Here is a 72,089-nt window from a genome sequence, read left to right on the forward strand (position 1 = left end):
ATCTATGTGCTAATAGTCTTAAAAGAAACTCATTTTCCCTCTGTGTAGTCCAATGCAGAAAACTTGATCATGAATAAATATTAGCTCTAACTCACCATGTTCCATATTACATGTATTGAGGGATTTCTTCATGATGGTTTAATTTTTAAGAGCCCCTTATTTATTTATATATTAGGCAATTCCAACTAGGAATTTAATTTATTTTATATTTGCAGCTATTTTCACATACATGCTTTTCCATCAAGAAAATTTAACTTCATGAAAAGTCCTTTCTTTTCATTTCTCTTAGGCTATGGAGATATAGCAGCTAATTCCTCAATATCTAGAGCCACTAGAAATAATTATTTAGAGCTTTAAAAAAAAAAACACATACTTTAAAAAATTATAAATGGGTATGCTTAAAAATTATTATCTTATTGAGCAGATATGGAATTTAATACACTTTTTGTATGAAATAAAACAAGAAATAGAAGTTCAAACAAAAAATTGTATATTGGTACAATTATATTTTGGAATCTAAAATTTCTCTGTGCAGGCAATAATGTGGAAGTTGGTTAAAGTATTTTTTAAGTTTTATTGTTAACATTTATTTATTTTTGAGAGAGCATGATCAGGGGAGTGGCACCAGGAGAGGGAGACAGAATCTGAAGCAGGGTCCAGGCTCTGAGCTGTCAGCACAAGCCGGATGCAGGGCTCAAACCCTCAGACTGCAAGATCATGACCTGAGCTGAAGTCGAACACTTAACTGACTGAGCCATCCAGGCACCTGGGTTAAAGCATTTTAAATAACTTCAGGGGCGCCTGGGTGGCGCAGTCGGTTAAGCGTCTGACTTCAGCCAGGTCACGATCTCGCGGTCCGTGAGTTCGAGCCCCACATCGGGCTCTGGGCTGATGGCTCAGAGCCTGGAGCCTGTTTCCGATTCTGTGTCTCCCTCTCTCTCTGCCCCTCCCCCGTTCATGCTCTGTCTCTCTCTGTCCCAAAAATAAATAAACGTTGAAAAAAAAATTTTTTAAATAACTTCAGCTGATCATAGTATCTCTTGTTTCGTTCTTCTATGAGAGGCAGTTCTTAAATTGTACTCAATATTTTTTTTTTTCCTTTCTGTGGGGGAAGACACTATAAGTAATTAGAGGATTTACAGGAGCTATAATTTTAGACTGGGCAATTTACTAATATAGGTATTATTCTTCTTTATATGTGCTGCCGAAGCGAGCACAGTACTATTCTTCTTTATTCACAATTAAACCGCTGTCAGCTTTGTGTCCAAGAAAATTTGATTTCTTTAATCAAGGAAAAAAGTAAGAAATTCATCTCTTTCCTCTCTGTGTCATAGTAAAGACTGATAATTTTTGCAGTAAAACAAAAACAAAAGTAACTTTGTTAAACTTCATTTGCAAAGTATATTTGTTCTTGGAAACCAAGTTAAAAATGACAACAGCAGTAAAACCACTAGCACTTTGTGGGAAAACCAGTCCATGGAAAAAGCTTTGAAGAATACTAAATAAGTCTCTATGAATTATTAAAGTGTGTTAATATGGACACAGACTTAAGACCTGTTAGTAAAAGTCCTGGTTTAGTTAAAGTTTGAGGACTTTTTCTAGCTCAGGAATGTCCTGGGGGTGGGAGAGATGGCCATATACTGGGGGAAAAATGCCTGAAAGTGTCCTTGTGACATATGCTTACATTGATATCTAAGAAGATTATGTTCCGTGTTGGGACTTATTAAAATTTATCACTAGGAATTATGGATTCTCGAGAATAAGAGTGGTCAGTGTATTATAGTTCTAGACACATTGTCTTCTTAGTCTGATGCCAACATACACAAACTTGAAAAACTAAAGCAAGATATTGATTCAAAGACAGCTCCAATAAGATATCAATGTAAACAAAGATGACAGCTCCAATGTTCTTCCATTTTCATGTAAAAGTAGAACAGATACTTAGTTTAAAGAAGAGATATATTCAAGATTTTGGATTGAGCTTATTTTTTTTTTTTGAAAAAAAATTTTATGTGTATTTAGCTTTGAGAGAGACAGAGACAGAGCATGAGCAGAGATGGGGTAGAGAGAGAGAGGAGGGAGACACAGAATTCCAAGCAGTGTCCAGACTCTGAGCTGTCAGCACAGAGCCGACATGGGGCTCTAACTCAGGAACAGTGAAATCATGACCTGAGCTGAAGCCAGAAGATTAACTGACTGAGCCACCCAGGCACGCTGCCCCCTCTTTTTTTTTTTTTTTTTTTTTTTTTGGATTGAGCTTGTTTTTGGAAGGCTGCAATTCAGACTTCATAACCCTCTCCACTGGGCATTGTATTAAGGAAGTTGTTTAAAAGAAGAGCATATTGTAGTCAATATTTATGGAACCATAAAGACCTCAAATAGCCAAAACAGCAACCCTGTGAAACCAGAGTAAAGTTGGAAGCACTGCACTTGTTGATTTCAAACTACCTTACAAAGCTGTAGTGATCACAGTAACACTACCGGAAACACTGACCAATGGAACAGAATTGAGAGCCGCCAAATAAACCCATTAATATGTGGCCAATTAATTTATGACAAAGGAGCCAAGACTATATAATGGTGAAAGGACAGTCTCTTTTTAAATGGTGTTGAGAATATTGGGTATCCACATGCAAAGGAATGAAACTGGATGCTCAGCTCACACCATATGCAAAACTCAACTCCAAATAGATTACATATTTGAATGCAAGACCTGAAATCATAAAACTCCTAGAAGAAAACATTAAGAGTAAGCTCTTTGACACTGGTTTTGACAATTATTATTATTTTTTTTAGATTTGACATCAAAAACAAAGGCAAAAAAAGAAAAAATAAATAAATGAGACTATCAAACTAACAAACTTCTACAAAACAATGAAAATTCAGCAAAATGAAAAGGTAACCTGTGGAATGGGAGAAAATATTTGCAAACCACATATGGATAAAAGGTTAGCATACAAAATACAGAAGGAACTCAAACAACTCAATAGACAATTAAAAAAATTAATCCAATTAAAAATGAGCTACAGACCTGGCCAGATACTTTCCCAAGAAGACATACAAATCCTAATACTTACATGAAGAGATGCTGAACATTGTTATTCATCAAAGAAATGCAAATCAAAACTGCAATGAGCTATTACCTCACACCTGTTAGGATGTCTTCTATCAAAAAGACAAAATATAACAGGCATTGGCAAGGATGTGGAGGAAAGGGAATCCTTGTAGACTCTTGGTGAGAATGTAAACTCGTGCAGCCAGTATGGAAAACAGTATGGAGTTTCCTCAAGAGATTAAAAGTAAAACCACCATATGATCCAGTAATTTCAGTTGTACATATATATCCAAAAGGGACTAAATCACTATCTCTAAGAAATATCTGTATTCTCATGTTCGTTGTAGCATTATTCATAATTACCAAAGTTGGAAACAACCTTAATGTCTGTAAATGGATGATGGGTAAAGAAAATATGAGGTAGGTATATGATAGATCAATCAATCAATAGATAGATAGATACATAAGTAGATAGACAGATAAGTAGATAGATAGATAGATGATAAGTAGATGGATAGATAGATAGATAGATAGATAGATAGATAGATAGAATGGACCATATTATTCAGCCTTCAAAAAGAAGGAATTTCTATTTGTGACAACATGGATGAAGCTGGAAGGCATTATGCTGAGTGAAATTAGTCAGAGAAAGACAAGTACTGTGTGGTATCACTTGTATGTGGACTTTGAAAAAAATTGAACTCTTAGAAGCGAAGAGTAGAATGGTAGAAAGTGTAGCTCATATCTAGTACTAGGATGTTGGGGGAAATAAGGCCTGTAAAAAGGGTACAGACATTCAGTTACAAGATGAATAGGTTTGAGGATCTAATATATAACAGTGAATATAATTGATAATACTGTATTACATAATGGAGATTTGCTAAGAGAGTAGAACTGAAGTGTTCTGACCAAACAAAAACAAACAAACAAAAACCAAAATTAAACGGGGATAAATATATGAGGTGATTGATGTATGGATAAACTTAATGGTAGGAGGCCTTTCACAATGCATACATATACATTAAGTCATCACATTGTATACATTAAATATACATATATATTATAATTTTGGAGCACTTGGGTGGGTCAGTCAGTTAAGCGTCCGACTTCAGCTCAGGTCGTGATCTCACGGTTTGTGAGTTAGAGTTCCATGTTGGACTCTGTGCTGACAGCTCTGAACCTGGAGCCTGCTTCAGATTCTGTGTCTCCCTCTCTCTCTCTGCCCCTCCCCTGCTTGTGCTCTGTCTCTCTCAAAAATAAATAAACATTAAAATTTTTTTGAAAATTAAAAAATATATTATAATTTATTCAATTATACCTCAGTAGGGTGGAAAAAAACAAACAGAATTTTATGCCACAACCAAGTGGAATTTATCTAGAAAATACAAGGATGGTGTAACATTTGAAATTCATTTAATACAACACACTTTATCAGTAAAGAATAAAACAAGGTGATCATATCAGTAGACAGAAGAGTATCAACTGACAAAATCTAACAGTTTAATGATTAAAAACACTTAACAAAATTGGAAAAGAAGAAAGCTTCCTCAACCAGTTAAAAGGTATCAATGAAAAACCCACCACTCAAATTATATTTAATGGTAAAAGACAGAATTATTTCTTCTAAAATTAAGAAGAAGAAACAAATGCGCATTCTTGCCACTACTTTTCAACACTATACTGAAGATTCTGCAAGAAATTAAAATAAAACACTGAAATTGGGGAGGAAGAAATAATGCTTTTTGCAGATGACATAATCTTATATTGAGAAAACCTAAAGAATTAACTAAAAACCTATTAGCATTAACAAATGAGTTCAGCAAGTTTTCAGGCTACCTCACAAACATATATATACATCTATATGCATATATATACACTTATATAAGATAATTACATATATTTATATATAATAGTTATTTATGTATTTATATATTTATTTTAATATAATATATATTTATATAATATAAATATATACATATTTATGACTATGTTTTCTACATATTTGAATGATAATCTGAAATGAAATTAAGAAAAGCAATTCACTTAAACAGCATCAAAAAAAAAAAAAACACCCAAAATCCTTGGGAATAATTTTTTAAGTGCAAAACTGCTATTCTAAAAACTAGAAAACTTTGTTGTTGGAAAATAAAAATCTAAATAAATGGAAAGGCATCTCATGTTAATGAATCAGAAGAATCACTATTGTTTAGATAGCAATACTCTCCAAGGTGATCAACAGATTCAGTACAATCCCTGTTCAAATTCCAGCCATTTTTGCAGAAGCTGATCCTAAGCACTCATATGAAAACGCGAGGAACCCAAAATTCTCAAGACAGTCTTGAAAAAGAATATATTAGAGGTACTCATACTTCTTGGCTTTAAAACTTACTCCAAAACCACAGTAATCAAATAAAAGAGGTACTGGCAAAAAGACAGACATAAATCAGTAAAATAGAATTAATACTCCTGAAATGGTCTTCTACATTTATGGTTTATGGATTGTCACAATGAGTCCAAAACAATGTAAAGTGGAAAGAATGGTCTTTTGAACAAATTGTGCTAGAACAACTGGATATCCACATATAGAAGAATAAAATTCCTTAAACCATACATAAAAATTAATTTAAATGGGTAATAGGCATAAATTTAAGAGCCCAAACTATAAACTTCTTAAAAGAATACATAGGATTCCATATAAATTTTAGGATTATTTGTTATAGGTCTGTGAAAAATGCTGGTGTTATTTTGATAAGGATTGCACTGAATATGTAGATTGCTTTGGGTAGTATCAACGTTTTAACAATATTTGTTCTTCCTATCCAGGAGCATGGAATCTTTCTCCATTTTTTTTGTGTCTTCTTCAATTTCTTTCATAAGCTTTCTATAGTTTTCAGCATATAGATTTTTCACCTCTCTGGTTAGATTTATTCCTAGGTATTTTATGGTTTTTTGTGCAACTGTATATGGGATCGATTCCTTGATTTCTCTCTCTGTCGTTTCATTGTTGGTGTATAGGAATGCAACTGATTTCTGTGCATTGATTTTATATCCTGCAACTTTGCTGAATTCATGAATCAGTTCTAGCAGTTTTTTGGTGGAATCTTTTCGGTTTTCCGTATAAAGTATCATGTCATCGGCGTAGAGTGAAAGTTTGACCTCCTCCTGGCCGATTTGGATGCCTTTTATTTCTTTGTGTTGTCTGATTGCAGAGGCTAAGACTTCCAATACTATGTTGAATAACAGTGGTGAGAGTGGCCATCTCTGTCTTGTTCCTGACCTTAGGGGGAAAGCTCTCAGTTTTTCCCCATTGAGGATGATATTAGTGTTAGGTCGTTGATATGTGGCTTTTATGATCTTGAGGTATGCTCCTTATATCCCTACTTTCTTGAGGGTTTTTATCAAGAAAGGATGCTCTATTTTGTCAAATGCTTTGTCTGCATCTGTTGAGAGGATCATACGGTTCTTGTCCTTTCTTTTATTGATGTGATGAATCACGCTAATTGTTTTGTGGATATTGAACCAGCCCTGTGTCCCAGGTATAAATCCCACTTGGTTGTGATGAATAAGCTATCTTGAAAAAGAACACCAAAGCAGGAGGCATCACAATCCCAGACTCCAAGCTATGCTACAAAGCTGTAATCATCAAGACAGTATGGTCCTGGCACAAGAACAGACACTCAGATCAATGGAACAGAATACAAAACTCAGAAATGGACCCACAAATGTATGGCCAACTAATCTTTGACAAAGTGGGAAAGAATACCCAATGGAATAAAGACAGTCTCTTCAGCAAGTGGTGCTGGGAAAACTGGACAGCAACATGCAGAAGAATGAACCTGGACCACTTTCTTACACCATACACAAAAATAAACTTACTGGATGAAAGACCTCAATGTAAGACAGGAAGCCATCAAAATCCTCGAGAAGAAAGCAGGCAAAAACCTCTTTGATCTTGGCCGCAGCAACTTCTTACTCAACACATCTCTGGAGGCAAGGGAAACAAAAGCAAAAATGAACTACTGGGACTTCATCAAAATAAAAATCTTCTGCACGGGGAAGGAAACAATCAGCAAAACTAAAAGGCAACCAACAGAATGGGACAAGATATTTGCAAATGACATATCAGATAAAGGGTCAGCATCCAAAATCTATAAAGGACTTATCAAACTCAACACCCCCCCATAAAAAGAATCCAGTGAAGAAATGAGCAAAAGACATGAATAGACGCTTCTCCAAAGAAGACATCCAGATGGTCAACTGACACATGAAAAAATGCTCAACATCACTCATCATCAGGGAAATATAAATCAAAACCACAATGAGATACCACCTCACACCTGTCAGAATGGCTAACGTTAACAACTCAGGCAACAACGGATGTTGGCGAGGATGCGGAGAAAGAGGATCTCTTTTGCATTGTTGGTGAGAATGCAAGCTGGTGCAGCCACTCTGGAAAACAGTATGGAGGTTCCTCAAAAAACTAAAAATAGAACTTCCCTGTGATCCAGCATTTGCACTACTAGGCATTTATCCATGGGATACAGGTGTGCTGTTTCGAAGGGACACGTGCATCCCAATGTTTATAGCAGCACTATCAACAATAGCCAAAGTATGGAAAGAGCCCAAATGTCCATTGATGGATGAATGGATAGAGAAGTTGTGGTATATATATATACAATGGAGAATTACTCGGCAATCAAAAAGAATGAAATCTTGCCATTTGTAACTACATGGATGGAACTGGAGGGTATTATGCTAAGTGAAATTAGTCAGTCAGAGAAAGACAAAAATCCTATGACTTCACTCATATGAGGACTTTAAGAGACAAAACAGATGAACATAAGGGAAGGGAAGCAAAAATAATATAAAAACAGGAGGGGGACAAAACAGAAGAGACTCAAATATAGAGAACAAACTGAGGGTTACTGGAGGGGTTGTGGGAGGGGGGATGGGCTAAATGGGTAAGTGGCACTAAGGAATCTACTCCTGAAATCATTGTTGCACTATATGCTAACTAAATTAGATGTAACTTTTAAAAAAATAAAAAATAAAACAAGTTAAAAAAAAAGAATACATAGGAATAAGTCTTCATGATCTTGGGTTAGGCCAACCTTTCTTATATATGACACTAAAACCACAAGCAATTAAAGAAAATTTCATAAACTGTGCCTCATAAAAACTTTTAAAAACCTCACAATTTTATGCTGTGTGTGATGTTATCAAGTAATTTAACAGCCAAGCCACAGAATTGGAGAAAATATTTGCAAATCATATGTCTGATAAGAAACTTGTACCCCAAATATATAAAACTCCTACAATTAATAATAAAAAGATGAACAAACCGATTTAAAAGTGGACAAAAGTTAAAATAGGTTTCACCAACAAAAACGTAGAAATGGCAATACCACTTGAAGAGAGGCCATTAGGCACATGATAATCAAAACCACAAGACAGATCACTTCACATCTGCTAGGATGGTTATAGTAAAAGTTCAAGTAACTTTTTAGCTAGAATGGAGAAATTAAAACCCTCATACATAGACAGTAGGAGTGTCATCTGATACATATGCTTTGGAAAATGTTGGGAGTTGCTCATATTGTTAAGCGTAGAATTACCACATGATCCAGCAATTCCATTCCTAGAGATAAATCCAAGAGAAATGAAATCATATGACTATACGAAAACTTGTGAGTATTCATAGCAGCATTATTCTCAATAGTCAATAAGTGGAAATGTCTAAATAAATGGATAAATAGTGTATTACAACCATATGGACAAACATCAGTATTAAATTCAAATGGAAAAGTGAGAAAAAGGTTTCACATAATTTAGGCTGTGAAAGGAAGGATTATATCTTAAAATCAGGACATACAGCTTAAAGAGAAGCAACATTCTCTGTGAAAGAGAAGAACTCTCTGTTTTCCACAATTCTCACCAACAAATGCATAGTTTCAAATGATAAAGTCTTGTATATAAAGGTCACAGAAGAACTATTAGGAGCATAACTGTCTCCCGTCAGACCCAACCTTAGATAGATACTTACGGTTGGAGTAGTCCCTAGTGTATCTTCTTTATTTTTACTATTTTTTAAATTAACTTTTTAACATTTATTTTTGAGAGGGAGTACAGCAGGGGGAGGGGCAGAGAGAGAAGGAGACAGAATCTGAAGCAGGCTCCAGGCTCTGAGCTCTGAGCTCTCAGCACAACGCTGGACACAGGGCGGGGATCATGACCAATTGTGGGATCATGACCTGAGAGGAAATTGGAAGCTCAATGGACTGAGCCACCCAGGTGCCCCACTTATGTGTCTTCTTTTAGAGATTTGTTGGCAACCACCTGATTGGACACTGTGTGTTTCGTTCATCTGGGAGTTACACATTGAACAACATGATAGTCCATGGAAAACATCTGTAATCATCATCCTAAAACGCTCCACTGTAATGCTGCCTGCTGCAAGCACATTCCTGAAAGCCATGTGGGACAGGAGCAGGTTTGTTAACCAAGTATGTCAGTTTTGCTAATAATCATTAAGATGAGATATTGGTGTATCCTGAAAAGAAAAACAATTCCAAATACTTCCAGAAAGCATATAATAGGCCCTCCAACAACAACAACAACAAAAAACCAAAAAGGGTTTACATTAGAATTAGATTTCCTTTTGGCCTCACTAAATTTTAACAGTGAAGTTTTCTTTAAGACATATGAGAGTTTCTCAGAGGAAAGTTATTTTCTGGATGTCAGGTATTTGAGGAGCTCATCAACTCTTTCAGTTCAATTGGTCTGAAATTTTAAATCAGCCATGCTTGAGGTTATTTATGAGAGCTATTCTGTGACAGAGACAATTTGCTGTAATTGTAGCCACCCTCTTGGTTTTGCAATGAATATTGTTTTCTTATCATTTCTTGCACTTTTCATCACACCAGGATATTTAGGCACAGCCAAATTTTAGGCACATTTGAAAAACGTGAAATTTTTGTAAGTTAATTTTACCCCTCTTGTAGTACAATCTTTTTTTAAAGTTTATTTATTTATTTTGAGAAAAAAAGAGGGAGAGAGAAGGGGTGGGGCAAAGAGAGAGGGAGAGAGAGAATCCCAAGCAGGCTCCATGCTGTCAGTGCAGAGCCTGACATGGGGCTCGAACCCATGACCATGAGATCATAACCTGAGCCGAAATGAAGAGTTGAACGCTTACCTGACTAAGCCACCCAGGCACCCTTGTAGTACAATATTCCACTGGGTTCTCCTCCCTCTCCTCTCTCTTATTCCATCTCCAGCACACAGAAGAGCCTTTCATTCAGAGCCAGCTAGCCTTTCATTCAGAATGCTTGGATTCCTACTGCTGGCACTACAGTACATTCCTATCTCTAGAATTTCCTTCTTGATATATCACCTTCCTAGAACTAAGATCTTTTCTTTTCTGACTTAGAATTAAAATATAATTAATACAGGGGTGCCTGGGTGGCTCAGTAAGTGAAGAGTCCAGCTTTGGCTCAGGTCATGTTCTCACGGTTCAGGAGTTCAAGACCCGCTTTCGGTTCTGGCTGACGGCTCAGAGCTTGGAGCCTTCTTCAGATTCTGTGTCTCCCTCTCTCTCTCTGCTCCTTCCCCACTTACTCTCTGTCCCTCTCAAAAATAAGTAAGCATTTTTAAAAAATGTAATTAATACATGCTAGGAGTACATAGCATAGTGTGTGTTCTGGAGTCAGGTATTTAGATTCCATTCTTGTGTCAGTTTTCTAGCTCTGTCATAACAAGTACCAAAAACTGGGAGATTGAAACAACAGAAATGTACTTTCCTATAGTTCTTGAAACTGTAAGTCTGAAATGAGGGTTAGTTCTTTCTGAGGGCTGTGAAGGCCAATCTGCTCCATGCTCCTGTGGTTTGCTGGCAGTCTTTGGCATTCCATGGCTTCTGCTTTATCACCCTAATCTCTGCCTTCCTCTTTACCTGGTGTTCTTCCTGTGTGTTCATCTTTCTCAAAATTTCCCTTTTTGTAAGGACACCAATCCTGTTGGATTAGGGGCTAACCCTACTCCAGTGTGACCTCATATTAAATTAACTAATTACTTCTGCAAAAACTCTATTATCAAATAAGTTCACATTCTAAGGTATTGGGGTTTAGGACTTCCATATATGAACTGGGGGTAGGGGACACAATTCAACCCATAATAACTTCTTACATTAACCTCCCTGAGCCAAAGTTTTTGCATCTGTTAAAACTGGAATAACACTACTATCTACCTTTTAATGTTTTTATGAGGATTGAGAGAATTAATATCTAGACAACACTTGGCACAATGCCTGACACAGAATAAGCACTACTGATAATGGGTAAACATGTTACATTTCTGATATTAATACATTTTAATGAAGATGGTCAGGGAAGATGTTTTTAACTCAAATCCACCAGAACTTAAGAGGGCTGTATTTATTTTCAGCAGGCAGAGTTTTGGGTTGTTTAGTTTTTACAAGTAAAGTGAGATGGAATTGGGAAAAGAATCATGGCATCCACTACTAAGTGCTGCTTATAGCTCCTGAAATATCACAGTTACCTGGCATTAAAAAAATCACACAGTGGCATCTGGGTGGCTCAGTCAGTTAAACGTCTGACCTCGGCTCAGGTCATTATCTCACAGTTCATGAGTTCAAGCCCCAAGTTGGACTCTGTGCTGACAGCAAGGAGCCTGCTTCAGATTCTCTGTCTCCCTTTCTGTCTCTGACCTTCCCTGCTTGCACATTCTCGCTCTCAAAAATAAATAAACACACACACAAAAAAAACACAGATTGATCACCAGAAATTTTCAGTAATATGTTCCAGTAGCTCTCGGCTATCTGGCCATGCATTTCTAGACAGTCATGTGACTTGTGTTTTTTATGGTTTCATTCAGGAAATTGCTACTATAGTTTACTTTATGTGCAAAATTTTTAGGTTTTAACATAAAATTCTGAAGTGTACATTTCCATACTTTAATATGAATGGAAAAAAGAAACAATGTCAGAAAATTCTCCCCGGCTGGTTAAACTAAGATGTAAACATATTCAGTACTGTTAAGATGTAAATGAACAGCATACTGCATTCTGATACAGCTATATAAATGTTTGTACTTCTATAATCATGATAATAACAAAGCTTTGAAGTTATTTTTATACGTGTATTGTCTAAAATCCCATTAACACCTTTTCCACCTGCTTGCATTTTATGTTTTATGTTGTGGTATTGACAAAATGATAAAGTTCCTGCTGTAATTTGGTTTGCACATTATTTTTAAGTGTGCTGCAAGCTCATATGAATAGAGATTGTAAGGAACATTTTTAGGCAATTAAAAGATGAGCACCAACTCAAGATTCCAAAGTGATGGAAATAATTTAAATGCCACAATAAAAAGTTCAGGTCTTCAAAAGAAGTTGCTATTTTGACAAGTCAGACCTCAACTATTTTATTTGGTCTGTTTTTCATCAGTTTTATTTCCATATAGTAAACTGCACAGAAAAGTATATAATCCTATAAATTTTGACATATGTATGTTTTAATCCACCACCACATTCAAGATAACATATCCATTACCCTAAAAGTTTTCTTGTAAACTTTTGTAATCACAAAACGTACCCTTTTTGACTCTCTCTATGCTTCATCCCTGGTCCCAAGGAAATCATTGTTCTGTTTTCTGCCACTATCAGTTAGTTTGCATTTTAAAAATATGTAAATAGAAACATACACAATGTACACAGTCTTTGTCTGGATTCTATCACCCAGCAGAATTGTGAGATTTATCCATGTTGATGTGTGTATCGATAATTTATTCTGTTTTATTGCTGAGGAATATTAAATTGCTTGTCTTTATAGCAGTTTGTCCACTTACCTTTAAGGAAGGTTTGTGTTCTTTCCAGGTTTTGGTTATTACAAATGGAAATGCTATGAACAGTAATGTGTATGGTGTGTAGAGGTTTGGGTTTGCATTTTACTTGTTTTTTTTTTTTTTTTTAATCTTACTGGTCACACCTTTGTTTCTTTGTTGGTTTAACACTTAGCTTAAATACAAAGAGAGACAATACTGCAAATCACTCTAGTAAAGGAGGGTATATTCTTATCCAATTTCAGGTTGTGAGTTTCTCAAATCTTTCACTTGTTTCAGGGATACTTTCAATTTTCCTATTGGGGGCCCAAGTTTTGAAAGGCAGAGTCCAAGAGGAGATACTTTCTCTCTGTTCTTTTTGAGTGTTAATTTTTATTGTGTTGTATTTTTAAATTTATTTTTCTAATACTCTCCCTTGAGACAGTGAATGCTGAACTCCTGTAATTGAAAATGATCAGACTGGTCTGGGTGAAAATGATCACATTTTACTTTGGACAGAAAATGAGATTTGAAGTGGTACCTCTATAAAGAAATCGTTATCGGGGTGCCTGGGTGGCTCAGTGGGTTAAGTGTCCAATTGCAGCTCAGGTCATGATCTTGGAGTTTATGGGTTAGATTTCTATGTAGGGTTCTCTGCTGACAGCTCAGAGCCTGGAACCTGCTTCGGATTCTTTGTTTCCCCTCTCTCTCTGCCTTTCCCCTGCTTACACTCTGTCTCTCTCCTTCTCAAAAATAAATAAACATTAAAATAAATAAATAAATAAATAAATAAAAATCATTATCAACTCTGAAATCTTTAAAACTTGTCAGAATTTTGAAGCAACTATGAAATAACAAAACACATTGCTTCAATATAAAATTGAGTGAGTCTACTGACTTCTAGAACAACTAAATCATGTTTGTTAATCTGCTATTTGTGTGTTAGCTATGTCAAAGTATAATTCTGTGTGAGAGCTCCTTCCTTTATCAACCATGGCCAATATCTTTAAGTTTTATATTACTCTGCAAAAGACAACCCACAAAATTTAGTTTCTTGGGTCCCGAGTTGGTTCAGTCAGTTAAGTGCCTGACTTTGGCTCAGGTCATGATCTCACAGTTTGTGAGTTCTAGCCCCACATCAGGCTCTCTGCTATCAATGCAGAGCCCACTTCGGATCCTCAGTCCCCTCTCTCTCTCTCTCAAAAATAAGTAACAATTAAAAAAAATAGAAAAAATTAGTCTCTTTGCACCTTTGAAAAACTCCAACATTTGATAAAATGTTTTGTTTTTATATTTTGATGAAGATGATCACAACTTATTGTGACTTTTTTGCTTTAGAGTTTGGTTTTGGTAAGTGGTAGCATCAGAGATTGCTGCCAATCCTGAAAAAATTCTTATTTATCTACAAAATGACTAAAGTCATTTGTTCACTTCAGTCAGGTCCTGCTTTTTATTTGATGATGTCTCTTGGCCATGTGCTCTTTTGAGCAGGGTCATAACGAGCAATAAAATAAATACTTTATTGTGAAAGAATACAATTAAAAATGGCAAAATCACCTGGTCACCTGGGTGGCTCAGTCAGTTAAGAAGCCTACTCTTGATTTTGGCTCAGGTTATGATCTCATGCTTTGTGAGTATGAGCCCTGCGTTGGGCTCTGTGCTTACAGTGCAGAGTCTGCTTGGGATTCTCTCTCTCTCTCTCTCTGCCTCTCCCTTGCTCTCTCTCTCTCTCTCTCAAAATAAATAAATAAACATTAAAAAATTGGCAAAGTCATTAGTAAAAAGCAACAAAGTATTATCAAGTTATTCCTACAAATAAATCTGTAGACACTAAGGAAACTATACAAATTTTTTGAATGACTTTCAGAAGTGACCATTAGTTTGCAATATGTATTATTTTTCTTTTTTCTCATGGATAGTATCAGAATGGAGACCTAGCAAAATATAGCTTCCATTGACTTGTAGACAAAGGAAGTAACATAACATAAATTCAACTTAAAAGGTCTTGGATAATTCTAGTGTTTCTTGAACACAAACATATTTTCATCCTATGTGATAACCTATAGGATGTCAGATTCTACTTCTTTTTATATATCTTTGGGAGTCAAGGTTTATAGAAAGTGTTGACACAGAAACACAATGAAAATGTTGACCTATTAGTTTGCAAAACTGACACTTGTTTGGCCATGCCAACCACAATTTATAATCTGAATATTTTATTTATGCCTCATAGCATCATCTTTTCCATTAAAAGTTTACTCTCTGTTTTAGTTGTATAATTTATGCTTATTTCATTTATTTTTAAGAAGCACTTTTTTGCACAAAAATGAAGTAACAAAGATTATTTTCATATTTCATATTCATAAAGGACATCCATTTACAATGCAATAACAGATGTATCATATGAAAATTTTATTTAAAATTTTTGAAATTATTTTTATTTTGAGGAGATGTAGGATCCATGTCTTTATCAGATATTCAAATATTCAAAGTATAAAATGAATAAATACTTATCTAGAAAATATTCAATTCAATTTGTTAGTTGAAATTATCTCCAGATGTAAAGGCACCAAACACATTGCCATTCTATTTTTCTTACTTTCTTCCCCTTTTTTTTTCTTGTATGAGATGAACTGCATCTAGAAGTACTATTGTCAATGTTTGAGAAATACTGGAAAATGGGATTGCTACCATAAAAGTAGAAATTGTTTTTGCCACAATACATAAAATGATGAGGGAGCATAAGGCAAGCTGACAGGGCGCAAACACCCCCATCCCCTAGGTGGGATATGTGTGATATTCCTCAGGTGCTCCTGGCTGCCCAAGAACAAAGGAAAGGGGAAAACAAATGGTTAAGTGATAGAGATCATAGTCCTGCAGGACCTAAGTCTCCATCACTCCTCCATAGTAATGGGGGAAACAAAGGCAGAAGGCAATGGCAGATAAAACTGAATTTCCTTATAACCTACAGCCCATTGACAAATACTTGAATCTGGCAGAGTAAAATGTTTCTCCAGGAACTCCCTGCTGTCTTAATATTAATGCTTTGCTAGAGAAAAAACAAAACAAAACAAAACAAAACACCTTAACTTGATAATAGCTAGGCCTCCACTATCCTGGGAGTCTTCTTTAGTCTATGAAAATCTTACTGAAAACTGCCCCTGGACTTTACCTCCCCCAGTCTCTCCTCATGGTCCCGGGGCAGCTCTTCCTGCCCATAGGTCCTCTCCTCATGGTCCCGGGGCAGCTCTTCCTGCCCATAGGTCCTGTCCCCGTGCTTCAATAAAATCACCTTTTTGCACCAAAGATGTCTTCAAGACTTCTTTCTTGGCCTTTGGCTCTAGACCCCATGAACCTCACTGTCACCTCCAAAAAACCTCATCATAAAATATTGCTTTTTCATAAAGTATACATTTTTAAGCTTCACATAAAACAACAAAATTCCAGAATTAATTATTATAGAGAAAGTTTTGGGAAATGCAAAAAACAAATAATGTAGTTATGCGTATTTAACATTAGTATATTAGTTTTGTAAGATTATGCTGTGAGAGCAAGCAGTTCTAAAGCCTCACTGGCTTACAATAACAAGAAAAAGATGTCTTTATCATTAAGATTACATGACAGATATAAATTGGCTGCAACCCTACTCTATGTCGTCTTCTGTTTGAGATTCAGGAAAACATAGCTTCTATCTGGACATTGCCTCTTCATGGAAAAAAGAAAAGTACAGTGGTGCAATCACATGATTGCTCTAAAAGCTTCATCTTTAAACTAGCATGTGTTACTTCTATTTCATTCGCCAAGGCAAATGATCTAAATTTAGCAAATCTAGCTAAATAAAGCAAATGTTGCTAAATCTAACAAAACTGTGTAATTTATATAGGGAACAAATATAAGAAGACTGTAAAAAGTGGAGAAGGAAGGGAGACTGGTTGGATGTCTTAGGACACAATAAATGGCATATAATAGTGAGTTCTCTGGGTTCTTTTTGCATCATATATTCTTTTTGAATCCAACACCAGACAGAGTTTGGAGAAAATGGCACCCCAGAAACATCAATGGTTGCAAATAACAACAATAAAACAGCCCTAGCAGGAGCCCACTCTCTCTAGCCAGAGGACAAAGAAAGGAAATGCTAAGCAAGATAGAAATGAAAAAATACATAACTTCTCTATTGCAACCAAACAGAAAAAAAAAATGTTGCCATACCATCACCCATATGAGCGAAGGCCAAGTGAGGAACCTAGACTTCTATCCTCACCAAACTTTGGCATGCCCCATACCCACTTGTGTGGTATCAGAGAAGGTCAAATAGGGAATCAGAATTATCCCTGCCAGGACCTAATGGCCATTAGATAAGTAATAACATAGAGGATTTTAATAATATCATCAACCATAATGTCAGGATTCAACTGACATTTATAGAACACTCTGTCCAACAACAGCAGAATATACGTTCTTTTCAAGAGCCTGCAGAGCATATGCCAAGATAACTATATCCTGGGCCATAAAAGAAACCTCAACAAACTTTAAAAAATTGAAATCATACAGAATTTAGTGTCTGGCTACAATGGAATAAGGTTAGAAATCATTAATGGCAAGATAACGATAAAATTACCAGACACTTAGAAACCCAAAGTAACACATTTCTAAATGATACATGGATCATTGAGGACATCTCAAAGGAAAAAACACTATACATCGAGCTAAATGGAAATAAAAATAAAACATAAAAAAAAAATTGTGGGACACAGTTAAAGCAGTAATAGGAGGTAAAATCATAGTACTAAAATGAATACATTAGAAAAGGGGAAAAATACTAAATCTATAATCTAAATTCCTATCTCAATCACCTACAAAAGAACAAACTAAACCCAGTTAAGCAGAAGTAAATCAATAGTAAAGATAAGAGCAAAAATCAATGAAATTTAAAAGAGAAAGCAATAGGAAAAATTAATAAAAGATCTACTTTTTCAAAAAGATAAAAAATTTTACTTCTAGCAAAACAATAAAGAAAAAAGAAGATAAAAATGTTTAATATTTGAATGAAGCAGTAGATATTGCTATAGACTTGGCAGACATAAAAAAGATCATAAAAAATCTCTACACACATGTATATATGGCATTGGAAACTGATCAATTCCTCACAAAACACAATTATATCTCACCTAATTTGAAATTGTATTCATAATTTTAAAAACTTCCAAAAAAGAAATCTCTCAACTGAGATAATTTTATTGAAGAATTTTAGCAAACATTTAAACAAGAAATTAAACCAATTCAATACAATTTCCTCCAGATAATAGAAAAGGAAAAACTTCTCAACTCATTTTGTAAAGCTAGTATTACCCTCGTACCCACATCAAAGTTGGTACAAAACTTTGAAAATAACAGACAAATACCCCTAATTGATGTGGTGGTAAGCTGATAAAGGGTCCCACAAAAGATATTCAGTCAAATCCCTGGAACTTGTGACTGTTAGCTTATTTTTTTAAAAAGTGTCTTTGTGGATGTGAATAAATTAAAGATCTTGCAATGAAGAAATAATCCTGTATTATCTGGATGGGTCCTAAATGCCCATCCTTGTAAGACTGAGACAGAGGGAGATTAGATACTCACAGAGGAAAACACAGTGTGAATATTGAGTCAAGGACTGAAGTGATTTGACCACACGCCGAACGAAGAATGTCAAGGAATGCTGGGTGGCCAGCAGAAGCTAGGAAAGCTGAATAATTTTTTTCTGTTCCAGAACCTATGGATGGAGCACAGTCTTGCCAGTAACTTGATTCCAGGCTTTTGACCTCCAGAATTGTAAGAGAATAAATTTATGGTTGTTTTAAGCAATCAGGTGTGTGGTAATTTCTGGTAACATCCCTAGAAAACTAATACAGATTTTGATACTGAGAAATGAGGTACTCTTTTAACAAACACCGAAAAGTGTGGAAGTGACTTTGCAATTGGATACTGAATAGAGGCTGGAAAGGTTTTGAGACACATGATAGAAAAAGCCTATATTGCCTTGAGGAGATTATTGGTAGAAATATGGATGCCAAAGGTGTTGCTGATAAGGTCTCAGACAGAAATTAGAAGCATTAGTAGAGAAAACTTCTATCATCTGAGAGAATACCTATCTAGTCATAAACAGAATGGTGATATGATAAAGGTGATCCTGTACCCTACTGCAATAGCTTAAAAATAGGGGTTTGTTTTACAAATAAAAATCTAGAGGTAGGTAGTTGATGGCACTGAATGAGTACTTAGCAATATCAGGGATGTGTTACATGGGATCCAAATAGACTGTTGCCTTTTGGCAAAATAAAAGATGAACCTTAAAAACAAAGTCACTTTTTGAGACAGGGCAAAAAAACACAAAAAACAAAAACCAACCAACCAAACGACAAACAAACAAACAAAAAACAAGATGAGCCTTCTACAAAAGGGTATCTGTCCGTAGAGAGACAGGTCTGAATATCATGGACACATAGAATGGAGAATTTACCACTTTCCTGCCCTTTCTATACAAAAAAGAAAGTCATTTTAATATCATTCAAGAGAAATGAGCTCCTCCGAGGCTTGATAAAGCTACAGATTTGTTTTGTGTTTCTTATGATGGTTAAAGAACTTTTTATAGGATATTTCATTAAGTTCATTTGGGAGTATGGAACACTAATCTGTCAGAATTTTTTAAGATATAATGAGTGAACTTTAGTGGGATTCCCCATAACAGTGAACTGGATCCTTACGGCATAGCTAAATAAACACAAGGATTACCCACTATACAATTTTAAGAAGGAAGCTGAAAATCACATTCACTCAGGATAGAAAATAGGATGCTCTCAGGTGTTACAATTTAGATAGCAAATGATATAATTATAACTCCAAATACTAAGTATTTGCACTTTATACTTTAGTGAGTTTGTTTTTTTTTTTCGTGATTTTCCTCTGTTTGAAATTTTTCTCCATACTTCTCCCTTTCTACCTGATGCGGGATTCCTATATATCCAATTCAACTCAACTACTAGTTTTTCTTTTCTTTTTTTTTTTTTAATTTTTATTTATTTATATTGAGAGAGAGAAAGAGCATGAGTGAGAATGTGTGCACACGAGCAGGGGAGGGGCAGAGAGAGAGAGAGAGGGAGAGAGCAAATCCCAAGTAGGCTCCATGCTCTGCACAGAGTACTACTTGGGGCTCAGTCTCACAAAAGGCAAGATCACAAGCTGAGTTGATACTGACTCAGACACTTAACTGCTTAAGCCAACCAAGTGCCCCTCAACTAACAGTTTTTCTGCCAAGTTTATCTGATCCCAACACCTATTGAGCCCTGCTGGAATTCATCTTTATCTCTCCCATCTTCCTCCAGAATATTTATAAACAATCTAGCTGCATTTATAAACAGGCTTACCTTTAGTTTTTTTTTTTTTAATTTTTAATTTTTTTTTACTTTCAGTTTTAATGACTTTGATACCTGGTTGTCTTTTTAAAAATACCATGGATATATTATTTCAGTGTAGATAATTTATCTTTGATTTCTTAACACCTCCCAGAGACATTCAGTCATTCATTTGTAACTTGTAATTCATTTAATATGTGCTGACTTTCATTTGTCACTTATAATTAATATAACACTTCCTGAATGCCTACTACCTAACTGGCAATGTGCTCAGTGCTAAGTATGTAAAGGTGAAAAAAGAATTATCAGGTTTATCTGGCACACAGTGGTGAGAGCAGTGAGACAGAAACTATAAATAATTTAAAATGTAGATGTAGGAATGTACAAGGTAAAGTAGGAGCACATATTTTGCATTAATAAATTTTTATGTAATTGTCAATGGTCACCATGTACATTATGCTCTTGGTTTTTGCAGTGTGGTATGAGAATATTCATTGCCAAAGAGTAAGAGAGAACAGACTATTGACAATCAAGGATGTCTGTGGCTTCTGATGTGACCACTGCAGAACATTTTATAAAAAAAATAAAGGAAAGAAAATGGAATTACTAGAGGTAAATTATTATTCAGTGATTTATATCTTCATTCTGCACCACCATTATAAGGTATCTCTAGATTTCCCTTATGAACTCTGCTGAAATTTTAGGAAATGCTAAATTTATAAATCAATATCTCTATCTACTATTTATCATCTATCATCTATGATTTTTCTGTATCTCTCTATAAACACCCACTCAGGTAGTATTTGGTATTCTACTGTTAGCAATGCACTTGACTATTGCTGAAAACACCATGTGGAAACGTAGCCAACTTGACATCTTCCTCTGAGAATTGTTGCATTCTTGTTTTTCATTCAATTGGAGCCGAACTGAAGGTACCAGGCCCACAAGCACTCCTTTCTCTCCTTGTATATAGTCTAGCTCTAATTTACTGACATTTTCAGGTTGGAGACATTTTAAACAATTAGTCTTTTTGGAATGCCCCATAGTATGGGTTTTGATTCAGACAAGAACAGAGTTTTAAATTCATTTTGTGTTCATCCAAGGCATCCAAGGTTGAAATCCATCAATCAATCAATCGACTTGGAAACCTCTATTGAACACCTACTCCTATTATATGCCAGGAACTAAGATGGCTACCACAGAGTACTGGGTAATTTAAATTCAGCTTTAGTGGATTCTCTAACAGGCAGATACAACTTTTATATAATTTTCATATCACCTTGGTTTTGGAATAGTCATCATGATTTAAAACCATGTTTCATTTTTCTTGATAATGAACCTGAATGTTATTTTAGCATGATCATTGTTTTGTGTTTATGTTGAAATTAATCAACAGTAGAGACCACCTCTCATAAATATACATGTAGTTAAAAACAAAAATGAAAATCTTTGGGAAGAAATACAGATTTTTGGTAGAATATAATTATCTAAATTGTAGTGAATAGAAACACTAAAGTTATAAAAGCATGTGATGTTTAAATACAAATGATAAATTTATAATTAAGAAATATCTCAGCATTACATTTTCTGAAAAATAGATAAAATTTTATTTCCCTCATATTTTCCTAGTGAAAAAAAAGACAAATTTGGCTACCTATCACACATAATTATTTTCATCAGGGACATTTCCTAAGTTCTTCAAAGTTTCAAGCACATCAATGACCAAAACATAGGTATGTTTTTTTTTAATTTTTTTTTTTTTCAACGTTTATTTATTTTTGGGACAGAGAGAGACAGAGCATGAACGGGGGAGGGGCAGAGAGAGAGGGAGACACAGAATCGGAAACAGGCTCCAGGCTCTGAGCCATCAGCCCAGAGCCCGACGCGGGGCTCGAACTCACGGACCGCGAGATCGCGACCTGGCTGAAGTCGGACGCTTAACCGACTGCGCCACCCAGGCGCCCCAAGTATGTTTTTATTTAATAAGAAACTATTCCTGTTTCTTTTAAGACAGTGTTCGTTTATTTGGTAAAACTCAATGTGTACAAGGAAGTTCAGAAAAATATAAAGATGAATAAGACAGTCTTCTTCTCTTAAGGGGCATTTCATCTAATAGACAAGGTAAAGGGATGCTCTTACAAAACAAATGAAAAAATATTTGGTAATATGATGAATTGTTATAGAAATTAGAAGATGGGAAAGAAGAACAATTATTTCCTGGTGGATGTGAAATTAAAGAGCAAAACGCTCCCTTAACTAACCTCCAGGTAACCAAATACCTTTATTTACAAAAGTTCTCCATTCTCTCCATAAATCATACTGATTAATGTCCCAAATATTCTGAACGCTAGTAACTAAGCTACTCTTCAATATGGCCAAACATATCAGCTATGATTCCAGCAGTTGAACTGCATGCTTGCCAAGAGTCAAGTGTGTGTTCTCAAACAAGTTTTTGCCAGTAGTATTTTTATTGTGATTACATAATTTATAAGGAAATATTATTGAAGAAATTGTATCTATAAAGTCCAGTTGAAATCTCTAGGAAGTCTTATCTCAAATGACTCCCCCCACCCCAATTGTTTTCAATTTAAAATTAAAAATATTAAAATATTTTATTTTAAATATTTTTAAATATTTAAAATATTTGGGAAAATTGTCTTAAATTGCTTCACAAGCATCTTTGTTCATGCTCCATTCCAAAAAGCATTATATTTAAATAGTTGCATTCTGAGTATAGTGAATAAATCAAAGATTAGAAAGTCTACATGAAGTTATACATTGTAAGTAAAGATAAAATATTAAAGATGTCTGTGGATTGTACCCTACTAATTCATATCATGCTTACACTTCTTATTTGATTCCAACAATTTTGTGCAAGAGAAAGGGCAGGTGTTATCATCTTTTTACAGATGAAAAATTAAGCTTCATGTAAATTATGACTTCCCAAAAACCACACAGCTACAATGTGGCCAAGATGGAACTTCAACCCAGGTAGTTTACAGTGGAGTCAAATGTTTGTTCCTACCTCTTTTTAACTAGAATATTTTAGGGATAAGAGTTCACTTGTTACCATGGAGTAAATCAGTTATGTGAATGTGAAATACATAGATATAAAAAAGAGTAAGAGATAAAATACCAGTACTGATACCACTACTGTAGTGGGTTGAGTGGTGTTTCTCCAAAATCTTTGTCTACCCAGAACCTTACAACCTAACTATTTGCGGGTGTAATTAGGAAGGGATCCAATTTAAGATCATTCTGGATTATACTGGCCCTATTCCAATAACAGGTGTCCTCAGACAGAAAAGGAAAAGACACACAGACAGGGCTAGCCATATGAAGATGGATGTAGAGACTGGAGTGTCGTGTCCACAAACCAAAGAATACCACGGACATCCAGAGCCACCAAAAGTTAGGAAAGAAATAGATTCTCCCTCAAAGTGTCCAGAAAGAACCAACCCTTACAACACATTGATTTCAGACTTCTGAACTCTTAAACCATGATATAACAAATTTCTGTTATTTTACACCACAAAGTTTGTGATAATTTGCTAGGGTGGCCCTAGGAAACTAATACAGCTACTAAAACACATATGTGAGAAATCACAAGTGTGTTTTTGTTGAGTATTAGCTCATTTTAGGTATCTAATTGCTAATTATTTGTGTGACATTGAAAAAATTTAGTGTTATAATGGCACTGTTCCTTTTGAAAGAAAGAAACAGACAATATCTCTACCTATTTTTCTGCTATCTCAGTTCCAGAAACAATGATTTTTTTTATTATTTAAACTGTTATTAAAAATCAGGAAAAAAATCTAATAAATACTTCCAAAAGAAAGAAAAAAAGAAACGAAGAGAGAGAGAGAGAGAGAGAGAGAGAGAGAGAGAGAGAGAAAGAAAGAAAGAAAGAAAGAAAGAAAGAAAGAAAGAAAGAAAGAAAAGAAAGACTTCTAAGTACATTTCTCCAGTAAAAGATTCCCTAGGTTGCTGTTTTTAAATAAAAAAATCTCCATGTGTCTATGTTGATTCCAAATGTCCCACATACAGCTATTTTTGCTTGCATTTAGTTGTGAAATGGTGGATTACATGAGGCCACAAATGAAATGCAGATTTTTCTTTTCCAGCTTGAACCATAAAAATTAAAAATTTAAGAGTATTATAGTGGTCCAATAAGAAATAGAAATACTTGTGTGCATTGAAAATTGTGTTTAAGTTGATTCAACGATAAATATTGAAAGGAAGTCATCATCTATAAGTTGAATAAAGTGGGTTCTTCAAAATGGATTTTTTACTCTGAAAATTACTCGAGGTAGGTGGTTAGTGCTATCAGAAAGGTGACATGGAAATAATATCCAGACCACTAGCAGCTGGTTAAGAAGGCTACATGTAAGATTCATACATGTATTAGTCACAGCTCTCCAGGGAAACAGAACTAATAAAATATTAACTAATTAGGTATAGGAACTGCCTTATGTAATTATACAGGCTGAGATGCCCCACAATTTACCATCTTCATACTGAAGAACCAAAAAAGCTACTGGTGTAATTCAATCCAAGAATCTGGAAGTTTGGGATGCTTGGCTGGCTCAGTTGGCAGAGCAAGTGACTCTTTTTTTTTTCTTTTTTTTAGTGTTTATTCATTTTTGAGAAAGAGAGAGAGAGAGAGCATGAGTGGTAGAGAGGCAGAGAGAGAGGGAGACACAGAAACTGAAGCAGGCTCCAGGCTCTGAGCTGTCAGTACAAAGTCCCATGCGGGGCTTGAACCCACAAACTGTGAGGCCATGACCTGAGCCTAAGTTGGCCGTTTAACGAACTAAGCCCCCAGGTGCCCTGCAAGTGACTCTTGATCTCAGGGTCATGAATTCAAGCCCCACATTGGGCACGGAGCCTACCTTTAAAAAATGCAAAAATCTGAAGGCTTTGGAACAAAGAACACTGATGTCTGAGAGCAGGAGAAGATGGGCATCTTAGCTCAGGTAGAGAAAGCAAATTCACCCTTCCACTGCATTTCTTTTCTATTCTGGCCCTCAACTGATTGGTTGATGCCCACCTGCATTGGTGAGGGTGAGCTTTACTCAGTGGTCTATTAATTCAAGTGCTAATCTCTTCCAGAAACACCTTTAAAGACATACCCAGAAATAAACATTTACTAGCTATCTGAGCATCCCTCAGCCCAGTCAAGTTGACACACAAAATTAACTACTACAGTAGGATACCTGAAAAGTTCTCATCTTGTACCTCTCAGCTGTACTGGAACTAGGTGCAGCATCAGATGATTTTTATACATAGCCAAAGCAGATAATTACTGAATTGGATGTTTGTTCTCCTTAGCTAATCACCCCCCACAACCCAATCCCAGGAAACATCCTGAATTTATTGGGATGGTCTGGAGTACTTTAATTTTCAGCACATAGGAAAATTTTTTTCTCCTAATATTGGTTTTCTGGAAAAATATAGACTATAATTAAAAGAATTGGTATAGGGCACCTGGGTAGCTCAGTTGGTTGAGTGTCTGACTTTGGCTCAGGGTATGATCTCACAGTTCATGAGTTCTGGCCCCATGTAAGACTCTGCGTTGACACCTCGGAACCTGGAGCCTGCTTCAGATTCTGTGTGTCCCTTTCTCCCCAGGTCCCTCCCTGCTGACATTCTGTCTCTCTCTCTCTCTCTCTCAAAAATAAATAAACATTAAAAAAAAAAGAATTTGGATACTTATAGACCTGGGAACAACGAACTCTATCTTATTCTACATATCTGAGACAGAATAGAGTACACTAAAATATTACTTGGATATAGTATATCTTTGTTTCTCAAGGAGTGATCTTAGTGCTACCTGTATTAATGAAGTTGCTTAATAAAGAAATAAATGAATGAATGAATGAATGAATGAATGAATGAATAAATAAATAACATTCCTGACCTCTTCTCCAGACTTATTGAATCAGAAATTCTGAAGTTGGGACCCAGAAAAGTATCTTCTTAAGAAGCAAACCAGGTGATTCTATGATACACCAAAGTTTGAAATATATTGGTATAAGAACTCTACACTATCTAAACATTTAAATTGCTGTCTTATAAACTGAATTTTCATATTTCATTATATGTGTAAAAGTAAAGCATGTAGTAATCTCAATCTGAGGAGGAAAAAATGAATAAAATCAATACTTGATTTTAAAAAAGGTTAAATATGTTGAAAATTGCAAATTTGTTGGCTTTGAGAAAATTCTGGGCCAAAGTCTGGGAGAAAACAAATTCAGGGCCTGCTAGTCTCCATTAATATGGAGCTTATAAAAAATTAAATCTACTCACAGACTATTGTTAGAACACATCACATTTTTAAGCAGTAAGTTTATTAACAAAAATTCTTGTGTGGATAGTTTTTGTATATGGAATCTCATCTCCTCTTCCAGTGACTTATAAACCATCTTCAAGGAAAATTAGAAAATAACAAAAAAAATCTTTAAAAGTAGAAAGATCTTCAGAGATAACATAGCTTAAATGTAAAGAGGAAAAGGAAACATGTAAGACCAAACTCCAACTAGATCCACGTCTTGCTTTTTCTATGTTGGCTATTTATCCTTTATTCTTTCCCCTCCTATTCTACCTGCTTAGAACCAATCTCCAAATTCACTTAAATCTAATTTCTAAATAGCTTATTTCAGGGCATTCTGATCAAAGTCAGTTTCTCATCTGGATGATTTAAGGTCTTCAATTTGCCATGGAAACTCCCTCCAATTCATTCTGTCCATGCTAGACCAATTATGTTTTCTAAAATATAAATACCATTGGGGCACTTGGGTGGGTCTGTTGGTTGAGTGTCCGACTTCCGCTCAGGTCATGATCTAACGGTTGGTAAGTTCAAGCCCGGAGTCCGGCTCTGTGCTGACAGCTCGGAGCCTGGAGCCTGCTTCGGATTTTGTGTCTCCCTCTCTCTGCCCCCAACCAACTCACATTCTGTCTCTGTCTCTCTCAAAAATAAATACACATTAACAAAAATTTGTTTTAAATATAAATATCATTACATTACTCTTTGGCTTGAATTTTTTCAGTGGTTTCCCATCATCCTAAAGCTAAACCTCAAGTCTTTTTCATATATTACAAGCTCTCCATGCTCTGGTTCTTGACTTCGTTTTCAGTCTTACACATGTGGAGACTTATAGAGAAATATATGAAATTTCCATGGGGTATTATCCTTCATTATAAAATCTGTGGAGGAAAGGCAGTATTACCATTTATTGGATAGGAGCAGGGGTGTTTGATATCCTTTACTGCGTAGGAAGTATCACTTAAAAAAATTCCTTGTGAGTCTCACATTCCTGACTAGATATCATGTAGATGAATAACTGGTTTTAATTATTTGAGCCAAAAATCTAAATCACTTTTATATATGAAAAAAATTATTTTGGGTATGGTATTAAGATTTGCCAATTTTTTCAGGTAGGTAACTGCTATAGAAATCAAGAGAAAAGAGCACTTTTTTGGAACTTTACTAACAATTGTTTACCATTTTGAAAAATAATGCCACTTATGCAAAGCAATAGAGACTCAGCAAAATAAATTATAGTTGGGGTTAGGGCTCTAGTTGCACCTGGAATCTGATGTTCTGGGTAAGAAAACTGACTTTTTATGATTAGCTCCAACAGATGGACACAGTTTGGGGAAAAAGTTCAGGCTGAAATTCAGCAAGCATGCATGTACCAATGACTTAGTCCAAGCATAATAGGTACTAGATTATGACAATATCCAGGTACCAGCAGTATTGAATGATAGTTTACTTATTACCTGGGACAGAAAAATCCTTATGGGAAAAACACAACTCTGAAATTCATAAGGATCAGATAAGATTAACATCGTATAGAATTATCAGGGACAGCTTCATGGAGGAATTGAGGCTTGAGTTGGCATTAGAAAATTTTATAGCATTTGGTTAGGCAGAGTAGTTGGCAAGAAGGAAATGACAAAGAAGGAGGAGGTGGGTATTAAAAATGGACAAAAAATATATAACAGCTTAGGCCAATTTTTGTAATTTGGAATCATGAAAATATATTTCCACTCAGTAAAATGGCAAAACCTAAAAAAAAATATATTTTAAATGTGAACTTTGTGCTCTACTAGAAGAATCTTTTCAGCAAAGTCATGAGCTGCCATGTTGTACAATTCCAGTGGCCAATATTTTTATTTTATTTTATGCTGCTTTCTGGAGTTGTACAGAATAGATGCCCTTTGTAGATTAATACCCTCTATATCAGGGCATGTCTTTTAAAGGGATAACTCTGTTTCAACTTTCAATGGAAAAATATGTGCCTGTCATCTCTTCATTCTCCATACATTTTGACACAGGCATATTTAAACATTTATTTCAAGCCTTAATCATTTAAAGCTTTTAAATTGATTGCAAATAGAGGTCAGGGTAGAGAGAAGATATTTCTTTATCTGTAGAATGTTAGTGTCTTTGACTGAATGTAGGAAGAACTGCAGACTTTGAGTTGCATTTGAAGAAGGGGACAATGCAGTGTTCCTTTGCTTAAATATGCTGCACATCCAGTACATCCACTTTAGAATGTTTTATGTCAATTCACTAAGAAAGAACATGTGCATCTTGTTTGGGTGTATTAGGGGGAAGGGACAGGGGAAGGAGTTAAAAAATTGCCAAGAAAAAATTCAGCAAAGACAGGAGTGGACCTGGGATTTGGGTTTCTGAGCTACTCTTGAATGTTCAGAGTAAGGAAACTCCATACAAATGTATGTCTGTCTCTTCCACAGCCACATGCTTACTTCTTTCAGGCATTTGAGGCTCAGTATAACAAGAAAACTATCTTTTATATCCCCGCCCGCCCCCCGCCCAAGAATAGCTTCTACAGTATGGGTTTTCTCAGTGATCCCCTAAAATATGAAGTTGGATGAAAATATTTATTGATAAGTTGTACTTCCCTTGACTTCCATGCATGGAGTTGAGAGTGAGGTCTGAATCAAGTTTTCAGCATAAATTGTACTAAAATTCTGATTACATAAAAGCTCAGTAGACATGTTTTTACTTCCATTGTTGAGTTGTCTGTAAACTGTTGAAGGTAATCTTCTAAACAATTTCTATCAAGCTGACAAACCCAGGTAACATTATGAATTCAGCTTATAATAGTGTGTTCCTACATCTCTTGTTGTTAATCCTGATGAGACAAATTCTATCTGAAGTTTAAACTTTTGTTTGAGACTGGTATTCTTTCTTGAATTATAAATTTAAGAAGTTGATCTTTCCTTCCCAACTCATAATATCTGCCACCCTTACACCTTGTATGCCTCCTCTCCTCCCTCCCACCTTCCACTACTTCCTATTTATATTGTTTAATAAAACATGGCAAATAAAAAAATGGGTCCTAGAGACAGACTTTCCAAGTTCAAATACCAAATGTGTTGATTACTGGGTATATGGACTTTGTAAAATCCTTGTGCCTCAGTTTCCTCATCTAAAAATGAAAGTGAAAACATGATTGATTTTATCTATTCTTTACGATAATTTAAGGAGGCAATGCATGAATGAAGTTTAGCATGGTATCTCACACTAAAAGGGACTCAACAGATATTACTATTGTTGTTGTTTTTGATGATGCTATAAATTTTACACAATTTCAGTGAACTTATTCAGTCCTAAATTTTTCTATTTGAATTTTTTACAAATCATAATTACATAGATTTTAGTATTCAAATAAACAAAACTTTTAACCTAAGTCTTCTTTCTTTAGTATTTTTTTTAGCATCATGACTAAATGTCTTTTACTGAAGACATGTTTTGCCATGTTTATTTTTATGTGAAGTGCACAAGTGGCAAACCATACTTTCCAAAAGCTTAAAGGATTATACCAATGTAGATATCTACACATAAATACAGTCTAAAGATTTATGGCTATAAAATTGTTCCATATTAAAATACCAGGCTATGGAGGGGGGGGGGTGCCTGGGTGGCTCGGTTGGTTGACTGTTCTACTCTTGGTTTTGGCTCAGATATTGATCTCAAGGTTCATGAGTTCGGGCCCTGTGACAGGCTCCCTGACAGCACACACCCTGCTTGGGATTCTCTCTCCCTCTCTCTTTGCCCCTCCCTGCTGCTCCTTTCTCTCTCTCTCTCTCTCAAAATAAATAAATAAACAAAAATATATATATCAGGTTGTGGTAGGAGAACAAGAATATATGATTTATTCCAGTAATTCTTACCTTTTTGATTTTAAGAAGTAATTTCAAAGGAACAATAAAAATCATGAATCCCTACCTGACAGTAACTTCACTTTCAGTGTTTGTTTTTTGATCAAGAAAATATGATTTTTGAAAGCTACTATAAATTAATTCTTTTAACAGAATTTATAAGTTGTTTCAAAAAAGCAGTATTTAAACACTTATAATAAGGATATGTGTGTGTCATACATGTATTCGGGCTAAAATAATGTTTGGTGGACCAAGCCTTGTAACTGTGATAGTTTCAGACTACTGATTTTACTGGCCAAGAATACCATGTCCTAAGAAACAGATGACCCTCTTTACATACAATACCTTCTTAGTCCTTTTATCCAGATTTAACTATTCTATAACCATGGGTAACTCAAGCAGAAACAACAACAAAGAAGCCAAACAAGTAAAAAATCAAGTAATAAGTAACATAAAATTTGGTCTCACATTCAAATAGCTGCTTTAGGGGGAAGAATGCATTGTATTTCATTTCGTATTTTTTTGAAAATTTGAGTATTCCAATAGAATGCTCAAATTTTCATTCCTTAAATCACACCAAACAGGCAACCACTTTAAAGTATTAATGATTGACAGCATGATCACCAATAAATTTAAGTATAAATATGTAATATATTTTTGCAAAAGAGGGAGAGAGTCCTTTAGCATTCAGTAAAATAACACAGTTATTTATAGAAAGACTCCTCTTGACTGATGCTGTTCAGACAGAAGTTACACAGGTAAGAGTTAAGTTACTATCTCCTTAGCAGGTATTTGGTAAGGCAATATTAACGTCAAAGGAGACTTTTAAGGCAAGGAGTATATTGAGAGATAGAGAAAAGTTCCATAAGGATAAAAAATATCAACTCAAGAAAAAGATAAAACAATATTTCTTATACCCTAGATAACAAAGCTTCAAAATATATAATGCAAAAATAAGCAAATGTCATAATTGCTAATTATAACTCAGCTTGGTATAAGTAATATACAATTAACTACATAATAATTAACATATGCACAATATTGCACTGAACAATTTCAGAATACATGAACTTTTAACTATCCATAGGCTATATTTTATCAAGCTTTAGTTATAAATAGATCATATGCTGGGCAATAAAGCAAACTTCAATATTTTCAAAATATAATCCTACGGATAATGTCTCTGAGCACAGAAATGATAAAAAAAAAAAACACATAAGTTTAACAGAATATACTTTTAAAATTCCCAAAAGTTCAGAATTTAAGCCTTCAAAGTAACTCTGGTGTCAAAAAAGAATCCACAACAGACACAAAGATAGACTTCATGTAAGACGTCTATCTGTCCTATGGGGAAAACAAACAAACAAACAAACAAACAAACAAACAAATATATGGAGATTGGCTCTGAGTCTACATGGAGAAGGAATCCTTTTCTCAGCTGAGCCCAGCTTTCCAGGTGTACTTGCCAAAGTACTGAGCATTTGAATGAAGCTTTGAATTCTCCACATCAGCACAGCCATAAGGTGAAAATAATGAGCCACTCTAGTCAGTCACTGGCATACTAAGTAGAAAAATTGCCAACCAACTTCTGTTTGAATCCCTGTCTCACAAAATCATAATAAATAATGAAATGTTGTTTTAAGCCAGAGACAGCCTACTGGGTCTGCTGAAGCTGCTAGAATTTTCATCCAGAAGAATATAATTTTATTTTGACACTGAAACCCAAGTTCAACCATTATATTTGCAAGGTGCTTCACCCAGGAGAAATTTGGAGAAGAGCTGTTCTAATTCTTGCTAGCACTAAAGCAATTTTATGGAGATTTTGGAAACTGTGGAGGGTCACAATGTACATACAGTTTCAGATGTCTAAGAATTGGAGAACGAAGAGAAGTAGGAACAGGAGTAGTCAGTCTCTGGGGCTAATGACCAGTTAGGCCTACAGTTTCCTGAAGGTCTCAGCCTACTGACAGTGATGCTATCTGCTAGGAATGCCTGCGTCACTTACCTGGGTCCTCACTATTTATGGCTGAGCCATTGTTTGTCACTGAAGAATCCTTGTGGTTCTCATCATGATTGCAAGACATACCTAAGCAACAACTATCAAGGAACTGGGAAAAATCAAAGTTATTACTCACATGTCCTAGACAGTACAGGCATGCCAGGGGACATACCACAAAGCTGCAGGTAGAAAGAGAGAGAAAGCATGCACCTTGGGTACTGCTTTTATTGGAATTGACGGTGGGGGCTTAGGGCTTCATGGGCTCACTCTTTAATGGCAAATTTAAAACATAAAAGTGTGTATTAGGATGCAGGGTCACTCATTTGGTCAGTTGTCTAGGTTACCCAGGACTTTCTAAAATGAAAACTTCATGCGTGGGGGGCAGCCTGGTTTTTCATCTAGTTGTTTAGCTAATAGCTGTGTCATGCACTTGTTTATTTAAGATCTATGTCTTTGAAATGGATGCCTCAGCAATCAAAAGCTTAGTGTCAGTTGCATTACAACCCAAAACGCTACACCTGGGGTTTTAGCTGAGTAAATAAGAAGTCACTGGGCATGAGGAATTTTCTGGGAGACTTGACATTCTCATGAGACACCTGAAAAACTCCTATTCATTTGTCAATTGCTGAAGCTAAATGCTCTGGGAAGGAGGAAGGTATTTGAGTTTTTCTTGTCCAACCTGCAGGGCTTAAGATATGCCTGAAGAAAAGTTGACCTATCTGAACAGTGTCATGGTGAAAAAGTCATACATACAAAGACTTGATCAACCCAAGATGCTGAACATGAGTGTCTTAGTGGTCTCCAAGAAGGTAGTTGCTGACATCTGGAGCCAGTGAGGATGGCATGTATTTAAATGATAATCAGTGATAATGATTAAGGACTACGAACCACACAACCACCAACCCTACCATCACCATCAGAGTTCCAGAGATACTATTTAACCTCCAGAGTTTAGAACAAATTCAAAAAGAATCCTGAAACTCAATGGGGGAAAAAAAAGAAGGGAAAAAAAGTCCTGTATATAACTAAAAAAAAAAAAAAAAATTAGATTGGTGACTTACCCTTGACCTGAATTGTGTTACAGTTTGACCTCTAGGTTAAATAAGGACCAGTATTAGAATTTAAATTCAGTTATAGAGAAATAAATGTGTACTGAAATTTTTTGGGTCCTTTTTTTTTAGTTTTTTTTATTATTGTACTTTTAGTAGATTTACCACTCATGGGTATGCTTTAAAGTGAGATTTAGTAAATATGCTATTTTTCCAAGTTAAGTTAGACTGCAGTTGACTGTTACCTATTTTCAGAGTCTAATACTAAAGGTCAAATTCAAAATTTGCCAAGTATTGAAGGATTTAGTGGATTTAGTTAATTTTCATAATTTTAAGTGTGATAATCTAAACATATTTTTGTTAACTGTTTCCTGAATATAAATTGTTCTTGTATATTCATTTATGAATATTCATTCATTATTTTCATGCGTAAAGACTGTTCTTAATCATCTTTCCCCAGTCCTGCTGTCACAGAGATAGAAAACAGCATAGAACATTTTCAGTCTCCACAGGTCACTTAAAATTATCAAATGACCTAGAGGTAAAACAGACTATGTCCTATTACTAAACCCCAGGAGTTGCTAATGTTTCTTTTAGCATAATGAAATAATAGAATTTACTTTTCTTGCCTAGAGTATGATAAAATTCATTTATCTGACTTAAGAGCTTTGTCTCATTTATATTTTTGTTTTCCTTGTTCCATGAGTATAAAGTGAATTCCAAAGAACAATGACTTGCGTGGAAGTAAGCTTTTTCAAACTATATGTCATATTCCTTTACTAAAAAGCCAGAGCAATGTAGTAGGCAAGGACTGGGCCCAGACTAAATAGTGCAGCAGGACAATGTCTTTATATTTCCCTTACTTTCTCTGTCCTCCTCTCCCTGATCTTATGGATCATAAAAGTGCCTTCAGACTTCCCAGTAGAGTAGCTTCTGACTCAGGAATGAAGAACCACATGGTTCTGATCTTTCCCTTTTCTCAATTTATTTTAGGGAACACGTCTTTAAGATCTGTTCAGAAACAGATCATTATTCCTAAGATATCAATGGATTAATAAAATGCCTTTCTTTGCTGAAATAATGTTTGCAGTTCAGGCTTTATTTTAAAAAGGTAGCCCATGGAAAGTTTTACAAAATGGACTTGTGCTGAAATACTTCAAGACACTCTATAAATACATGCTTGATCTTTGATTTTGGTTTGATTTTCAATTAAAGTATTATATAAAAAAAGGTACTAATGTGGAATACTAGTTAATAGCAGTCGTAATTATAAGTTGTACTTTTACTATGAAGCTGTGTGTTGCAGCTTTTTTATTTCCCAATGAGTTAGTATATCAAATGTGCTCAAACTGAGATTTACTGTTTCTTTTAAGTTTATTTATTTATTTTGAGAGAGAGAGGAAGCATGCAAGTGGGGCAGGGGCAGAGAGAGGGAGAGAGAGAGATAGAGAGAGAGAGAGGAGAGAGAGAGAGAGAGAGAGAGAATATCTCAAGCAGACTCTGCAATGTCAGCACAGAGCCTGATGTTGGGCTTGAACTCATGAGCCATAAGATAATGACCTGAGCCAAAACCAAGAATCAGAAACTTAACCAACTGAGCCACCCAGGAATCCTGAGATTTATTGCTTTTTTACACATTCAGAGCACAATCTTGGATTTTTATCATGTCAAACTGTATACTTTTAAGAAGAGACCCCACAAGTTGTACACACATCCAAAGTGTTAGAATTAAGCACAATTTTAAAGTTTGAAAAGTTATAGTTTAACATTAAACATCTGTGTTTCAAATCAGTATTTGTCAGTATTTACCAGTTGTCTGAGAAAGGTAGACCTCTAAAATTTAATTTACTCATGCCTTGCTTTTTTCACAGGCTTTATTTTTCAAGCTACTCAGGCTTAGATAGATAATGCTGCACTTAAAGAAAATAAAATCACTAACTGTGATAAACACCTATTAAAACTCCTATATTTTCTGTGGCACAGCTAGAAGATAAATAAATAAATTGGGGATAAGCAGGAAACCTGATGTATCAAGAAAAATATACAAAACTAGTAACTAAAAGATAAGTGAAAGGAAAAAATCTGATTTGCCTTTTAGATAAAATGGTACTTGTTTAATATTTAGAGGTCAGGTCAAACTTAACGTGAAAAGACATTTGATCTCCCTCTTACACTCCTACCCCACACCTGTTCCTTCTGCAGTTTCCCCATCTTAGAAAATGACACTAATTTTCACATTGTCATTCAAGACCACCTCCTTTAACTTGTTCTTGAGTACTTTCAATCACAGTGAATATTCAGTCTTGCAGCAAGCCCTGTTAGTTCCTTCTTCAAAATATCTCCTGAGTCTGCTTATTTCTCATCACCTCCAGTGATTCCGTCCTTAGCCAAACCACCGGCATTTCCCCAAGGCTATGCAATGCAGTGTCTTCCTTATAATTCTCACTGTTCAATTCTTTTCACTTTACGGACACTTTTTTACAGAGCAGCCAGACCATTTATAAATGTAAATAAGATCCATTGAGAGTCTTACCCATTGAGAGTAATGACCAAATTTCGCCTCACTTCAATGGCTCTGTGTGACTGGACTCTTGCCTACTTCTCCAACCTCGGTTCCTGTAACATTCCTATTTACTCACTTCATTTGGTCACACTCATTTCCTTGCCAATCTTTCAATAGGCTAACCTGATTCTGAATTCAAATTTTGCACTTTATTTCTTCTCTTCTTGGAATATTCTTCTCTTCTCCCAGGTCTCCATGAAGCTTGCTCTCCTATTTTATTCAGAATTCTCTTTATTGTATCACCCACGAGGAGAGATTTCCTTGATCATTCCATGTAAGGTTCTCTAGTCCTTGTCCTGCTTTGCTTCCTACGTATCAACGTAGAATTATATTTTTCTGTATTTGTCCATTTGCTTATTATGTGCTCTCTCAACTAGGACATAAACTCCATGAAGAATTTTGGCTAGAGGATACTTTTTTGTTTCCTTAGAAATAATATGTTACACAGAGTAGATGCTCATTAAATATTTATTGTCTAACTGCCCCAGTGAATAAACTGAAGGAATCATTCCCTCTCCAATGCATCACCAAGTCTCCAAGTCTACAGCCTTTCATTTCAGTACCACAGAGCAAAATTTATTTCAATGACAGTACATAATTTTATTAGATATTAATTTGCATGTCTCATCTTTAATATCAGGTATAAGACCAACATATTAATATTCATTTTAAGAAAATACATTTTGTATCTTACCATTTCAATGAAAAATGTTGATCAGTAAGAGAACGATTCATTTTAAGTTAGCTGAGAGGATGGATAATGCAGTTCTAAAGATGACAATGCTGGGTATAATATTAATATACTAGTTTCATTATTTGATAAACACAAAGTCTTAGGCTATAAATATGACAAGGTCTGCAGCACACATCCAGCAACATTGATATCAGCAGGCAAAGAAAACTCAGCTTCTCACCAGTGGTACTTGAGAGATAAATTTAAGTGTTCTTTAATAACTGGTATATTAGATGTAGTCGCAAAGAATTTAAATTTTAGAAATGCCAACCAACATATTAGATCAGCGGTTATAAATGGGGAAGGGATGACATCTGCAATGTCTGCACACACTTCTGGTTGTCACGACTTGGGGGATGGTGCCACTGGCATCTAGTGGGTAGGAGCCAGCAGGGCAGCTAAACATCCCACAGCATATGGGGTAGCCCTCCACAGTAAATTTTCCAACCCCAAATGTTAATAATGCCAAAGTTGAGAAACTGTGTCAGATAGGCAGAACTATAATTTTGAGTTTTTCTTTAGGTTAGAACACAGAATTTTGAAATTTCTTTCAAACTTTGGGTTTACTACTCCATGTTTCTGATTTCTAAGCTGCAAACCAATACCCTCTGATACCAACTCAGAGTAACTTGTCCACCTTACTTTCTGCTATGCTCCCAGAAATTCTGATAACAGATAGATCAATTATTCGTTCTGGAGACTCTGGGAGGGAAAGCTGACCATTTTTCTTTCTAGGGTGTTATTTTATTTCACTACCGACAGAGACATCTTTTCACAGAAGTGCTCATTGTCATTTTTCCAAGACAGAATATGCTCTAAAATGACTATTGTAAACTGATTTAGTAAATACTGACACAAATTTTTCCAATATATCGAGTAAACTAAGCTACGGTTATTGTGGAATTATCTGATTTCAACTTTTCATGAAATGAAGAAATATTTTCTGTTCCAATATGTTTAATACCTCTGTGTAATTGGGGGAAAAAGGCTCCTCTATTGAAAACTTCTGTCATGGCTCAGATTCAGCATTATCAGAAAACTTGTTGACTTAATCTAGCATTAATAGGAAACTCCATCTTTACAGGTAGAATTAACTCTAGCTAATTCCTTAACTTTTATTCTATCTTAGATGTACATTTCAATTAAGAATAAGTGTCTTGAGGGGCGCCTGGGTGGCGCAGTCGGTTAAGTGTCCGACTTCAGCCAGGTCACGATCTCGCGGTCCGTGAGTTCGAGCCCCGCATCGGGCTCTGGGCTGATGGCTCAGAGCGTGGAGCCTGTTTCCGATTCTGTGTCTCCCTCTCTCTCTGCCCCTCCCCTGTTCATGCTCTGTCTCTGTCCCAAAAATAAACGTTGAAAAAAAAAAGAAAAAAAAAAAAAAGAATAAGTGTCTTGATACACGGTGTTACATTAGTTTCAGGTGTACAACATAGTGATTCAACAACTCTATACATTATGCTAAGGTCACCACAAGTGTGTAGTGGCTGCATCTGATTACCATGTAATGCTATTAGAATACTACTGACTAGGGGCGCCTGGGTGGCTCAGTCGGTTAAGTGGCCGACTTCCGCTCAGGTGATGATCTCACGGTCGGTGAGTTCGAGCCCCGCGTCAGGCTCTGTGCTGACAGCTCAGAGCCTGGAGCCTGTTTCAGATTCTGTGTCTCCCTCTCTCTGACCCTCCCCCGTTCATGCTCTGTCTCTCTCTGTCTCAAAAATAAATAAACATTAAAAAGAAAATTAAAAAAAAAAAAGAATACTACTGACTATATTTTCTGTGCTGTATCTTAATCATTCCACACCTATGCTTCAATGGAAAAATTAAAATTTGTTTCAGAATAACAGAAAGAAAAGGTCTTAAAGTGCAAAAAGAGGAACTAAAATTAATTTTAAAAAGAATTAGATGCCTTGTGATTTCATATCAGTATGTTACATAGTATATTTAAGTACATTATACATATATTAGGTTTCACTTAGTAAACACAAACTAGATTTGTTTCAGACAGATCTAGATTAAATCATGCTCAAATATCTACTTCTGTGATTGTAAGCAAGTCATTTAGCTACCAGAAGCCCTAATTTCTCAATTTGATACTATTTTATGGAATATTACATAGAAAAATAAGATGTTCAATGTAAAGTATCTCACATGGTCCCTGACACTCAGGTGGTACATAATAAATAGGAGTGGATGCTATCATTCTAATATGAGATTTTGATTTTCTGATGAAATTGAAAGGATAAAAATTCTTTAGAGAATTTGATCAAGACCTTTGTACCATATTGTGGACCATGTTACCTCTTCATACAAAGGCAAACTATTCTAAGGCATTCATTCATTCAATAAATATTGTTGAGCAACTTATACGTGGTACATTTACAAAAGAACAAAAGTAGACAAAATCTTATTTCCCTATAGCTTCTATTCTAGATGGAGGAAGCAGGCAACAAAACAAAACAAAACAAAAATACAATTCAATACAAAGTAAAATATTTAGTGTGTTAGATGGGAAAAATTTAAGGAAGGTTGGGATTACTCTAGGGTTTATGTGTATACTAATCTCAATTTATTTTCTATGTATAATGTGAGGTAGGAGTCAAGGTTTGTTTGTTGTTTTTTTTCCTCATATGGATATTGGGATACTCAGGTCCTGCATACATAGATACATGTCTACATCAATTATTTCATTTAATAAATTTAATATGTGATCTATTTCTGACTTCTCTATTCTATTTGTCTTTCTTGATGTATCACAAAAGATACATAAATATGAAAGAACTTAAATTTCAAGTATGTGTGTGAGTTGTGTCACATTCATCACATGACATATCTAATTTTATTTAATTTAAAAAAATCTGATATCTAAAATATCAAAAAAGCAGTCATTATTTAAAAAAAATGTTTTTTCAACGTTTATTTATTTTTGGGACAGAGAGAGACAGAACATGAACGGGGGAGGGGCAGAGAGAGAGAGAGACACAGAATCGGAAACAGACTCCAGGCTCTGAGCCATCAGCCCAGATCCCGACGCGGGGCTCGAACTCACGGACCGCGAGATCATGACCTGGCTGAAGTCGGACGCTTAACCGACCGCGCCACCCAGGCGCCCCAAAAGCAGTCATTATTTTGATAACTGAGTATATTACAGAGGATATGAATAAAAGGAATGTGTTAGGCCTCTTTAAGATAAACACAGATTACACAAAGTTATTCTTGAATAAACATTAAGCAAATGAAAGGCTGATTGATGATACCTGAGGCAGACAATGTTTTATTTGTCATCATTTGACACGGGCCATTTGTAGCCATCAACTAAAAATGTACAAAAAAAGAAAAGATATTCTAGAATATTAGCTCCAAGAAAAGATTTTAAGAGAGGAGAAATTTCTGTCACATCTATTTGTACAAAATAGGAACACAGTAAATACATGCAGGATGAATTGATACATGCATAAATAAATGAATGTTCTTGAAATATATATTGCTCTGACCATAATCTCCAATATCATGATTGACGTAACAGGCTATTTTTATACAGTGACAAAAGTTGAGTATCCTGAGATAATAGGGCAATTTTAAGACATTTTGAAGTTTGAAATGAGGTCTGGATATGTATGATTTCTCTGTGTTTATCTTTATCTTACCTGCCACAACTATATAAGGCAGTTGTACACTCAAATTCTTTTATTTCAAATTTTTTCCCTCTCTTTTAAGGTGCCTTAAAAAAATCTGTCTCATATGGACTTATTTTTTCCCACTCACACTTGCCGAATACGCAAAAGCAACATGTGCTTTTATGTGTTCACAGTATGAAAAAATGATAATGTATTTCTCTTTTTTGAAATATGGATTCAGTTTAGACCTTGGAATGTGGAATTACAACAAAACAAATCTCATCACTGGAGGTTTGCAAGTCATAATATTTTTTACCTTTATTGTCACTGCATCTGTTTACAAATTCATAAGTACGTGAGAGTAAACATATACTACTCCCTGCAGAGTATGTCAGTACAATAGACATTTATGACAAGTAAATTGCCAAGAAAACACTTGCAATGAACATGATTTTGATGATAAGTTGTACCTTTAAAATAGAAGTAAAAATTTTCAGGGCATCTAATGTTTATATTACAGACTTCAAGACTTTTTTCATTTGAAGAATTAAGTGTGTTGATGATTGCAGATCAACAAAAGCCTACCAGCAACAATTGACTGCACTGTTGTAGAGATCAACCCTTTGGAAAATCTAGCTTTTCTTCTCTGGTTGCTAAAAGGCTTTCTAGTAGTTTAAAAAGCTCACTTACAGTGCAGATGACATCTCATGAAGACAAGTCTATATAACATCCTTAGGCAATCATCTTCAGGTACTGCAGACTTGCAGGCTAAGGAGAAAGTTAAATGTAAGATCTGTGAAGGTTGAAACCGGTGAAATTTTGAAACATAAATATCAACAATTATTTTAAGGATCTGTAAACCAGAGATAAAACTTACCATTTGAAATTTTCTAATTGGCTCAAAGTCATTTTCCTTACAACATTTTTTTGCTTAAAAACTGAGGGGAGATGAAGTTGGCATGGTGGAGTCTATTTTGGGGAGAACAATTCTTCTGAATATTAGCTAAAGTCTTGGTGAAAGAGTTTAAATCCTATGGAAGACAACATAGTTCCTTATTCCCTTATTTCCCCCAGTAGTAATCAGGAGTCATGGGGAGTTTTTCAACTGGCCATTAATTATTTTGTTCAAATGTGCATTCTGAAAAGATGCTAAAGGAAATTTAGGGCTTTCCAAGTCAAGACAACAAAACAGAAGGACATAATATGGCACATATGTACTCCCATAGTATTAAGACTTTGCATTTCTGAATACTGACCATACCTACACTCTGGAAATAAAGAAGTAGAGAGCATGTTAAATATTTCTGTAAGAATTTCTGACAAAATCTATTCATATATTTATTCACTTAAAAAAATGGTTGAGCACTGTTAAATAAGATCTTGACACTGTATAAGTTGCTGGTAAAACAGAATAAGAAAGGACACCCACCTTCAAGGAGATCACCAACTTATATAGATTCCAAATTAGTAAATGATATTTACAACACGATGTTGTAGGTACTGTAACAAAGATGATGTAAGAAGAATAAATACAATGAAGAAAATCGGATCAATCCTACTTCAATGCGAGTTGGTGGGAGCACGGCAAGTTTCACAAAGCAGAAGTTTGAATGGAATTATGAAGAAACAAAAAGATACTGCAAGATGTAATATAAAGAGAAGAAATTTGAGAATGAGGAAATGTACACAGGTACCTTCTTGACAACAATAAAAATTTAGGTTAGAAAGCTAACATTTCTTTTTGGTGTAATGTTTCTATACAGAGTGTTGATATGCAGTCTAACTTGAAATATAGTATCCTCTAAATTTAGGTGTGAGGATTATTGAAACATTTTCACATCCTTTACATGGAGCCTATTAAATATTAAGCAAACAAAAATGTAATTACATAATGTGGAACACTTTACTGATGATTTCTGTATGAGTCCTTAGAGAAGAATTTTCTTTACCCACAGGCATTAATAGTCCAATCACGGACCACAAGAAAAAAGAATCACATTTCTAACTTGTCATTGAAAGCAATTGTGGGGTAGTTTCAGACTATAATCTTCTGAAATATTGTAGGATTTCTTTGCATTAACCTGTGCACATTTGAGCTAATACATTTTGGTACTGGAATTTCACAGATCAAATTCACATAGTCATTTATTCTCTCTTCCTCCGATTTACTAATCTAACAAATGACTGGTTTGTTTTCAATCATGACACATATCCATAACTGAGTTGTTTCCAATTTGGGAAGAAAAATAATGTAGTTTTTCAAAGTATAATATTAAGGCCCTCAACTTCTAGGATTAACAGGTAAATCTTTCTTCTTCTCCAACTCCCAGACTCTGCCCTTATACGACCATGTTTCTGAGGGTGGGGGTGGAGGTCAGTATTCAAGTATCACCTTGAGGGTGGTGGACAACCAATCTGGAAGTGTGGTCCTCCATACCAGGTTCTCTGTTGCTGTTGCATGTTTAAAGTTTGGGGGTCTGGCATCACTGTTGGAGCATAAATCTCTAAAAAGATTCCCCTGTAGGAGCACCTGCGGTAGCTGATTTGAACATCTGACTCTTGATTTCAGCTCAGGTCATGATCCCAGGGTTGTGGGGTTGAACCCCCTGGCAGGCTCTGTGCTGAGCACAGAACCTGTTCAAGATTCTCTCTCTCTCCCCCACTCATGTTCTCTGTATCTGTCTCTGTCTCTGTCTCTCTAAGATTAAAAAAAAAATACTAAAATTAAAAACAAAATTCCCTTTATATTGTTCACTTTAAACAACTGTCTTCTGAGAGTCTGAAAATACTGAGCAATGTGCTCTCTTCCACTGCTTGTGCTACTTCCACTGTTGATGTGATGGACCTTTGCTCCTTCAGATGCTATTCCTATTGTGCTCTTGGTTTTTCTGAAAATATGAATGAATTTACACTTATGCATGAAGGTTTTAGTTAGTGTTGATAATTCGGCAAGGGAGTCTTCTGTTATTTATTTATTTATTTGTTTGTTTGTTTGTTTGTTTATTTATTTTAAGTAGGTTCCATGCCCAGCATGGAGCCCAACATGGGGCTTGAACTCAAGACTCTGAGATCAAGACTTGAGTTTAGATCAAGAGTCAGAAGCTTAACTGACTAAGTCACTAAGATGCCCCCATTTTTAAAAAATTTTTATGTCCTCAAAAAGCCTACTCAAGAATAAAAGTATTGACTGAGAATTCTTTTTAAATTTTTTCAATGTTTATTTATTTATTTATTTATTTATTTATTTATTTATTTAATTTATATATTTAGAGACAGAGCGAGAGCAGGGAAAGGAGAGAGGAGAGGGAGACATGGAATCTGAAGCAGGCTCCAGGCTCTGAGCTGTCAGCACAGAGCCCGATGTCGGGTCTTGACCCACCTACCATGAGATCATGACGTGAGAGAAAGTCAAATGCTTAACCAACTGAGCCACACTGCTGCCCCAAGAGAATTCTTTATATGTGACCAGAGAATAACACATGAGAGCCTTCATTTTTGGTGGTATAAGCTGGAAGGAGAAATGTTGCCCTCTGCCATGCTTCTGACAATCAGATAGAGAATTTTGGGAGTGTCAACATCCACATTTGAAGCTGTAGATTATCCCAGGCAGGTAGCTTAATTTCTTAAGTATAAAAGTAAATTAGACATAATCTATTGCACTACAGGAACTTAATAATTGAGTTAAATGTGTGGAAAAACAGCATAAAATGTGGTAAAAATACATACGTTGGGGGAGAGTAATGTGATAAGTAGAGCAAAATAAGTAACAAGTGAAAAAAAAACTGATACATGGGTATTATGTTTTGGAAGCACTGCTTTGAATTATGTTTCAGAAACATGGCACGGTGGCTGCTGTTAATGTGCTCCCAAGATCCTCTATATAGGGCAAGAACACCTACACTCAGCTATTGACTATTGGCTCATAATCTCCCCTTTGCAGGAGCACTGCCCTCACCTGGAATGAAACTGCCTCCCAGAGGACTTTACACCACAACCAGACCCCATTGCCACACAGACTCTGGGATACAAAGACCACTCCCTCACTCCTACTGCCTCCTACTGGAACCCTAGGTCTCCTCATGAGAGTATTTCTTTATCACTTCCAAAAGGGTGACCCATCTAAGGCTCTGATTTGTGAAATCCTGACCTACAATGGTGCCAAAATGATTCTTGAAAGCCGACTGTAAGAATGGAGTGGTGAAGGTGACTCACTTGTTAGCAAGATGGCAATAAATATCCCAGTAAGGTAAATAAAGTATCAGGAGGGCCTGGAATGCTGTAACACTGATGCCTCAGACTGTCACCAATTAACGAGAACAGGCCGTTGATGAAAGGGAATTCTCTAGCTGGTGTAACATTTCTAACGTTTCAGGTATAATGTATATGGTAATTATAAGGACTGTGGAATGTGATGTTTGTTGCTAAGTGTCACTGATGTATTGAAAGGAGAAAATGAGAGATCCACATCTTTGATCAGCCTTGTAGGAGGGTTGGAAAGCCTCCTGGGCAGCCCTTTTAGGGACTTATTGCCCACAGCCAGACAACAGACAAAGCTGAAGATGAGACACAGAACCTAACTGTAAACCTGGGAAATCTGTAAGGAAGATGGAATTTTAGTCTAGGCAAGTACCCTAGGCCAAAAACCGAGCCTTAATGAGAAAGGAGTGGGGTCCTGAAACTTAAGATTGGGATATCTAGATTGATGTACTTGAGATTCACCTCTTAGCTTTAATACTAGCCAACTCTACCTGCACCCCCACACCCCCACTAATGGAGAGGGCTCAAATGAGGCAGATGCCTTACAAAACAATGCTTGTCCTCCTTGGAATCTGCCTCCACTCCTACCCTCAGAGCTATGCATACTGAGAGAAAGAAGGTTAAAATGTTTGCAGTGAAATCATTTTCCTAGTTAGAGAAATGTTTGCATAAAAATAAGCATTTGAGTTAACAGTATTTATGTTTAAAATGCAAAAATCACTATGGGAAAGCAGACCCTTATTTATTATATTTGGTATGAACCATGTTAATCAGGCCAGCATTAAGCAAAACCTCACTGCGAAAGAGCTTGGCCTACTAAGGGAGGAGATGGATTATATGCCAAAGGAGCCGCAAGATCTGGCTAACATGTATCAGCAGGAAAAAAGAAAATGTGCCCAGCAGTGTATTCTGAGAGAGCTGGATCAAAGACTAAAAGCTGAAAAATGCAGTCTTTTGGTATGAGAACATTCTCTCACAACACAGGATTAACACCCTGGCAAGGGGCTTGGAAAGTATTCCTAATATACTGTTTGCATGACTCTTATAATCTTGGAAAATTAAATGGCCCATGCTAAATAAAGTACAGAAGCTAGAAATCTCTGACAGACTGGAGTCAAGGATTTAAAAAAAAAAAAAAGCAAAAAGAATTGGGTATATTAGACTGGGTCCACCATAAAATATTGGAAACCCACAAAATGACTGTTTCCCAAGATGGAAAAGGTATGTGTTTATAAGGAGGACACCAATATCACTGAGAAACTCAACTGAGGTTGTCTTCTCTCTACAGGGCTGATGGGAGGATATGCTATTACAGACACACGCTCTCTTGTATCAGTGAGATGATAGGATCCCAGCATAACAAAAGCCAGGTGGCAGCACTTCTGTGCCAGAAATAATGTGAATGTAATTACCAAAATGGGCAGGAAGGTCAGGATACCAGCCAGGGGCAGGCACTTGGCTCACCATGATCTATGGAAATGCTCATAGAACATGATGTTCCCAGGTCAGAACAAATAGGTAGCCAGCAGAAGTACTGAATATATATTTACATGTATCTATCTATCTATCTATCTATCTATCTATCTATGAATCTATCATCTATCTATCTAGATGTATATGTATATATAGATATCTATATATAGATATAAATACATATTTAAAGTAAATAAGCAGAATGCTGAAATCAGCTATCCAGTAGGAGTCAACATCCTTTGCCTAATGTCTAGAATTGAGCCTGTGATCATGTGATCAGATATAGAACTCATTGACTAAAGGAGAGGTTGGGTCTCCTTAAAGAAAGACCTTATAACAAAAGGTGGATGGAAGTATATGCTATTGGTGCCCATTCCCTGGGCCAGTGTGCCCTCTCCCCAGATACTGGGAGCAGTGGGGTTTCTAAGGGCTCATAGCTGCCCCTTGTTCACAGCATTGGCTTTGGAGAAGTGGCAGCTGTCTTGCTCAGCAGACCATTTGCCCTCTGCTCCCCAACTCCTGGGGCTGTCAAAGGCTACTGACTGACAAACAGGGTACAAAGGGCTGGCCCCTTAAGTGTGTGGTACAACTCCAAGACACAGCTAGTCTCCAACAGAGACCACATCTTGATAGGTGCCCTATTTTACTTCCCTCTCATTCTTCTCCTAAAAGTGTTCCCTTGCTGAATCACTTTCACAAGTGATTTCAAAAGTCACTATATCAGTCTCTTCTTTTAGAGAAGATAATTTTAGAACGAGGTTCAAAATGAAAACCTATCTGGTGTCAGGAGAAGAGACCTGATGGAAGGTTTTTTTGTATCTTAAGAATCCCTCTGAGTGTTTGGTACACAGTTGAGGGACAGCAAAAACAAACTTGGTTCTCCCGTTGCTAGAGTGTGCAATGATAACTCCTCTATACACTCGTTAGTTCCATCGTCTGTGAAATTGGGATGGTAATCCTGTATATAGCATAGTGTACACATTATAGGGCCTGGCTCAGAATACGTGTTCAGTGCATGGTAGCTATTTGTATTATTTTTAAATAGCTATTTGACACTATTTCTTCATAAGACACACCATAAGTTTGAATATTAATAATAGTTTCAATTTTAAATGATGCTTATCTATGTGCTGGGCACTGTCTTAAAGCATTTTACATGCATTCATATAATTTTCTCAGATACTCTATGAGATTAGTATTATTTATATTTATATTTTGCATATGAGGAAACTGAGGAATGAATGGATGTATGGCTTGCCCAAGTCCTCACAAGCTGTGAGCGGTGAAGAAGGGATGATAACCCAAAACCCTGATTAGAGAGTCTACACTCTCAGCCACTACACTTTACTGCCTCACTGTCATTAATCCTAATGATGATGAAAACAAAATTTAAGAAGTACCTAATTTGAAAGTAGATAACATTTTAAAAAAGAAAATGTATTTTGTCTCCCTTGATACCATCATCATTTTCCTTAACACCTTTTTGTGAGTATTCAATCATTTGGGTAGACTGAATTTTCAAGAAAAAAAAAATCCCAGTAAATACCTTTTATTTTTACCATTTGGTTCCTATTATGATGCAAAAGCGATTTGGATGGGAAATATGGGGCGATTATGTTTTATCAGAGGAAATGTGGAAACAGCTTGGTGCTAAATCTGCTTATATAAGTCATTTATTTTCTATATAGAATTTGAACCTTTACAGAATCTTTCTTATTGTGAAGATTAGCTTTTCAGAACTATTTTGTGTTTTGATTTGTAGGAAATTCTTTAAATAACACAGGAAAGAAAATGCCGTCTTTGATTTCTGTGTCTTTTTTTTTTAAGTTCCTTTTCATGATAGAAACTAGAAAGCTGATGGTTTAAATTATATAACTCACAATACATTTGTGGTCAATTTCATATAATCCACACATTTTCCTAGTTCTACGTAAAGTATACTTATTGAAGGCATAATTGTAATAATAGCTTAGTGTGTGCCTGCCATTATGCTAAGCAGCTAGCCTAACCCTCAGTTTACAATGAGGAAACTGGGCTCTGAGGATGCAGGAGACAGTCAAGACATTCTGAGGGGCAGCACAGAAACTCCACACAGGAACTAGAAGACATCAAAGCCCATTCTCATTGTAATCAATATGCATGCTATTTCCCTGAAGGAACAAGTCAGAATCATTTGATTTGGGGGAAATGTAAGACATGCAGGAGACATATGGAGAATTTATGAGTAGGAGAGGAAATATGTTCTGTGGTAATTATCTTATGCTGATTGACAGGACTAAGAGAATTCAGATAAATGCTTGTGATATGTGAGCAAATTCCTTTCCAGTGATTCGTTATTATAGGAGGCAACTTTATGTATGTATGTATGTATGTATGTATTTATTTATTTTCATGTTTATTTATATTTGAGGGAGAGAGAGAGACAGTGCTCAAGTGGGAGAGGGGCAGAGAGAAATGGAGACAGAATCCGAAGCAGGCTCCAGGCTCTGAGCTGTCAGCACAGAGCCTGACACAGGCTCAACCCATTAGCCATGAGATCATGACCTGAGCCAAAGTCTGGTGTTCAACTACCTGAGCCACCCAGGTGCCCCTATAGGAGGCTTTAAAAGCCCACACATATAGTCAATTCAATTAAGAAAAATCAATCAGACTGTTATTGTGTAGATTTAGAAGAAGGACTAAAGGCAGTGTGCAGAAGAATATTGCATGGAATCAGAAAGACTTGGATTTAAATTGTGACCTTTTACCTTGTGATACTTCCTAACCTACTTGTGCCTGTTTGTCCTCTTCTGTAAAATGAGGATAATATTGCCTACTACCTGTGGTTGTGGAGAGTAAGATCATGCATCAGGCACATGATAATCTTTGCCACCATGATTAGCCAGATTTCCATATCGATTTTATGACTGTACTACAAGAGTTCAGTATTTTCTTTTTCTGTGCTAATGATAATGACATTATCCAGTCATTATGATCACCAAAGTAAGTAGGTTAAAACCACTACTTAAAATAGACTTTGTTACTTTAGTGCCTAGGAAGGTATTTGCATTAGTTTCCTAGTGTTGCTGTATAAATTACCACAAACTAGGTCGTTTAATACAGCTGAAATTTTATTCTCTTATAGATCTGGAGGTCAGAAGTCTGAAATTGAGGCGTTGGCAAAATTATGCTCTCTCCAAGGACTCTCGAGGAGGATCCTTCCTTGCCCCTTCCAGGTACTGGTGTCTCCAGGCATTCCTTGGCTTGTAAATGTGTCCCTCCAATCTCACGTGCCTGTCTTCTTCTATACCTATGTCCAAATTTCCCTCTTCTTATAAGACATTAGTCACATTGGATTAACCACCTTCAGTATGACATCATATTAACTAATTACATCTGCAATGATCCTATTTCCATATAAGTTTACATGCACAGGTACGGGGGTTAAGAATTCATCATTTCTTTTAGGTGAACACCATTTAACCTTTACTAATACTCAAGAAAAAGAGTGATTTTAAAAATCGTCAAGTTAAGATTCTATTTCAATGAATCTAGCATTCTCCCTAGTCATACCAATCCTTGAATCAACCTAACATTAAATCAGTCTCACTTCTCCTTCACTTCAGACTCCCTTGGTCTTACCATTATGGCTATGGGCTTCTCTCAGACCACATGTTCTTCTGATAGCTACCTTGCATCACACATTCTCTGGATGATCCCTTTGTTTGGCATGTTCTAGGATATTTTTGTCCAAATTATTCATTCAGTGGTATGAATTACTAATGCAGTCATAGTGTTGTGTCATTTGCCAATGTCTCAGGATAGGTTATTTGTGGGTAGATTTTTATTCATCATCAAAATAGTCATTTACAGAACCTCAGATGATACAAAAATTGACTAATTTTCTGAAAATTACATGCAGACTATAGGGGATGTTATTGGTAAAAATAAAGCTCAGTAAATCATAATATTGCCACAAAGCAGTGTCTGTGCCTGTAAAATTTCCTGCTGTCCTTCATTCTTTGATATCATTTTCTTATTCGCTGTTTGTATATATTGTGGAATAGATGTACATATATTTATGGCTTCTATAAATTTTCTGTATTTATGTAACTTTAGTACAGACTGCTGAACAGTAGCACAGATAATATTTTTTTGTACTAAAACAAATTTTAAAACTAATTCTGGGGTAATTGAGATTATTGTCTCAAGTAAATAAACTATTTAGGGAAAACAATTTTTATTTTCTTATGTTCAAAGTATTTTTTTTAGTTTTTCAAGTATTTTTAGTGCCATGTAAGCATTTTTAAAAAAAAATATGTTCATCCAACAGATATTTGCACATGCACCATGGCAAGCATTTGAGTTAAATACATAAATACAAATACATAAATAAGTGTCTCGACCCCAAGGAGATTAGATTCTAAGAGGGGAAAATATGATGATATAAACTACAAGCAACAATATATTAGAAGACATAATGAAACTGATGCTATATAGAGATATAGGTACTGTAAATTAACCAGGCAGTTTCAAGTAGAAGGAAACTTTGAGACTATTTGCAGGACGAATGGAATTTCCTCCTTCCTACTTCAGGGGGAAGTGCCAGCATGAAGTCAAATATTCATTAAATTTATCAAATATCTATGAAATGGATTTTATGGGCAATAATCTTTCCTTAGTGTTAAGTTAGCTAATGAAATGAATTAGAAAAAGAACTTGCTCTTAATGAGCATTTAATCTTTACAAATATGAAACTATTCAGCTGAAATAATTATAATTAAGGAAATAATCTTTTAGGGACTGTATATCCAGTTTGGACAAAAAAAAAATTGAATTCAACAAATGGTAGTGCAATTTTCTACTTCATTTGCCTATTGTATTGCAACTTAGGTAGGACATTTTATTATTATTATTATTATTATTATTATTATTATTATTATTATTTTAGAGAGAGAGAATGCATGCAATAAAGGAGAGGGGCAAAGGGAGAGGGAGAGAGAGAACCCCTAGCAGGCTCAATGCTCAACATGGAGCCAAACATGGGGCTTGATCCCACAACCTTGAGATCACAACCTGAGCTGAAATCAAGAATTGGGCTCTCAACCACTGAGCTACCCAGGCACCCCTAGATAGGATATTTTATAATGGAAATTATTTGTTTTGACTTGTAGTGATGCTAAACAATGATGTTGTATTACTGCCAAATAGATTGCTTTATCTCTGTTTGTGGTTGAATTTATGTTCTTAAACATGGGACGCTGTGGTATGTTTAACTTTTGTGGTTTTTCTCTTTCTCCATTTTTTTAAGACTCAGCTAAGCCATTGTTCCCCAATCCCACTGTCCAGTTCATTTTTCTCTATAAATCACTTTGTTCACAAATCTGTATTATTTGATATTTTTTGCTCTATTTATTTATATATCTGTCCTTATCGGATGGTGATTTGTTATAGGATATACATTTCGTTTCATTTGACAAGAATACTTTCCAAACAGTAAAATTATGACTCTCATACAAGTAAAAAACAAATATGCATCTGGGTGCCTGGGTAGCTGTCAATTAAGCGTCTGACTTCAGCTCAGGTCACCATCTCACAGTTTGTGAGTTTGAGCCTTGCATCTGGGCTCTGCGCTGGCAGCACAGGAGCTTGCTTGGGATGCTCTCTCTCTCTCTCTCCCTCTCTCTCTGCCCCTCCCCCACTTGTGCTCGTGCTCTGTCTCTCTCTGTCTCAAAATAAATAAGCTTAAAAAATAAATAAACATGTGTCAAATGTTTTTTTTAACTCATTAGTTTAATGAGGGGACAAGTAAAAGCTAAAACTGGTTCAAAGGAGACTCAAAAATCAATATTCATATAGACCATTGGGAATATGACAATGAATTTGCTAATATATAAAAAACTGGTCACTATCTTTGGGTTGGAAATTAATCTCCATGGGCCAAATCTTATCTTTATGGACAAGAGTTATATCTATTACTATCAGTTTTTTACAATTTACAGAATTGTAAGACCCCCATGCAAGAGAAGCCTCAAGACTTCTATGGAATCAGATAACCCGAGAAGGGTCTGCCAGAAAATGCTCTGCTTTCTATTTAATCTCTTTGCCCCTTTCAAAAGTTTCAAAGGTTTTTGCAATGATGCACATACCCCCTTGTGCAGTAGCCAACTGATAATTTCATTGTTGAATAAATGTATTATGCTTGTTTAGCCTCTTTCCTAATCAGGTAATGAGAATTCTACCTAAGGCAGCTATAATGTAGTAAAAAAAGCCTTTGAACTGGTGCAAAAAGAGGTGGAAATCTGGCTGGAAGTCCCGGCTCTGTCATTATGTATTTATGTGATACCAGGAAAATCTTACCTTCTTTGAGCTATATTCATTTTGTCTATAAAGTAAGGATGAGAAAAATGAATTCTGAAAACTTACTTTAAGAATGTAAGATTAAAAATGTGAAAATGTCTAAATTGTAAAGTACTATCTGAAAGTGAATTGCTGTTTTTATGTTATTTACTACCAGGGTTTCTCTGTGGATGTACATTGCTTCTATTTTTTTTTTCTTTTTTTTATCCACTAGTGTGCTATTAACTAGATTGCTGTGAGAATGATCCCTCTCTGGGTGAAAAATCTAACAAATGCGTCTGCATTTAACTGTATTTTTAACTCCATAATAATCCGAGAATAACTATTTGCTCTTTTGGAAGTTTATCCAACCTAAACACGTGAATTAAAGCTTTAGAGATGTGTCTTCCTCTTTACAGAAGATTTCATGCTATGAACAATACTTTTAAAGATATCTAGGCTTCCAGCTCAGTTTGCACTCTAATTAGGGAGTGCTGGGATATGATTTTCATTGTGATCTACTTTGGAAACTATTTTAGTGAAAAGAATAATTTTCATACATTTATTCTTTATGCCAAGTTTAATGGAGGTCTTCACACAGCAATCATTTTGTTTTAAGAAGGAACTCGATTTTTGATCTGTTGTATACCTGCTGGTATCTGTGAAATGCTGTTTTCTCTGGTGTCCTAGTTTTATTTTTTGGCTAGTTACTAATGCGAAAGGTGTGGAGCTGATAATGTTTTAAAGATTTTAAATAAAAATTTAAAGGCTCTTGATGCAGAATATCCATGCTGGATCTGGACAAGATAGTTTTGAAGGCTTTTATCTACAAGAATCCTTTCATGGTGAGGTGATGAGTTGGAAAAAGGAAGATGATATGAAAAGAATTCAAAAGAAGATAAAACAGAAAAAATGCTGGTGAATAGCAAACACTAAATGCCTGCTTGATTAGTTCATGGGTTTACTTTTAGGTCATTATATTTTAATGCCATGGATCTCTGACTTTTCTCTTCTTGTGTTTTCCTTCATTTGTGTACTGATATCTATGCTGTTTCTCATCATTGACAAAAAAAAAGGGGAACAGGGGTCTTAAGAAGTGGAAATTTAATTTGATTGATGAGAGAGAATATCATCATAAATATTATTCCATGAGGGGCACCTGGGTGGCTCAGTCGGTTAAGCATCTGACTCTTGGTTTCTGTTCATAGGCTGGTTTGATCTCACCGTTTCATGATATCAAACCCCACACTGGCTCTGTGCTGGTGGTATGGAGCCTGCTTGGGATTCTCTCTCTCCTCCTGTCTCTGCCTCTTCCCTGCTCATGCTGTCTCTGTCTCTCTCAAAGTAAATGAATAAAATATATATATATATATTTTTATATATTTTTATATATAAATATATATATTCCATGAAAGTGTTACAACTGAGAGAAGTGATAAAAAGTCAGTGAGAAATTTAGTCACTCTCTATTCTTTCCTCTGTGGATCCGCAGTGATGTGCAATGAAAAGAAGGCTTAACTTTACCTCATGTTAGCTTAGCCCTGAGACCACTGCCTAAACTGAGTTATACTAGTAAAGTAAAGGCTCAAAAAACTGACTCTAGTAGCATGTAGCACACAATTTTCCCTTTTGGCTTCTATTTTTAGCAGATTCTCCAAAAGCCAATTCAGTAGGTGTGAAGTACCCTCACATACTGAAGTGAAAATTTAAGGTTACCTATGAAGGATGTTTAAATAAATTTTGAAACTAAGTTCTGCCACTTGAGGTTTATCACTCACCATCTGTAATAAAGGAGATGGTGTGGAATGCATTTGTGTGGTAAAGCTGTTGAGAAGATCTATGAAGAGAGTATAGGAAGCGTTCTGGGTGGTCCCCCTTTCCTTGAAGAAGGACAAGCTGGTGGAGCAAGGAAGTCAAGAGAAGCTTTGACATCAGCTAACACTCAGAAAATGTCATCAACATGTACTGGTATGCACGTGCAAAATGGCATGTGAGCTAAGGCACTACATTTGGAGCAATCATTAATTCATTATTTTTTTGCGATGATTAGTTTTTTTTGCCAAAAAGTAATTAAATAAATTCTCCTTTTTGGATTGTGTTTCTAATGGCCATGCAGGACAATACTTTTCAGCAAATAAAAATTAGTGATAAAGTTTTGTAAGTAGTTAAAAACTTATTTGAAATGTCTAGTCTATGATAAAGATTCAGTAAATATTTGTCGATTTATAAACAACATTTATCAATGTTGCAATTTAGATAGAATTGGCAAACTGATTGGATGGCCCAAGAAAGCCTATTTTCAAGGGATTGAGGAGCATCTCATGGAGGAATTTGTCCTAAGGGATGAAGGAGCCAGGGATGAAGATCGTAACTTTATAACACAATCGAAGTCCTCAGACAAAGTCCTCAGAAGCATGTTGGCTGCTATTAGAGTTCATGTAAGTTATTTTGGACCTATATCTGAATCCCGAGGAGGAAAGGGAATGTAAATAAAAACTTAAAAATAGGTTTTACTTGGTTCTGAAATGCATCAGGGGCCCTCTAAAGACTACAAACCAAAGGGAATCATATTCTTCTCAACACCACTTATCTCTCTCCTGTCCTTGCTCTGAGATGAGATGGACCAACAGGAAGCTTTAGCACTCTAAAGGAGAGATACGCTGCTGAATAACTGGACTGATGATAGCACTCATGGATGTGCACCCATGCCCCTGGAAACTCCATTAGGGAGAAAACAGGAATGTGCTTGGTGCCTTGCACGATGTTTGGAGACACTGGAACATTCCATCTAAGAGGTGCAAATTTGGGTATCAGCATGGCTTGAAGGATTTCTGGGGACTTGGAAGAGAACCAGAGACAGCAGGTGAAAGAACTTGCTTAATGTGGACACCTAGTTTAAAGTGGACTTATACATACGGCATAGACAGGTGAGGAATGAAAAAACGCTATTTACCGAGAATAAGCTAATTTATTTAGAATTAGGATATTTTCCCCACACATCTCTCAAAGATATGTAGAGGTCACTGCATTTGAGTTGACCATAGGAGAATTTATTTTAACAGCCTGAAAGTGAATAAATTAGTCATTTTGCAAGTGCCATTTTTCTACAATATTTGCATGCTCAAAATTTCATTCTATTACAATTTCTTGTTCCACAAAAGAGGATTTATAAGGCAATAAAGGCCTGAAAATGCAATCTACCCCAGCCTAATATGCCACTAGTGTTTTTAAAAAAGAAAAAAGGAAAAGGCTAAAGCAAGCACCTGTGGCTCTATGCCCAAACGTTTTATGTCCTTGAATAAAGCTGTTGGAGATCAACACCTGCATGTTTTCCAACATGATCTCATTTTATAATGGGCATGCGGTGAGTATGCTGTGGTTCCAGGTGTCATTGTCTTTCCACTGTCTAGCATTCAGAAATGTATCATTTGCGTGACAAATGATTGTACCGGTTTTGGTTTTGGCCGGGAAGGGCCATTCTGCTGTGGGAAGATATGCAGAAAGGGACCTGGAGGTGAGGCCAGTTTAACATAACTCTTATCTGCTTGACTGGCTGCTTTTGGACTTCTGCGTGTCTGTGGGGTGGAGGCCCTGAACATGTTGGTTCATACTGCAGCTGCGGCAATAAACGGTAAGCTAAGAAGTTCCTGTTACTCTCGGAGTTAAATCCACTTTTATGTTACTCATCTAGCAGCCATTTCTGCTACATAAACGGAACAGACTATTTGTGGAAAATCTCAAAGTGGGTCAGTGATGACACATCTTAATATTCCTCTAGTTCTTTTGAAGTATTCATGAAAATTGAAATACAGCCCCCCACGGAACTGCTCAAGCTTTGCACATCTATAATCCATCCGTAATACTTTCCTTTCTGCACTGCACGCTGGAAGGATAAAACAGTAAAACCAAAACCAAAACCCCTGTATCGAAATTCATCAGATAGACTCTCCTCCCTCTCCCACTTCTCTACTATTATTTGGCTTCAATGTAAATACAGAAAACAAAAATTGTGTAGAAAATATGCAAATACACTCTTGATCTTTACGTGTAAACAGAAGTGAGGGAGGAGCTGTTTGTAAGTGGTCTTTTGTATGTGAGTAGATGGACAAGAAAAAGGCCCAGCAAAATGGATGGGCACGTATATGGGTGAGAGATGGAACAAAGCCACATTTGAAATCATAAGAAAAGAAAAGAAACATCAAGTTAAAATGCTAGAGAGATGAGGGGGGTGGCTTATTCAGTCAAGCATCTGACTTAAGCTTACATCATGATCTCACAGCTCCTAAGTTGGAGCCCCCTGTCAGGTTCTATGCTGACAGCTCAGAGCCTGGAGCCTGCTTCAGATTCTCTGTCTCCCTTTCTCACTGCTGCTCCCTCACTCACGCTCTGTCTCTGTCTCTCAAAAGTAAATTAACATTAACAAAAATTTTAAAAAATGCTAGAGAGATGATAGCATTTGTAATCCTCATATACTAAGTAAATTTTATTAAACTCTGACCCAGCACAGGCTGCTCTACTGGGTGCTAGAGGTAAATTTCCTGTGCCTCAAGAGTTTATAAATTTCTTGGGGAAAGAAAAGTTCTTTCTCTCTATGAAACAGATGACGACTATGATATTATTATTATCAAAACAAAAGAGATTCTAGAATGCTCACAAAACAGGTTATATGCCTTCAAGAATTTATCTATGTTCAAATTTAACTTAATGGCCCCAAATCTGTCTTCTCAGTTTCAAATATCCAACTGCGTACTGAACATCTCCATCTGGATGTTTTAAGGGCATGTCATATTCAACATGTTGAAGAAATAATTATAATAATTATCTTCTAATGAAACCAGCTCTGTTTCAATGTCTCTTATCACACTGATCCTGCCATGCATTTGGTTGCAAAAAAAAAAAATCCTGATTTTATTTTTTATTTTATTATATCTTTATTTATTTTTCAGAGGCAGAGAGAGCACAAGAAGGGGAGGGGCAGAGAGAGAGGGAGACACAGAATCTGAAGCAGGCTTCAGACTCTGAGCCGTCAGCACAGAGCCAGACATGGGGCTCGAACTCACAAACCATGAGATCATGACCTGAGCCAAATTCAGACACTAAACCTACTGAGCCACCCAAGTGCTCCCAATATCCTGCTTCTTTGAATGAGCTATAACATTTCCTTTTTCCTCAGTCACATATAGAATTCGCTACAGTTCATGAATCTTCTGTTAAATATTTTAAATTGGAGCACGTCTCCTTCAGTACTGCCACTCTATTCCAAGCTACCATCTGTCATTTAGATTCCTCCATTGGCCTAGAAACTGATCTCTCCCCATCCTTTTTGGACTCTTCCCCATTCATTCTCCCTATTGCAGATGGGGCAATTTTTTTCAAAGTGTAATTCATGTTATCTCTCTATTTTTTGAGAGAGAGAGAGAGAAAGAGAGAGTGGAGGAGAAAGAGAGGGAGGAGCATAAGTGGGAAAGGGGCAGAGAGAGAGAGAGAGAGTGAGAGAAAGAATCCCAAGCAGGCTCCATGCTGTCAATGCAGAGCCTGACCCAGGGCTCTACATGCCCTGAGCCTAAACCAAGAGTCAGATGCTTAACTGACTGAGCCATCCTGGCACCCTTGAAGGAAATCCTTTAATGTCCGCCATGCTCATAGGATACAGATCCAACTCCTTACTAAAGCAGATCCATTGATTTCTCTTAGGAGCAAGTGGCAGAAAATGTAGCTCAAACTGGCTTCAGCAAACAGGATTTTTCAATGACATGTATTAAAAGCCTAGGAAAGTGGCTTACTTCAGGCACAACCTGAAGCCCTTGTTCTACTTCCTCCCTCCAGGAGAGCCCAGAGGAGTCTTGGGCTCTCAGGAACCCTCATTTGATGCTAATAAGAAATAATCATTTGTCATTTTAAGCCTTTAATATTTTGAGGGTTCCCCTCCCCCCAGATTAACCGAGAGAAAACTGAATATAGAATTTGATATCACTGAGGTGCTGGCAAAACAAAATACCAAAGTATGTGGCACTGGCTATAGGGGTAGAGGGAAGGCAGAGGGAAGGAACTATTATAAGAGGCTGAAAAGGGGAGACCACAACATTCTGTTGTGAAATATTTGATAAAATGACCACTTAGAAGGCAGAACATGTACCTCTAAGCTTTAGGTAAAAAGGTTTTGAGCAAAATAATGGCAGCCTGGGTTGGATCATTATTCACTCCATTTAGAAAGAAATGAGCTCAGAAAGGGAAAAAAAAATGTTTCCAAGGGAGAATACAGAAACTTAGAGACTTGCAGAGTTGAAAATGCATTTATTCTTCATCTCCAGTTGGTACATAATTCTCAAATTAAGATCAAACCTAAAGATAAAAACGAAATCAAGGGTGCAGTCATAGAAACATAACCTTGGGACAAAGACTACGTCAAAGGCATAAATGTCAAAACCTTCCTTAAGTCTGATTTTATTAAGTGGCCCTCAAAATCCTTTCGTTTGGACAAAATATCTTAATGATAACAATGCACTGTTTTGGTCTTGTGGAAGCCTGATGAACTCAAAGAACCTAAATTAAGTGTAGAGAGAAAGTGAGAGAGATGTCTCTCAGAAAGAATTAAGAGTTTGGCTCAAAAAGAGCTGACTAGAATCAGAGAGACAGGAACTAGCAAACTTTTAGAGAGAGCTGTGCTGCCAATGTGCCATGTATCTTGAATAAAAAGACTGTAAACTTTCCAGATGTAAAATTTCCCTTTGTCCCTTAAATCTCTATAGGTAGGAAAATTTGCTCAATGACAAGGAGGGCCTTCCCCAATGTCTTCTTGAGCTATGGCCAAAGAGAATATCCCCAAAGACAGCCAAATGCCTTAAAGCACAATGGACAGAGTAGTCAACTCTATAGGACAGAACTGGGACCTAATCAAGAAGCATTTCTTAGGTTAGGGAGGACTTCACATTTGCCTAGTGGGATTTCAGAATTTCTAAGAACCAGTGATGACTGCAAATATTTTTTTCCTGTTTTTATGTAAATATTCACTGTTATTACCCTGTCCTTGTTTCCTCACTGTATTTTGGGTATGTAGGGGAACAGATAACTTGTCTTTTTCATTGAGAGTTCTTCACTTCTTGAGAAGTTTCCAAAGCATCTAATTTAGATCACAAGGTCTTGGGATTTGAGCATTTTTTTTAACGTTTATTTATTATTGAGAGACAGAGAGACACAGAGTGTGAGCAGGGGAGGGGCAGAGAGAGGGGGTACACAGAATCTGAAGTAGGCTCCAGGCTCTGATCTGTCAGCACAGAGCCCAACGCCGGGCTCAAACTCACCAACCATGAGATCATGACCTGAGCCGAAGTCGGTTGCTTAACCAAATGAGCCACCTAGATGCCCCATATTTTTACTTCTAGAAAATACATTTGAGTGCTTTGGGGAAGGAATGAATATACTTTGCCTGCTATCTGGAAATAAATACTATGGTAGGTTGTATTATTGGTTCATTATTGGTTCATTATCATTCATTTCCTCCACACATTGGCCATGCTTTCTGGTGCCACTCACTTTGGGTTTGGCTATGTGGCACACTTTTGCCAATTTGATATGAATATTTGTGACTTTTGACACATCTGGACACACGATTAGCTACAACTGAAGGACTTGACTGGGGTGCTCCCCATGAGCACTTTTCCCAGATAGAAGCTCTTCCCTCAGTTTGCACTATGGATTGAGAAGGCATATGAAGCCGAGTTTAGCTCATCCAAAAACAAAGCCCAGCAGAATCACAACGGAGCAGCAAACTTCAGGTAATGTATGAGAAATGAACAGTTGTTAAACACTGATATTAAAGAAAAAAAAGTTCTAATGCTGTATAACCCAGAAAATAAAGATTTCAAATATTTTAAGCTTTAATAAAATGAGAAAATTGTTATAAATATAATGCTAAGTAATAACAGCAGGGTGCAAATTTGTGTGTATAGAATGATCCCAATTATATAAAAAAGTATTTGTAGAGTTATATGTATTAATTACATGAGGGAAAAAAACCTAAAATGAACACCAGAATGTAAAATATTGGTTATTTTTAAATAATAGATTTAAGAGATTTGGGGCTCTGTACTCAGAAGATCTAGATTCAATTCCCTGCTCAGCCATTTGCTAGCCACGTGATTTTGAAGTTGGCAATTTAACTTGTCTTCCTTTAATTTTATCTGTATCTACCTCACTAGGATACTGAGATTAGGTAAGATATGAATGTGTAGGTATTATTATGTGTCAATAAATTAGCACAGTCCTTCAGAGTAAGCTGTATATAAAAGTTAGCTATTGTTATGATTGATATTTTGATATTGTTATTATAATTTCCCATATTTTCCATTTTTTTTATATTTGGCATGTGTTACTTTTAGTTAGAAAAAAAGTCAATATTATAAAGATAGAAAAATTAAACTGTCACTTTCTAATATCAAAACATCATAAAATTCTAACTAGCTTCTTGATGATAAGAAATGACACCTGGTCAAAAGGAAAAGTGAGCAGCTACCAGACAGCTACAGAGCAGAAGGAGCATGCTGGAACTATTTGATTAACAGTATATGGTCATTAGAGGAGCTGACTGATTAATCTCCATGTATTGTAAAGAATAAGTTGAAAGTGACCTAGAAATGAGAAAAAGGAGAGAGGAGTCACTGTAAAAGATACGTCTATCTGGAAACTTAAGAATATTCTTTGTACCCAGTGGGATGCAGTTTGGTGAAGTCCTGACTGATGTGCTAGGAAAAATAGCTCATAAAGCCTCGATGCCTGCAGAGAGGGAACAAGCTGAAATGTAAGCTTTTACACCCCTTTAATGGGAAACAACCCAGAGAATGACTTTTTGGCAGAGTTAGAGAATCTCTCAAGTATAGATACTTACAAGGTCTCAAAGATCAAAAGGGTCTTCTGAAGTCAAAGCGACCAGAAACTTGCGGGATCAGTGGTGAATAAAAGAGACCCAGGCTGTTTTTATAAGAACTAGAAGCATAAATATAAGTTATAAGAATGCTTTGAACCTAAAGATTGTGGAAGAGAAATAGACATTAATCTTCATAGATTATTTTTATAATGCAGTATATTCAAGAACAGGAAACATGTTTTTATTGATGGCCATATATACCAGGCATGGTGAAAAGAATGCTAAGTGAAGAGTCATCAAACCATTTAATGCAGCTTCTAAATAGCACCATGACTTTGTCTGTGATATTTACCATCTTGAGATTTCAGATGCTTCATTTATATAAAATTATGACTACAGTACATGATCTTTTAAGTCCCTTGTCTTTCTAACCTTCTCATATTCTTCAATTTCTTCACATCTTGATACAGAGGCATATTTCACTTAACATTAATATATATCTAGAGATAACTGATGCCTAAAAATAGGTACTTTTGAAATGGAAGTATAATGTTAATCAGAGCTTACAAATTATGTGACTGTAACTCAGTGAATTTTCACAAGTTCTCATCATATAACCATCAGTCAGATCAAGAAACAGATTACCAGCCACCCAGATGGTTCCTCTTGTCTCCTTTCAGTCACTACCTTTTCCCAAGGGCAACCACCATCTTGTGTCACAGCAGCAGAAAATATTTTTGCCTGTTGTAGAACTTTATAAACATGAAATCATACACCATGTCTTCTTTTCTGTTTGGCTTCCTTCACTCAATATTACAGCCATCACATTTTAACAAGGATATTTAAAACAACACATAGGTAATATTTTAGTTGTGATGACACAGATGGATAGAGGATGCTTAGGTCCATTGTTAAATATATAATCTAAAAGGTATCATCTTGTGGTAACTACTTTCCCACATTTATAGGAATTAACCTCAAGTGAAATAAAAATTAAGCTAAACTTCAGCTTAATGAAAATTAAGCTAAAATTTAGCTGGACCAAACAACTTAGTCCATTCTCCCAGTTTTCTTTTCTTTTCTTTTCTTTTCTTTTCTTTTCTTTTCTTTTCTTTTCTTTTCTTTTCTTTTCTTTTCTTTTCTTTTTTCTTTTCTTTCTTTTCTTTTTCTTTTCTTTCCTTTCCTTCCTTTCCTTTCCTTCTTTATCTTTTCTTTTCTTTTCTCTTCTATTCTTTTCTTTTTTTCTCTTCTCTTTTCTCTTTTTTTCTTACTTTTTTTTAGAAAAACAAAAATGATTTTTAAAAAAATTTTTAGCATTTATTTATTTTTGAGAGACAAAGACAGAGCATGAGCAGGGGAGGGGCATAGAGAGAGGGAGACACAGAATCCAAAGCAGGTTCCAGGCTCTGAGCTGTCAGCACAGAGCCCAATGCAGGGCTCAAACCCATGAACCATGAGATCATGACCTGAGGTGAATTCGGACACTTAACCGACTCAGCCACACAAGCACCCCCCAAAAAGGATTATTTTTTAATTACAAGGGAAACATTTAGAGATATATGCTTAGTATTCATTCTATATGTGATTTTTTTAAGAAACATGACATTTACAATACTTCAAGTACGTATTAGTCTTGCAACCCTATATACATCTTCATATTTATTTTTATGAAAAAGAAAACACTCACATGCAAGTTATTAATTGCGATAAAGGCTGACATTGATGGATCATATTTAAACTTTGAAAATTCATGTAGGATAATGGAAAGTTTTTTTTTGTTTTTTCCATCATAGTAAGTGTAGTCTTTTATCCTCATCACCTGTTTCACTCATCCCTCCACCCACCTTTCCTATGGCTATCATCAGTTTGTTCTCAATAATTAAGAGTCTGTTTCTTGGTTTGTTTCTCTCCCTTTCTGTCTTTTCCTTTGCTCATTTGTTTTGTTTCCTAAATTTCACATATGAATGAATGAGATCATATGGTATTTGTCTTTCTTGACTTATTTCACTTAGCACTATACTCCCCAGCTTTTTGCTGCAAATGGCAAGATTTCATTCTTTTTAAACTTAAAAAAAATTGTTCTTATTTATTTTGAGAGGGAGATAGAGAGCAAGCAGGGGAGGGGCAGAGAGAGAGGGAGACAGAATCTCAAGCAGGCTCTGCACTGTCAGTGCAGAGTCTAATATGGCGCTCAAACTCGCGGACCATGAGATCATGACCTGAGCTGAAGTCAAGAGATGGATGTTTAACCAATTGAGACACTCAGGTGCCCCAAGATTTCTTTCTTTTTATGGTTGAATAATATTCAATATATATAATATCTTCTTTATCCATTTATCTATCAGTGGACATTGGCACTGCTTTCATAGTTTAGCTATTATAAACAATGTTTCAATAAACATAGGGATGCATGTGTCTCTTTGAATTTGTGTTTTTGTATTTTGGGAGTAAATACCCGGTAGTACAAATACTGGGTCATATAGTAGTTCTATTTTTAATTTTTGGAGGAACCTCCATATTAATTCCATTCTCCCAATTTCTATAAGCAAATGTCACTGGTTTATTAATTTAAAATGTCTTCTAAGACTGTTTAAGATTAAATGTTATTCAACTCACCAAATACTTTTAGAGGTTTTGCTGTGTGGAATGTATAATATTAGGAGGCCACAAAGAAAATCAAGGTAAAGAACATATGGTTTCTACTTTTAATGTAAGCTTACAAACTATTTTAAATCAAATTCTTTTTGCCTCAGTAGGATACATGAAATGCTAATAGAGTTGCATGTTTTGGTAAAAGGTGAGGAATTAATATAAATATAAAGAAGAGATTTGATAGTCTACTGGGGAGTACAGTGAAATAGTTTCAAATTAACAGGAAGATTCAGAGAACTCCAGATAGAGAGGCACCCTGGTGCTAGAAATTGTAGATTATAATAGATTGAAAAAGGTGGGGAATGGGGGTGGGCAACAACAAGGGGTTAAACATCCAGTCAGAGGGGGCAACCTAAGCAAATAGATTTTATCAGTTATCTGTTACTTCATTACAAAACACTTTAGGGGAAAAAAATCCACCTGTGAACTGCAGCATCAGCTTCTGACCTAAGAGTTTCCAGCCTGCTGGCCTGCCATACAGATTTCAGACTTGCCAGTCCCTGTAATCACAACATCCAACTCCTTGAAAAAAATCTCTTTATATGTATATATGTGTGAATGCACCTCCTCATGATTATATGCAATTAATTATAATTGTTTACATATAAAATTAAAAAAAATATATATGATATACCTGACCCTCTCCTGACATTATTCCATGGGGGGAAAATGGGACATTGGGAAGCTTGAACTTATTTTTTGTCTAGCTAGACGGAGACACAGAATCCAAAGCAGGCTCTGGGCTCGGTGCTGTCAGCACAGAGCCTGATGCGGGGCTCGAACTCACAAACCATGAGATCATGACCTGAGCTGAAGTTGGACGCTTAACTGACTGAGCCATCAAGGTACCCCTACTTTTTGTCTCTTGCTTACATTATCTTAGTAAGTGAATAAAGACTTGTTACTTCCAAAGAAGAAAAACAAAACAAAAACAAAAATAAAAACAAAACAAAACAAAAAAACACTCCAAAATTAACACTCCAAGTTTAATTGTGGCTTAAAACCACAACAATAACTTATTTTGCTTATATATTTTGCAGTCTGGATAGGGCTTATCTGGGAGTGGCTTGCTTTTGTTTGGCTCCATAAGGTTTTAATGGCGGTAAACCCACTTTTTGTATGACTCACTCCCATGGTTAGAATGTAAGTTCTTATGGTCTTCTGGAAGCTCACTTGGGGCTGTTGACCACAGGTTTTTTTGGTGGTTGTGATCCAAGAGTGAAGATTTCAAGAGAACAAGACAAATATGTAAGGCATTTTTATGGTCTAGCCTTGGAAGTCATATAGCATCACATGCACCATGTTCTAATGGTTGAGGTAGTCACAAAAGCCCACACAACTTCAAAGAGAGATTTCCTAGACTCTACTTAATGATGAGTGAGTTTCAAATTTCTAAAAAACACATGGTGGTTGCCAAGGGGCTGAAGGGTGGGGGAATATAGGTTGGTAAAAAATTGTAAACTTTCAGTTACAAGATGAATGAGGTCTAACAATCTAATGGATTTTATGGAAGCTATAATTAATAATACTGTCTTACATAATTGAAATTGCTTAAGAGAGTAGATCTTGAGCACTCTCACAAATAAACCCCCCCCCCCAAAACAAAACAAAAGTATGTTATGTGTAGATATGTTAATTAACTTGATTGTGAGAATTCTTTCACAATAGATGCATATATCAAATCATCACGTTGTGCGCATTAAATACATTACAATATTATTTATCAGTTAATCCCCAGTAAAGCAAAAAAAGAAAGAAAAACATGTAGGATAGGAAATACTTGTGTGTTCATCTTTAAAAAATGCAGTATGCCTCTGATGCCACTATTTGTCCTCTGGCCACAGAAAATATTATTTATTTGCAAAAATATACTCACCTTTTAATCCCCCACGTTCTCATCATATTATGGGATAAGGCTCACACTTAGAGGTATATTAGTTTGATGTGTGGATGAGGTTTTTCAGGTATAGTTCCTTGACTATAGTACTATGAATGCCATTTTTTAATTTAGAAAAATTAAAAAAAAAACAGTGAACTAAAGAGATGAATTATGGCCTCTCCACACACCCAGCATACAATGGTAGAGCAGGCACAAGATTAGCAAGATGACAGTCCTACTTAAAACAAAGGGAAATGGGATGTTCCCAGCGGTCACTGGTCCATATCAATCCTAATACCCAGTTGGGCACATATCACCACTTTCTTGATTAAGGATGATTACTACTCTTTACAGCTGTTCTCTGAGCTCTTGGATCCACTATCTGAGATTTTTTTTTTAAGATTTATTTTTATTTTTGAGAGAGAGAGAGCACAAGGAGGGGAGGGACAGAGAGAGAGGGGACAAAAGATCAGAAGTGGGTTCTGCACAGACAAGAGCAAGCCTGATACAGGGCTCAAATTCACGAATCCTGAGATCATGACCTGAGCTGAAGTTGGATGCTCACCTGACTAGCCAACCAGTAGTGTCCCCCACTGTCTGAGATCTTATTTCAGCCTTTCTTTTCCATAAAAATAATCAAATGAAAGTCAGTAAAAAAGGAGATTAAAACTGAGTGACTTTTTCATCCTATTTCATGTCCATAACATGATGGGGGTTCAAAAACCTGTATTCACTTTGTATTCTGTCTGTCCTTGATAGTACAAGCTGGCAGTGCTTCTACTAACATAGTTCTCTTAAGGTGCTGTGTTTTTTTCTGTGAATATTATTGTGGTTCTCTCCACTAGACAAAAGCCACCACCTTGTGAATCTGTTGTGAGACAAAGTCATCAAAATTCTTAGAAGTTCTGTTGTTTAATACAGAGAATCTGTCTCATTCCTTTGTAATCTTTAGAGGCCATTTTTTTGAAAAGCTCTTCGAATAACAAACATATCTTTCTGGGACCTTAAAGAAGGATCTTAAATTTCCACCAAGGATTTGATCTTTAGCCTAAGGCCATTTCTTAGTATGAGAATCATTAATCCAGATTGTCTAAGGATGAGAAATGATTCTATTTTTTAATTCAGTAAATTTTGGTAACTTTATATTTAACAGTTTCCTTTTTTTTTTAAAGTTTGTGTATTTATTTTGAGACAGACATAGCATAAGTGGGGGAAGGGCAGAGAGAGAGAGAGGGAGACAGAGAGAATCTCAAGCAGACTCTGCACTATGAGCTCAGAGCTTGACGTGGGGCTTGAACTCATGAAACTGTGAGGTCAGGACCTGAGCTGAAACCAAGAGTTGGACGCTTAACTGACTGAGCCACCCAGGTGTCCCAACAGTTTCCCTTTAGCCCGACTCAACTGTCTGACATTTTGTCAGAAGCAGTAAGAAAAATATAGGGGTACATTTCAATATTTTTCCTGGAAATGTGCTTAGGTATATCATTACAATAATTAACTATATTTCCTATCCTCCACTTTCTTGCAGGTTGTGGAGTTGCCAAACTTTCTATCGTACTATGGCACAGATTTCCTTTCCTTTAATTTTCAGTATCATCTTTCTTACAGTGAGTCCTTGCCAAGAGCTTCCTTGAAGCCCTTTATTTTACTAACAGTCTAGTCAAGGTCCTTCCTGCTCCTGCCTGCCATTCAGCTTCAGAGCCAATGCCACATGTTTGAGGATTTTTAGGGTCACACCCTAGTTCCCAGTGTCAACATCTATTACAACTAGTGTTTCTGTACAACAAATGACATAAATTGTATTACCGCATAAGTTCTGTGGATTAGAAATTTTGGGAAAGCCTGGATGAAAGATTCTTGTTTGAGTCTCTCACATGGTTGTAGGCAGGCTGTGGCTGTAGCTTAACTGGAGTGGTTGAGAGCTGGTCACGCATTTCTCTCTGTTCCTGTAGTCACAAGGATTCTCCACTGGTGGGGAATTTGGGCTTTCTCTCAAAGTGGCAGCCTCAGGACTCTGCAGCAAGAGTGTTGCAGTGAGTAAGGTAAGTAATGCATAGTTTTTTTCTTACTTAGCCTTGGGGATCATGCAGCATCCCATCCACCTCCTTCTATTGGTTACACGGAAGCCATAAATCTACCCAGATTGAGGAAAGAAATTAAACTTATCCTTGAAGAAGTCAAGTTTCTAGAACAAAATTTGCCAAACTTTCTGCAAAAGGCCAAATAGTAAATATTTTAGACTTTGCAGGCCACATACAATAGTCTTCATTATTTTATAATTAAAAATGTAAAAAACAATCCTAGCTCATGGACAGTGAAAAAAAACCCAACAACCAAAAACCCCAACATGGCAGTATAAATCTAGGCTGATTTGGTTCATCGTCTGCAGTTTGTCAACTTTGGTCTAAAAGAATATATAGGATGAAGGATATTGTTGCTGTAGTCATCTTTGGAAAATACAATATGCCCCCAAAATAAAGATGAAAGGGACCCTTGGGATGTAAGATGAGCACTGAGGCTAGATATCAGAAAACATGAAATAGAGTAGAAACTTAGACTTGGTGCAAGGTATTATAAACTGTGAAGACTTAATAATGGTTTTAATTTTTATTCTACACCCTCATTGTCAGTTCTTATGCTCATGTTTATTAAATAGGTGCTAAATTCTGGGAGCTGTATTGGGAACATAAGTAAGACTAAGACATGGACCCTATATTAGAAGAATTTGCAGTCTGTTAGAGGGACATGCACATACATACATACATGATTGTACAGTGTGATCAGTAGTGTAGGAAGCATTTATGCAAAGTGCTTTTAAGAATTAGTGCATACAAGGAAAATTTTGTCTTAAGGGATGGAATCAAAGAGAAGGAGATTATTTTATGCATTGTTCTTTGAAGGATGAATTTAAGTTATTAAGCATAGAAAGGGAAAAAAGAAGTGGGAAATGCATAATAAAATTGTGAAAATGCGTAGTATATACAGTGAACTGTGAGTAGGTTAGGGTTGCAACAGTTTAGGATAAATGGTATGAGAGTAGGAAAGAAGTATATAGTTAAACCAGTTTATGGATGGACTTTAACAATATGCTAAAAAGTTGGAGGTTTTTGACCAGCATTTTTCAAACCCTTTATCTTGAATTCTTATGATTCATCAGGGGTATCCTAGGATGTAGGGACTAAGAAGATTAAGTGGGCAAAAATCTGGGCCCTCCACCCTCTCACACTCTCTTCCCTGCTTTTGTCAGAGAAACTCTCTTTTCATCTATGGATTTCATTACAGAGAAAATAATAAAGAGCCATTGCTTAAATAATGATAAAATCAGTTGATAATCACTACTCTATGCAATAAGGAGCTATCAAGTGTTTTAAAGGAGAATTGCATGCTGTTCTGGAGATCTGGTGGAGAATGTGCTGTTTGGAGGATGTAGACAAGTAAAGCAGGGACAGAAGTTAGGAGGCTGATAATTTGAAAAAAAAGCCTTGATTAAAGGCAGCAGTAGTATAGATTTTTTTTTCTTTTGAGAGAGAAGGAGAGACATTACGTACAGGGAGGGGCAGAGGGAGAAGGAGAGGGAATCTCAAGCCCGCCTAACTCAGGGCTTGATCTCACAACTGTGAGATTATGACCTGAGCTGAAATCAAGAGCCGGACACTTAACTGACTGAGCCACCCAGGCACCCCATTAGTATAGATTTTAATAAATCAATTTTTAAAGGAAATACAGAAAGCAACTGATGTGAATAAAAGTGGGAAAGTGGAGCCAAATGATGATTCATAAAATAATTGCATAATTTAATACAAATAGAATAAAGAAAACAGGTTCGGAATTTGAGGAAGATAATGAGATTCATTCTGAACACATTTGGTTTGAGGTATTATCGGAACAACAGTACTCAGTAAGCAGTTAAAAATGCATATTGGAGCATGAAATAGAAGTTAGAAAATCTTCAACAGAGAGAATCCAGTTAAAGACTTAGGAGCAGATGACATCCCTGTGAGATATATGTAACAAAAGAAAAAATGAATCAAGACTGAACTCTAGAGAGTCAATATTTAAGAGCTTGAGAAAGACAGTAAAAAGGATAATAGAGAAATGTAGAAAAATAATCAAGGAAGAGCAATCAAAGTTTCCAAATTAAAACTGTTGCCTGAGAAAAAGGTAGTCAATAGAAACAAATTCATCAGAGATGAAACAAGGTGAGATGATAATTCAAAAGAAGCCATTAGAAATTGGAGAGAGAAAGTCATTAGAGAGTTTTGCAAAAGTTTCAGTAGAGGGGCGCCTGGGTGGCTCAGTCGGTTAAGCAGCCAACTTCGGCTCAGGTCATGATCTCACGGTCCGTGAGTTTGAGCCCCGCGTCGGGCTCTGTGCTGACATCTTGGAGCCTGGAGCCTGTTTCAGATTCTGGTCTCCCTCTCTCTGACCCTCCCCCATTCATGCTCTGTCTCTCCCTGTCTCAAAAATAAATAAACTTTAAAAAAAATTAAAAAAAAAAGTTTCAGTAGAAATCTGACTTCAGGAAAAGAAGTCAGATTTGTAGCAATTATCCAACATTACTTGTTGGATCAATTTACATTGTACAAAAATTAGCTCCTTTAAGCATCCTCAAAGAAGTAAATAAAGTCATTAGCAGAGAAAAATTATGAAAATTTAAAATTTACATTCACATTGAAAACAAATTCTTGAAATTTTCAAATTTTAAAATTTTCTCATAAAAATAATTCCAAAATGAAACATTGAGATAGCATACTATATATTTGGGAAAATATACATGGAACAGTAAATACAGACATTCTTCTTTTTTTCTTTACTTTTATTTTTTATTTTTTAAAATTTACATCCAAATTAGTTAGCATATAGTGCAACAATGATTTCAGGAGTAGATTCCTTAATGCCCCTTACCCATTTAGCCCATCCCCCCTTCCCAAATCCCCCCAATAACCCTCAGTTTGTTCTCCATATTTATGAGTCTCTTCTGTTTTGTCCCCCTCCCTGTTTTTATATTATTTTTGTTTCCCTTCCCTTATGTTCATCTGTTTTGTTTCTTAAAGTCCTCATATGAGTGAAGTCACAGGATTTTTGTCTTTCTCTGACTGACTAATTTCACTTAGCATAATACCCCCCAGTTCCATCCACGTAATTGCAAATGGCAAGATTTCATTCTTTTTGATTGCCGAGTAACACTCCATTGTATATATATATGACATTTTCTTTATCCATTCATCCCTTGATGGACATTTGGGCTCTTTCCATATGGGCTATTTCCATTTGAGCTATTGTTGATAGTGCTGCTATTAACATGGGGGTGCATGTGTCCCTTTGAAACAGCACACCTGTATCTCATGGATAAATGCCTAGTAGTGCAGTAGCTGGGTCGTAGGGTAGTTCTATTTTTAGTTTTTTGAGGAACCTTCATACTGTTTTCTAGAGTGGCTGCATCAGCTTGCATTCCCACCAACAATACAAAAGAGATCCTCTTTCTCCACATCCTCACCAACATCTGTTGTTGCCTGAGTTGTTCATGTTAGCCATTCTGACAGGTGTAAGGTGGTATCTCATGGTGGTTTTGATTTATATTTCCCTGATGATGAGTGATGTTGAGCATTTTTCATGTGTGGGTTGACCATCTGGATGTCTTCTTTGGACAAGTGTCTATTCATGACTTTTACTGATTTCATCACCGGTTCTTTGTTTTTTGGGTGTTGAGTTTGATAAGTTCTTTGTAGATTTTGGATACTAACCCTTTATCTGATATGTCGTTTGCAAATATCTTCTCCCATTCTGTCGGTTGACTTTTAGTTTTGCTGATTGTTTCCTTCTCTGTGCAGAAGCTTTTTATTTTGATGAAGTCCCAGTAGTTCATTTTTACTTTTGTTTCCCTTGCCTCCAGAGATGTATTGGGTAAGAAGTTGCTGCAGCCAAGATCAAAGAGGTTTTTGCCTGCTTTCTCCTTGAGGATTTTGATGACTTCCTGTTTTATATTTAGGTCTTTCATCCAGTGTGAGTTTATTTTTGTGTATGGAGTAAGAAAGTGGTCCAGCTTCATTCTTCTGCATGTTGCTGTCCAGTTTTCCCAGCACCACTTGCTGAAGAGACTGTCTTTATTCCATTGGATATTCTTTCCTACTTTGTCAAAAATTAGTTGGCCATACATTTGTGGGTCCATTTCTGGGTTTTGAATTCTGTTCCATTGATCTGAGTGTCTGTTCTTG

The sequence above is a fragment of the Leopardus geoffroyi genome, chromosome C1 (genome assembly GCF_018350155.1).
Source record: "Leopardus geoffroyi isolate Oge1 chromosome C1, O.geoffroyi_Oge1_pat1.0, whole genome shotgun sequence".
In the NCBI taxonomy this organism is placed as follows: Eukaryota; Metazoa; Chordata; class Mammalia; order Carnivora; family Felidae; genus Leopardus; species Leopardus geoffroyi.